Here is a 72,089-nt window from a genome sequence, read left to right on the forward strand (position 1 = left end):
TCAGATCCTCTAAATGATGAAGAGGAGGATGAATACTTAGCTTTGTTAGAAGCTAATCGAAGGGAATTTAATCCGCAATCCCGCTTTGAATCTTTGGAGTTAGAGAAAAGGGATTATGCCCAACCAAAAGCGTCAATCGAGGAGCCACCTAAATTAGAACTGAAGGTACTTCTCTCACATTTGAAATATCTTTATTTAGGTAACTCTTCTACTCTACCTGTGATTGTTTCAGCAGAATTAACTACTGAGCAAGAAGAGAAACTCATCCTGGTGTTGAAACAATTCAAGAAGACTATCGGATGGACCATAGCCGATATTCATGGAATTAGTCCATCATGCATGCACAAGATTATCTTAAAAGATGGCAAAAAAGGGACGATTGATGGACAATGAAGACTGAACCCCATCATGAAAGATGTAGTCAAGAAAGAAATCATCAAGTGGTTAGATGTAGGTATAATTTACCCCATCTCAGATAGTTCATAGGTAAGTCTGGCCAGTGCGTGCCAAAGAAAGAAGGTATCATGGTCATTGAAAATGAGAATAACGAGTTAATACTAGCTGGAATGGTTACGGGATGCAGAATTTGCATCAATTACCGGAAACTATAAAAGGCAACTAGGAAAGATCACTTTTCTTTGCTGTTTTTGGACCAGATGCTGGATAGACTCGCAGGGCGAGACTATTACTATTTTCTCGATGGATACTCGGGGTATAATCAGATTATAGTAACACTGGAAGATCAACACAAGACAACATTCACCTGCCCGTATGGTACATTTGCATTTAGGCGCATGCCATTTGGTTTATGTAATGCACCTGCTACATTTCAAAGATGTATGATGTCTATTTTTACTGACATGGTTGAGAAATATTTTGAAGTTTTTATGGATGATTTTTTAGTATTCGGAGATGCATATGATGATTGCCTAGCCAATCTAGCCAAGGTACTAAGGCGATGCGAAGAAACAAACCTTGTACTTAACTGGGAAAAGTGTCATTTCATGGTGCGAGAAGGTATTGTTCTAGGGCATCGGATGACAAGACATGGAATCAAGGTAGATAAATCAAAGGTAGATGTTATTGAGAAACTCCCACCTCCAATATTTGTAAAGGGTGTTAGGAGGTTTTTGGGTCACGCCGATTTCTATCGAAGATTCATCAATGACTTCTGCAAAGTTGCTAAACCCTTATGCAAATTATTGGAGAAGGACACGGCGTTTAAATTTGATGAGGAGTGCTTAAAAGCTTTCAATGATTTGAAGAGTCGGTTAGTCTTGACACCCATAATAGTCACACCAGACTAAGATTTGCCATTTGAATTGATGTGTGATGCAAGTGACTTCAATCAGAGCTGTCATGGGTCAGCGAAGGAACAAAGTTTTTCATCCCATCTACTATACAAGCCAGACTCTGACAGGTGCTCAACTAAATTACACGGTAACAGAAAAAGAGTTACTTGCTATTGTGTTTGCTTTTGATAAGTTTCGATCTTATCTTGTGGGTAGCAAAGTACTGTTTATACGGACCACTCGGCAATTAAGTATTTACTTGCCAAGAAAGACGCTAATCTGAGACTGATATGATGGGTATTTCTACTTCAAGAGTTCGATCTAGAAATTCAAGATCGAAAGGGAGTGGAAAACCATGTAGCAGACCACTTGTCCAGATTGGAGCCGCAAGAAGGGAACTCTCCTCTTATACCAATTCGACAGACGTTCCCAGATGAACACATACTGAAGATAAATCATGTCCATAATACCCCTTGGTTCGCTAATATTGCTAACTTTTTAGCTTGTGGTTTGATGCCGATTGATAAGGTGTATCATCAAAAGAAAAAGTTTCTTCCCGATATGAAGTACTATTTTTGGGAAGAAACATATTTGTTTAAAAAGTTTGCAGATCAAATGATCAGGAGATACGTGGTAGAAGATGAAGTACATAAGATTTTATACCATTGTCTCTCAGCTCCGAGTGGGGGACCCTTTGGAGGTACACGTACAGCAGCCAAGGTATTGCAAGCCGGATTCTTTTGGCCAACACTATTCAACGATGCATATGCTTACGTACAGAGTTGTGATCAATATCAAAGGGTCAGAAATGTCACCAACAGAAATGAGATGCCTCGAACAAACATCATTGAGGTAGAATTATTCGATGTTTGAGGTATTGACTTTCTCAGTCCTTTCCCTCCGTCTTTTGGTCACAAGTACATATTAGTATTAGTAGACTATGTGTCTAAGTGGGTTGAGGCAGAGGCATGTCTGAAAAATGATGCTAAGTTTGTAATGAAGTTTTTGCAGAAACATGTATTCATAAGGTTAGTCTTTGGGAAAGCCTGCCATCTACCCTTGGAGTTAGAACACAAAGCTTACTAGGCTCTCCAACGACTCAGCTTGGATCTTAAAAGTGCCAAAGAGAAACAGATACTTCAACTTAACGAGTTAGAATAATTCTGAGTGTCTTCATACGAGAATGCCAAATTACTTAAGGAGAGACTCAAGAAATGGCATGACAAGCACATTTGAGATCGAGAATTTGAAGGAGGCCAACAAGTCTTATTATTCAATTCCAGATTAAGGTTCTTTCCAGGTAAGTTAAAATCACGTTGGTCCGGTATATTTATGATTCATCGAGTCTATCCATACGGAGTTGTTGAACTTCAAGGTAAGGGAGGTAATTTTTGAGTTAATGCTCATTCTAGAAACATTACTGGGGAGATAAAATTGAATGAAATCAAATCTCGTTTATTTTATCATATATTTAATTTTTCTTGTTCTTCTGTTTAAATAAATGATTTAGAGTATATTTTCGGGATTAGTATGTTTAAATAAATTCTGTCTAGGAGATTGGAACTTGAGTAAGACCGCTTGTGACATCTCCAACTTTCTTGGGAATTGATTTTAACATAATTTCCCAAGAAATTATTCCCTGAATGACAAAATAAATTTTTAGTTTTTCAAATAAAAGGGTCAATTTTGATCCAAGTTTTATGTTGCAACACAATTTTGAATTTTCATTAAGTCTAGGAACTTAATTGAATTATTTTTAAAAATTTGGTTGCTCTTTTTGTAAATATTAAAAATTAGATGCCTCTTTTTGTAAATATTTTCAAAAAACATCTAGAATAAATGTTTTTAGTTCAATAAAAAAAGGAAAAAAAATAAAAGATGATAATTATTAATATATAATTATATCCATTATAATATATATTAATTATTATCAACTTTATTTAGAGTTAGGATTAGTTTTAATTTAATTATATTTTATTCGATAAGTTTTTATCTTAATAAATTAATAGCAAATAATAATTTAATATGCATTATATTAATTATTAATTGTTATTTACTTTGAGTAGAATTAGAACTTAGAATTTTTAAGAATTCTACTCTAGCCCCTACTCCTTTCACCATAAATTCCACCCATCTATTCTTATTTTTTTTCATTCATACACCATTCCCTCCAAAAACACCAAAACCCTTTGTAATAGGCCAATTTAGCCCGGGCTCATAAAAAAATAATAAACCCAAAATAATAAAATAAAGTCCAAAATTATATCATTTGGCCCGATCGGGATGGCCCATTACTTGAAAAGGTCTATCTACAAGCTTGATGCATATGGAAACATAATCTTCAAGGATATGCAATCTTAGATAAGATATGTAATCTTAGATATGATATGCAATCTTAGATATGATATGCAATCTTAGACATGATATACAATCTTAGATATGATATGTAATCTTAGATATGATATGCAATCTTAGAAGATATGATTTTGTAATCTTAAAGATTTAATTTGTAGGTACCTTTTAATCTTAGCCGTTGGTATAATTAATCTGTACCGTTGGATTTGGGGAGGCTCAACTATAAATAGATGCCTTTCCCTTCATTGTAAGGGACGGAAGTGGGGAGTAATAATAATTCTTAAGAGTATTTACTCAAATTTCTCTCTCTCTCTCTTGCGTTCTTAGTTTGTTGATTTGTGTATAATTTATTTATTGATTTGTATATTCACTACACCAAAATAGGTTTTTAGCGACGCTTTTTTGGGCCTTTAGCGGCACTTTTTTTGGGTCGCTAAAAGTATTTCCGGCGCTTTGGGAAGCGCCGCAAAAAACGCCTCTATTGACCGCATCGCTAACTTTTGAGGCATTTTTTAAAATAAACGCCGCTAAAGGCCATGACCTTTAGCGGCGCTTTCCCCACAAACGCCGCTAAAGGCCATGACCTTTAGCGGCGCTTTTCCCACAAACGCCGCTAAAGGTCATGAGCTTTAGCGGCGCTTCTATTACAATCACCACTATAAAATTGACTTTTAGCGACGCTTTTTCACAAACGCCGCTAAAAACATAAATTTTAAAAAAATTAATTAAATAATATTTATTTCTACAATAAATATTATATTATGTTTTAGTTTTGAAATTTAAACTTTAAACTATATACTTTTAAGGATAAAAAAATTAATTAAATTAAATTTTCTATTAAAATTTTAACTTTAAAGGTAAATATAAAAATTAATGAATTTAAATTTAGAATTAAAATATTATGTCTAAATAAATGAGCAATCTACCTCACAGCTTATCTGATCTATATTAACTCTGTCAAATATAAAAAAAGTTACAAAACACATAATAATTAACAATCATGATTAAAAAAAGCTAGTATACAAGGTAGCTATAAAACCCTGTTTCAATAACACCTAATTCAAGTTCCGACTAAGATAAACGACCATGGAATGCAACATTAAATAACACTCTACTTGAAAAAGTGTTGAGCCTTGGCTTCTCCAGCTTGAAGAGATTGAATCCTCCACTACACCTTCAATATCTAAAGGATGCAAAACCAAATGATCAGATAAACCAACAAACTTGGTAAACAATAGAGATGTTAAAAATAAATAATATATATAGCCATTAAGGCTCAAAAAAAATAACAAACAATTATGTGCAGCTTTAGTTGCAGGTTGAACCATACTAACAAACAATCTCAATCATAGCTCTTCCATGTGTCACAAATAGGCATTCTTTCTAATGATTGTCTAAACTATTTAATTTTTTAACAAGGAACAATAGTATTAATTTGCAAAAATCAGAACAGAAACATGCTGCACTACTATTGTTTAACGTTATATAGAAATGTCTTATATAACATAAAAGAGAACTAAGGCACAGGAAAAAGAAGAACACTATAATAATTAAATTGATCATTGATATATTCAATTTTTCCAATATAGGTATATTCAATTTTTCCAAGTTTTTCCATGAATCTGAAGGGTCATAATTAAAATTTAAGGACCATAGAAAAGAATTCCAGAACCAGTAAAGCATGTGTGTGAGCAGCTCAACTAAAATTTGAAGAGTTATGTTTAAAGTTTCCTAGCATTGCCTCATTTGGATCTCTGTAACAATCACCGATGTCCCCTCACATCATTTATCACCGTCATAAACTCATCTTATCATCCAATGTCTCACAAATATAAAAGAGTTGGAGAGATATTGAAATTATACCAATTGCATATAAGTATAGGAAAATATATGGATATGGAAATGCTTTGTAACTCCAAACCAATTTAAGAAGTCTATTTTGACAACCTAGTTCCAACGACACAACCTCAAGTTTTTAATGAACTACATAGCATTCTATAATTAAGGAACTGCATCATAGACCCATTGAATTTAGAATTTCATTATCAGTTCCTTAATTTTTACACTAATCCATCAGAGTATAGGCTAAAAAACTATCAAATTTCGGCATCAACTGACATTGTCCCAACATCCAAAACAAACTTAAAGAAGTACATAATTATCATGTAAAAGAAAATATTCATCAAAGTATCTACCTCTCTCAACTCCTACACTTAAACAAAATTTCGACGTGGGATGGTGGAGTGATCTGTTTTGATAGTTGGAGAATTTACTAAAATGATTAATTATATAAGGATAATTATTTATAGTAAAATTTAATAATTTTATAATTCTACATTTGATTAAAGAGTGATTCAATAAAAAGTACATAAAAAAGCAGCAGAATCTATCAATAATTAAAACTTTTATTCTCTTTATTTGGCACAATACAATATAAAAAGCATATATAAATATATGAATGTAGAGGCATATATAAAAAGCATATATAAATATATGTATGTCATAGAAACTATATTCATTTATGTAGAGGCAAGTCTTTAATATATAACTATGGAATCATCAAGAAATGCTTCTCTTTTCTTGGAAAAAAAATAAGTATCAAACTTCCAGAAGTTAGATAATTGCTTACTTGGGACCACCGAAACCCATATTCTTTCCCAAAGCTCCATTATACTTCACCACAACAAGCTTATCCAAAAGTTGCTTAGATTTAGCAATATCTGTTTCAAGACAAAAAGAATCCAAACAAATTATACAAGCTGAACTCTAATGTACTGTTATATTTTTCTTGATGCTATATTTGGAATACAATAAATTCACAAGTAGAAGAATAATGAGAAAATATTACCACAAGACATAGGTGCTAAGTTATCATAAGGAACAACAAGCACTTCATCACTTGCACTGCCTTCGCTCTCACTTGGGCTCTCTACTTGGACCAGCAATCTCCGCATCTAGTTGAGTACCATCTGCAGTATTTCCAGCACTGGTATTTCACTTTCCTATTTCCTCCAAAGTTACAGATCCCTTCTTAGGTTTCTTCTGCTTGTCACATTCAGAAACTTACCAAAACAGACCATGCTAAATGTAAAAACAAATAATTTCCTATTCTAGACTAGAAAAGAACATTTGAAAAACTTTGGGCTTGAAGACATAAATAAACTCAACATTCATCTTTTCCCTTGAAAAATAATCTAGAGTTATATGTCATTCCACATTGCAAAACTGGTCTATGAAGAAAAATGAACGAACAATTCATCTTGTTATAAATACAAATACAAATACAAAATGGTCCTAATTCAGGCCTTGCATCCATCCAAGTTGTGAATTTCATCTTAATTGGAGATGTACTGTATAGGTAAGATCGGAACGTGATGAGGAAGAAATAACGCCTGCAAAATAAACAAATATAAAAGTTCAAGGATCATGAAATACAAACCCTGGTATGTTTCGATCTGTTCCTATTCTTTTAACAATGCTAAAAAATCTTCAGCAGATTCATTCAACAAAAACCCAATAAATAACTAAATTTATAAGAACTTACAAAATACAAAAAACTTAAAACGCATAACTATTTAAATATTGTAAACTAACTCACAGTCACTAGCCTTAATTCGGCCATATTTGCCCCAAGGCACAAGCCGATTGACATTGCTCCACAACCAGAATACAGGTCCAATTTAGTGAATCAGAGGAATAACAGCTACCTAGGGGCAAGTTAGTGAAAGACGAATATTCCAATTTGTATAACATGTTACAATAATAATCACAACTTTGAATCTCTTTACTCTTTGCCTCCAAATCAACCTAAAAAACCATAATAATTATACAGCATGGTGAAACAGTGAAAGACAATAAAATAAAGTGCAAGAAATGGAAAACGTACGTTCAAAGATACTTTTGCAATGTTAAGCTTTGCAACAAGACAATCCAAGGGATTGTCGTCTTGAATTTGTGAAAAGAATACACGCTTCTTGTCAATAAGGTGGCCTAACGTTTTAAGTACCTGGAAAAGGAATGATATTTAACGTCAAATTAAAAGGTTTAAAACTAATGGAAATAGTACAAAAGAATCATCTTACTATGTCTTAAGCCCTGTAAAACCATTCAGCTGTAAAGTACAAATCTCCATCAACTGCTTCAAACATCTCAACAATTTTACATATATAGCAATCTTCTCCATCTTCAGCCTATATATACACAAAACAAAAATAATATAATTAGTTACCACTATGACTAAATCCATAGAGCATTTACTCGAAATCCTCTCTGATAATGAGAGGATCCAGAAAAAGAACTGGGAGGAAAAATGACGGAGCAAAAGGGACTGGGAAGAAGGCTACAATCAAGTATGTTTTATTATATTTTTAAAGTCCAGAAAGAAAAGAAAATGAAGAAATAAACTCAGTACAGTAATCCATCATTTTGCTCTCTGGACCACCTGAATCACGAATCTGATTATACATATTGCTGGTATAGTAAAAAAGTGAGAAGATAAACTTCATTTTGATTCTTTAATATCTAAATAAAGGGGGGAAAGAGAAAAAAGGAAATGAGACATACCTTTCAATAATAGTATCAACATTTGCTTTCAAGAATACACCGACCGAATAAACGAGAGAAAAACAAAGACGGTGGTTGAGAAGAAGAGGAGCTTAAAGTAGCAAAAGTAGGGAACGATGATGATGAAGACGTGGTGGCGGAGAGAAACACCTAAAGGGTGTTACGAGGATACCAATTTTAGGGGGGAAAATTAGGGGTTTTAGGGGGAAATTTAGGGAAAAAAAGGTATAATTTTTTTAAAAGTAAAATGATTTTGTGGCGTTTTTATTAAAAACGCCGCTATTGCTCACTTTTTGAATAAAATGATACCCTTTTGCTCTGCTAAAAATTTTTATTATTTTTTATTTATTAATGTTTTTTTAAATCTAATATTTAAATATATCAAATGATTTAGATTAAATATTTTTAAATATAAAAGCATTAATTAATTATATAAAATTTTATCATTTAACAAATCTTAAGTAAACCTTAAATACTGAACCATTTAATATATATAAAGTGTACTTATTATCTCTTAAATAATTTAAACTATAATCATAATTTTAATATATTAAAATTAAAATTATCTCTTTTACAATTATATAAGAAATTATTTAATATATAAATTAAAAACACTAATTAATCTAAACCCTAAACACTTAACATTTATCCCTTAAACCCTAAATCATGAAATATAAACTCTAAACCCCTAATCCCTAAATTTTAATTAAACCCCTAAACCTTAAACCCCAACCATTAAATCGTAAACCATAAACAATAATCCCTAAACCCATAATCCCTAAACTATAATGATAATAAATTCAATACTTTAAAATTAATACTATCTCTTTTACGATTATATAAGAAGTTATTTAATACATAAAGATCAAACACATCATAGACACTTAAAACTTTAACCTTGTGAACTTTTTTATTAATATATTTCTTAAGTGGAATAACTTAAGAAATAATATTTATTTTAGAGATCAGTCTACCTCTTAAGTGGAATAACTTTCTGTAAACTTTAACCTTGTGAACTTTTTTATTAATAAATTTCTTCTAATACTTCTTAGAGATAATCACAGTCAAGAGATTCAACCATTAAGATTCAATGGATGGTTAATATAAGACCAAACAAAGACAATGCATCTAATTTAATAAACTAAGCAGTGCTCATGAACAAAGCAAAGAAGAATTATATTCACCTCAAAAACTTCCATGTGGAAGTATGAATTAATTTCATTTATCTTTGCTTTTGCAAGGGCTGTCAAAGCTCTTTGAACAACCAAAATAGCATTATAAACATAATTATCTGCTTCCATACACTTTGCACAGTTTCTTACCATAAGAACACCAACCTTTACTTTTGCAGGAAAGAAAACATAAATCTAGAGACAGAAATACCATCAGCACATCAACATTGAAGTTATAAAATTATTTGTAACAAAAAAGTAAAGAAAAGGGAGTTGCTCTATATTTCTAATATTAGAGTTAAAAACAATGACCTGTTCTAACTATGCAATCTTTTACAACAAGAAAGTGCAAACTCATGCAGACTGTTTAAAAGAATTCTAAACATTTCAAAAATTTCAAATATGGGCTTCTGATTTATAAACTGATGATTCTAAAATAACTGCACAGCTTGCTAATTTGATATGCTTATTACCTTGTATAAGAAATTATTTAATATGTAATTTAAAAAACACTCAGTAATGTACCCAAAAAACTTAAAAATTATTTTAAATAATAGTATTTTAATTTTTCTATTTTTAACAAATATTTCTCTATGTTTTTTATTTCAAATTATTTCTACATGTCATTAGTTTTTTGTGAAGATTTTGAATATTCAATTAAAAATAATTTGAATTTTAATTAATATAAACAAACCAATTAAATAATAAATAGAGAGATAAAATATTTTTTGCGGTGCTTTTTCAAAAACGGCGCTAAAAATAGAGCATTAGCGGCGCTTTTTCAAAAAGGTCACTAAACACCTGAACATTAGCGACGCTTTTAAAAAACCGCCGCTAAAGCCCAGAGCATTAGCGGTGCTTTCTCAAAAACGTCGCTAAAGCCCCGAGCACTAGCGGCGCTTTCTCAAAAACGCCGCTAAAGCTCGAGCATTAGCGGCACTTTTTCAAAAACGCCGCTAAATCCCCGACCATTAGCGTCACTTTTCTAAAAACGCAGCTAAAGGCCTGAGAATTAGTGGCGCTTTTTAAAAAACGCCGCTAAAGCCCCGAAAACTCAAAAAAACGACATCGTTGTGCATAGGTTTTTTGCGACGCTTTTTGGAAAATGCCGCTAATGCTTGATTTTTAGCGGCGTTTTTTATCCAAACGCCGCTAAAAGCCTGTTTTGGTGTACTGATTGTTGATTTCAAATCTCTTTTTCCCTTATTATTCATTTTCAAATTCATTATTTTCACATTTGTTTACATTTTATTTGGCCTTATATTTTTTTTATTTTATACTCTTTGTTTTAAATTCATTGGTATTTGATTATTGATGCTATTTAATCCTCTATTTGTTATTTTAGTTTTTTATTATTAAATTAATTATTTTAATATTATTAATACTATTATGTGGCATCATTAATCTTGTATCATTATTATTATTATTTTATTATTATTTTTATTTTTATATTCATGCGCATGCATCATTTTTATGTAATATATATATTGTTTTATATACAGTATACGTATGCTTATATATATATTATACATATGTTTTTATTTTTATTTTACTTCCTAACTTTTATATACATATATATACTTTTATATTTAGTTTCAATTTTTTTTTTTACTTTTGTATATATGTACATGTATGTATTTATATATTTTTCTAATGAATATTTATATATATATATACGCACATGTCTATGTTTTTTATTTGCTTAAATACAAATTTATATTTTCAACACATATGTTATAATATATATATGTATACTTATATATTTTTCTTTATTTTCATAAATGCATTATATATTTTTTGTTATAAATTCTATAGTCCAAAATTTTATATGTAAACCCATGTGTATGTCTTTTATTCTTTATAATTTCATGTATATATTTTCTACCTTTTTTTCTCTTTATATTTTTTTGTTTATTTCCTTCATTTACTTATTGATTTATGTTTTCATTTATATTTTGTTCATTTGATACTTTACATGTCGTTGTTTTTTATGTACATTAATTTCGTTTATTTCTATGCAATTGTTTTATTTATTATTGTATTTTACACTTAATGTAGCATTACATCATTTTTTTACTCAATTTTAAAATTTTCTAAATTGAGATAATACTCGTATTTAGGATTTTCAAGGAAATTGAGCCCTAACGTATTGGGTTCCAATTTTCTTTTTTAAATCTAACAATCGAGAATTGCTCATTAATCAAAAATTAAAATTAAAAGCTTGTTGTTGGGAATTTAATATGTTGTATCCTAACGTATTGGATGTGACGTATTGATTTCTCAAGACAAAGATTTTTTTAAAAAAAATTAATAACAAAGGAAATATTCCAAGTTTAGGATTTTGAGAAATTGTGCCCTAACGTATTGGGCCGCAGTTTCTTTATAAATCTTAAACAAATAAATATTCTTTTAAATTTTATTACACGAGTATTTTAGACTAATTCATTAGAATGTCGCGCCCTAACGCATTGGGTGTGACATTTTCTTTCTCCGAAATGATAAGAGTCTTAATAAGTAACGTTTTTTAAGTTTTTATTAAAGATCATATTTTTAAATTTTCGACATTAAGACACTAATTAATTAACTAGGTACCAATTTTGGGCGTTACGAGGGTGCTAATCCTTCCTCGTACATAACCGACTCCCGATCCATTTTTTCTAGAACTCGTACACCAAAGCTATTTTTTAGGTGATCCAATCAGACCTCAATAAAAGATTGGTGGCGACTCCCAATTTTTGTTTTTTTTTAAGTCGACAACTAATTTTTGTCTTTTTTCCAAAATAGAAATGGTTTCGACAACTTAGCGACTCCACTGGGGAATTTTAGAAAAATAAGAGAGTCGAGCCACAAAGTTGATTAATTTTTGTCTTATGGTCGAGAAATATTTTTTTTTTAAAAATTCATGAGATCCTTTTGCATTCATTATTTTCTTGCTTAATTGATCTTTGCATTATACATTACATGAGTTGAATGATTTTACCCTTTTAAGTGGGAGTGAGAAACTATTCCTTCGTGAGGTTTTCACCTCCGTATAGGATAGTGGATCGCTTTCGGAATACATCAGTACCTATGCCTTCGTGAGATTATCATCTCCGTATAGTCATAGGGAAAATGTGTTCCCCTGAGCCGAACTTGATCTATATGAGCCTATAATGGGTGAAGATCGAGGAATCTGTTGGTTCGAGTACCTTTGCCCTAGAAACCGAACCTCATATAATGAACCTTAGGAACTTGCCCTAGGTAGAGCTATGTCAAACCCCTAGTGGTCACCCGAATAGGTTTTCTATTTATTCTTGCTTTAGCTTTTTACTAACCTGTTTTCTTTTTGGTTGCGATTGCATTACATTTTCATCATAAAAAATAGGTGTTGATTCACGTTCAGTTGCTAAATAGAGAGCTTGTCAAAAGAAAATGAGTTTCTTGATAAAGTGGATGATAATATGGTTGTCTGAATATGGTCTAAGAAAATGTGATAAAAGAAGGATGATAGTTTAATGGAGGACTACACGACTATGGCTTCGTTGCCCAAGGATTCAAGATAACAAAGATTATTCGAGAGCCGCTGAACTTTCTTAAAGAGAAGCCAACGAGTATCATGAGGATGAGTGAGCAATGAGTCGCAGCCCGGATCAAGCAAAGATGAGACGAAAGAGACGTCCCTTTTGAAGAGTTCGTGAGATTTATCTTAACGCTCGAATGAAGAAGAGGATCGAATGTCTTCGCCTATGAGGGCAATGCCGTATAAATATTCATTTTATGTAAAGAGATTTGTTTTCTAGAAAAGTTTTCTAAATGTAATTGAATCAGAATCAATGTCTCTTTAGGCATTCATTTCATGCATCTACATTACATGACATCATATGCATTGAAAGAGTCTAATTGAGTAAATTTATTTCAGTTAATCTGGAAACCAACCAACCCACCAAACACCGCTACGGTACTCGATCAAAAACTAAGGACATGGACCAAATGATGGAAATGCTAGAACAGTTCCAAAAGGAGATGCAGGATTAGCTTCAACAACAAATGAATGAACAGCTTGAGAAAATTTAGCAAAAAATGATGGATAAAATGATGGAATCTCAAGGGAGTATGATGGCTCGATTAACTCAGTTGTTGACCGGAGGAACTGATAAAAGAAAGGGCTCTGTGCTCAATGTTGAAGAAGGAGACAGTGAGGGACCTGTTTATCCCCTAGGCTTTACCCCTCAGCATGTTGAGGTATATCCGCGCAAATCTTCTGGCACCATCAAGCCTCAGCAGTTTCAGACCAATGAATTTTCAAGTTGGAGCAGGCTCTAACCCTGGAGACAACCTTGTTAATCCAGTTATCCCTGACTTTGACGAAACAGCTGAAAAAGAGAAAATGGAGGATGAATTGCCAAAAATGCTACAAGAAAAGTATAAATGGCTGGAAGGGAAATTTAGAGCAATGGAAAGTGCTGAGAGCTACTATGGGATTGGTGCTAAAGAATTAAGCTTGGTTCCGGATTTAGTACCCCCTTACAAATTCAAAATGCCCGAGTTTGAGAAGTATAATGGAACTAGTAGTCCTGAAGCCCATATTACTATGTTTTGTAGGCGGATGACTGGGTATGTTAGTAATGACCAGTTGCTGATACATTGTTTCTAGGATAGCCTCACAGGGGCAACGTCCAAGTGGTACAATCAATTGAGTCGTGCCAAGATTAATTCATTGAAAGATTTAGCACAGGCATTCATAAAGCAATACAATCATGTAGCTGACATGGTACCTGATAGAATCACTCTACAAGACATGGAAAAGAAGCCCGGTGAAAGTTTTAGGCAATATGCACAGAGGTGGAGGGAGGTCACCGTCCAAGTTCAGCCACCGCTCCTAGAAAGGGAAATTACAATGCTATTCATAAATACATTGAAAGCTCCTTTCATCACACATATGTTAGGGAGTGACACAAAAAGATTTTCCGACATAATCATGAATGGTGAAATGATTGAAAGCGCCATAAGGAGCGGAAAGATTGATGCTGGAGGAAATAATAGAAGGTAAGCCTCAAAAGAAAAAGAAAATGAGGTGAACAGCGTGAATACGTACAGAAAATCGATTGCTAATCAGCAGGGTTTATCAAGACAAGAATCATGTGTGAAGCACGGTACTGAAAAACTCCAGTTCAGGCCAATTCCAATGTCGTACAAGAAGCTGTATCAAAACTTATTCGACACGCATGTTGTTTCTCCTTTACATGTGAAGCCTCCACAGCCTCCGTATCCCAAATGGTACGACGCAAGTGCACAATGCGATTATCATGCGGGGATTACGGGGCCCTCAATAGAGAATTGCATTACCTTTAAAAAGCTAGTTGAAAAATTCATCAACATAGGTATTGTCAAGTTGGATGGCTCATTTAATGTAGAAAATTCGCTACCCAATCATGATTGACAATGGGGTGAATGTAATATATAAGGAGATGTTGGGAAGTGTTCACATCAATGACATATAGGGAGACACAAATGAAAGGGGGACCTTGTTAGATATCTGCCCTTATAAATTTGGGAGTGTTCTAAGTAATTGAACTGCGAAAGAAATTCCTGTAATTTTTAGAGCTTATTTAGAGTAATGTTCAAAACATTTTTGTTGTTTTTAGCCTAAAAATGATAGAAATTCCTTTGTGAAATAGGCTCATGTCTGAACGTTACTATTCTAATAAAATACATCTTTGCATTCATTTTTGATCCAATATTTTTTCATTCTTTTTGAAATAATTATTCTTTCATTCTTGTGGATTTTCTTCCACATCATTCTTTCATTCATAATTATATTGTACAAATAGTTATTCATAAATACATTCTTTTGTATATTCTTTTATATTGGGTCTCCAGATCTCAATAACATGAGTGACGCTGCTACAGGCTTAGAATTTCCTTTTGAGCGAGGCATGTGTTTAGAGGGATTTCATGACTTTAAAGATGACAGATTGTAGCCTATTTTCGGACTTGTTAAGGATGGTAGAACAAGTCGAGAAACGGATCTTACCCTACAAAGAATCATTGGGATACATGACTTCTCCTTATATGGGGTATGAAGGTCATTTGTGCGATCACGCCAAAAGAGTCTGACGGTCATTGATTCATCTTTGTGATTGTCAGTTACTTTACTAAATGAATGGAAGCTACTTCATATGCCAATGTCACAAAGTCGACAGTTAGCAAATTCGTGAAAAATCATATGTCAATATGAAACGCCAAAAGGATCATATCTGACAATGTACTAAATTTGAACAACAGCATAATATCAAAAGTTTGCAGTCTGTTCACGATAAATGCCATATCGCCCAAAAAAAAGATGGCGCAAAAAAAACTCTGTTGGGGCAATGCCTTTCTCTTGGGCCCATCGCGGTTTTGCCTATTAAAGACAAAATTCTTTCTGAGTTTTTGAATCCAATTTCGATTAAAGAGGAATGTTCAAAGTTGTCCATCATGGTCAAATGCGTCAAAAGCAAATGATGCAAGTTCACAAAAAAGGTCCGTCCTAGAGAATTCCTAAGAGGGACCTGATATTGAAGATGATCCTTCCCATACAAAAAGAACTTCATCCCGAGCTGGGAAGGACCTTATATGGAATGCCTTATTTGGAAAAGAGTCGATTTTGATCAAAAAGGATAACAAAGACATGTCTAATCCTATGAGTTCAGATTCAATCAAAAATATTTCAAAATATAAAAAAAAGCAAAAAAATAGAGAGAGAAAAGAAGAAAGAAAATGGAAAGGCCAAGGTGAAAACCCGCATAGGGCGCCTTGAGACCAAAGGGGATTTGAGTTGAAAACTCGAAAAGGGCGGCTCAAATATTGATCAAAATGGGGCATGAGGTGATCAAAGCAGTTCAAATTTTGATCACATTGGGGCATATGATGATCTTGAATCAACAGGAAAGGGTAGACAACATCTTGGGACATCAACAGAGTACTGTAGATCTCCTAAACACATGTCAAACTCAGAAAGTTTGTATAGAGAAGTTCAAGCTGCGATATCTAGGGCATCCAATTTTTATATTGAATTTGCTATTCTTGGAATACTTCATTCTTTTCCAATATACACATTCCCAATCAATTTCTTTGTTATCCTTATTTACTATTTTTTGATAATATATTCCTTTCGAGCTATGCTTAGAACCAATTGTATTCTCATCCATTGTTATACCCTTTTTGCAAGTATGTTGCATTGGAATAATGATTAATGGACTAATAAAACTTTCACAAGGGAAGTTTGGCATATTACTCTAGAAGTTTCTAAATAATACAGGAACCTGAAACAAGACTATTGTTTAGAATGCACCATGTTTAAAGGTTGGAAATCTGAAAAGGAAGAGTCTAAATTAGGACTTTCTCTTTGGATTTGTTGTTAAAAACATTGATTGAACAAAATGACAAAGCTTAAATAAACAAGTAAGCAATGATCACCAGACAGTAGGAAGAGGTTTCCTCGGAGAAGAAAGCCTTCATTTATACATGAGCGTTTGGTACGATACCCTGGGAATGGTGTAAGGGACCAGAGAGATTTAGATCCTGTATCCTTGAATTGTGATAGGAGAGGATCAAGAAAAAGCCATATATTCCTACCTTTTGGTTATAGTGGGAGAATGATGGTACAAATTTTGCGCCCCAATGGATTGAACTTTGAGATTTATAGTGGGGGCAATCTGACTAAATGTTTCTTCAGAAAAGCTAGCCAAGCAAGAAGGCGGTTTAGCACATCAGTGTTAAAGCCTTAATAAACTTCGAGCAATGACAACCTAAGTGGGATCATTCTCAAAAAAAATTATTAAAAAATTATACATTCGTGAAAACACCATTGACATATGTCTAGTTAGGAGCATTTGATTCATTTTATGTCATCCTAATCATTAGGCATAATTAGGGTCATTATACAGGTCATGTTCCCTAGAGAGCAGATCAGTGAAGATAACAGATCTTGCCTTCCTGCACCGACAGCGAAGCAGATCGAAGACACCAACCTTGCATTCTTGGGTTGTAGCGGAGTAGGTTAAAAATAGCAGATCTTGCCTTCTTGCACCGACAGTGAAGCAGATCGAAGACACCAGCCTTGCCTCCCTGGGTTGCAGCGGAGCAAGTTAAAAATAGCAGATCTTGCCTTCCTGCACCGACAGTGAAGCAGATCGAAGACACTAGTCTTGCCTCCCTGGGTTGTAGCAAAACAAGTTAAAAATATCAGATCTTACCTTCCTGCACCGACAGCGAAGCAGATCGATGACCCCAGCCCTATCTCCCTCGACAACAATGGAATAGGTTGAAGATTGTAAGTCCTATCTCCCTGAGCAATAGTGGAGTAGGTTGAAAATAGCAGATCTTGCCTTCCTGTACTGGCACTGAAGCAGATTGAAGACATCAGTCTTATCGCCTTGACGTTGCAATGGAAAAGATTGAAGCCACAACGACGAATCTTATTTCCCTGGTGTTGTAGCAGAGCAGATTGAAGCCACGACGACGAATCTTATCTCCCTAGCGTTAAGGCTTGGATTAGCTGAAGTGGAGCAGATTGAAGCTGTGGGTAGCGAATCCTATCTCTTTGGCATTACAGTAGAGCAGATTGAAACCACGACGGTGAATCTTACTCCCCTGGTGGTGTAGTGGAACAGATTGAAGCTACAACGGCGAATCTTGTTTCCTCAACATTGCAATTTAAAAGACTGAAAATGGTGAATCTTATCTTCCTGAAGTTGCAGTGGAGCAGATTAAAGCTAATAATCCTATCTCCCTGAAGTCGTAGTGGAGCAGATTAAAATCACAGATCTTATCTCTCTGAAGTTGCAGAGAGTAGATCACATCTCGTCTTATCTCCTTGAAGTTGCAGTGGAGCAGACTAAGTAAGCAAGCCTTATCCTTCTGAAGTTGTAGTGAGGCAGACTGAAGATGGTGAATCTTATCTCCTTGAAGTTGCAGTGGAGCAGATTAAAGCCAATAATCCTATCTCGCTGAAGTTGCAGTGGAGTGGATTAAAATCACAGATCTTATCTCTCTGAAGTTGCAGAGAGCAGATTGCACCGGGTCTTATCTCCCTAAAGTTGCAGTGGAGCAGTCCCAAGAAAGCGAGTCTTACTCCCTGAAGTTGTAGTGGAGTAGACTCAAGAAATCAAGTCTTATCCCCCTGAAATTGCAGTGGGGCAGACTAAATAAACAAATCTCATCTCCCTAAATTTGTAGTGGAGTGGATTAGAATCTCTCTGAAATTACAGTAGAGCAGACCGCATCAAATTCATCTTTAAAGTTGCAGTAGATCAAGTTGAAGCTATAAGTCTTATCTCCCTAGAGTTGCAATGGAGCAGATTAAAGATAGCAAATTTTGAAAAACTACAACATGCAAATCCTATCTCCCTGGCATTGTAGTGGAGTAGGTTGAAGCACCAGTTCCTATACCTCTGAAGATGAGTAGGAAGGAATGAGGCTATTTGAAGAAGAAGAAGAGCGCTAAAGTCTAGCACAGCCAGACAAAATTGGTCATTTCTAAAGTCTTTACTCTGTTCTTGTTACACGATAATGAGCAAAGAGGGGCAGCTGTAATAGGTCAATTTAGCCCAGGCTCATAAAAAATAATAAACCCAAAATAATAAAACAAAGTCCAAAATTATATCATTTGGCCCGATCGGGATGGCCCGATCGGGATGGCCCATTACTTGAAAAGGTTGAAGGTCTATCTACAAGCTTGATGCATATAGAAACATAATCTTCAAGGATATGCAATCTTAGATATGATATGTAATCTTAGATATGATATGCAATCTTATATTTGATATGTAATCTTTGATATGATATGCAATCTTAGAAGATATGATTTTGTAATCTTAGAGATTTAATTTGTAGATACCTTTTAATCTTAACCGTTGGTGTAATTAATCTGTACCGTTGGATTTGGGAGGCTCAACTATAAATAGATGCCTCTCCCTTCATTGTAAGGGACGGAAGTGGGGAGTAATAATAATTCTTAAGAGTATTTACTCAAATTTCTCTCTCTCTCTTGCGTTCTTAGTTTGTTGATTTGTGTATAATTTATTTATTGATTTGTATATTGTTGATTTCAAATCTCTTTTTCCCTTATTATTCATTTTCAAATTCATTATTTTCACATTTGTTTACATTTTATTTGGCCTTATATATTTTTTATTTTATACTCTTTGTTTTAAATTCATTGGTCTTTGATTATTGATGCTATTTAATCCTCTATTTGTTATTTTAGTTTTTTTATTAAATTAATTATTTTAATATTATTAATACTATTATGTGGCATCATTAATCTTGTATCATTATTATTATTTATTATTATTATTTTTATATTCATGCGCATGCATCGTTTTTATGTAATATATATTGTTTTATATATAGTATACGTATGCTTATATATATTTTATACATATGTTTTTGTTTTATTTTACTTCCTAACTTTTATATACATATATATACTTTTATATTTAGTTTCAATTTTTTTTTACTTTTGTATATATGTACATGTATGTATTTATATATTTTTCTAATGAATATTTATATATATATATACGCACATGTCTATGTTTTTTATTTGCTTAAATACAAACTTATATTTTCAACACATATGTTATAATATATATATGTATACTTATATATTTTTCTTTATTTTCATAAATGCATTATATATTTTTTGTTATAAATTCTATAGTCCAAAATTTTATATGTAAACCCATGTGTATGTCTTTTATTCTTTATAATTTCATGTATATATTTTCTACCTTTTTTTCTCTTTATATTTTTTTTGTTTATTTCCTTCATTTGCTTATTGATTTATGTTTTCATTTATATTTTGTTCATTTGATACTTTACATGTCGTTGTTTTTTATGTACATTAATTTTGTTTATTTCTATGCCATTGTTGTATTTATTATTGTATTTTACACTTAATGTAGCATTACATCATTTTTTTACTCAATTTTAAAATTTTCTAAATTGAGATAATACTCGTATTTAGGATTTTCAAGGAAATTGAGTAACGTATTGGGTTCCAATTTTCTTCGTTAAATCTAACAATCGAGAATTGCTCATTAATCAAAAAATAAAATGAAAAGCTTGTTGTCGAGAATTTAATATGTTGTATCCTAAAGTATTGGATGTGACGTATTGATTTCTCGAGACAAAGATTTTTTTAAAAAAATAATAACAAAGGAAATATTCCAAGTTTAGGATTTTGAGAAATTGTGCCCTAACGTATTGGGCCGCGATTTCTTTATAAATCTTAAACAAATGAATATTCTTTTAAATTTTATTATACGAGTATTTTGGACTAATTCATTAGAATGCGGGGCCCTAACGCATTGGGTGTGACATTTTCTTTCTCCGAAATGATAAGAGTCTTAATAAATAACGTTTTTTAAGTTTTTATTAAAGATCATATTTTTAAATTTTCGACATTAAGACACTAATTAATTAACTAGGTACCAATTTTGGGCGTTACGAGGGTGCTAATCCTTCCTCGTACGTAACCGACTCCCGGATCCATTTTTCTAAAACTCGTAGACCAAAGCTATTTTTTAGGTGATCCAATCACACCTCAATAAAAGATTGGTGGCGACTCCCAAATTTTTTTTTTAAAGTCGACAACTAATTTTTTTTTCCAAAATAGAAATGGTTTCGACACCCTTAAGTTTCAAAACCTCCTAACAATTCCCTAGCCAGAACATCGCCGAGCTAATTGGTCAGCAGCACCCCGCGCGCGCCCACACCAGGCCTGCTCAATAATCTGCACGCTGTTCACATCCATCCTCTGCTGCGCACTGCTACCTTGCGTACCCAAGCGGCACACCACCCTTTCACCCATCCTTAGCCAAAAATCCCTCAACCTATTCTAATTTGCCATCTTTTGATTAAAAACTATTTTTCTTAAGAGCTCTTAATTTTTACAAAAAAGGTGGTAAGACCAATTTTCTCCTAAATTTTAATTTTATTATCTAATTTTTCAATTAAGTGTTCATAGCAGCCTTGGTTGACGAGGACAACAGAGAAGGAAGAACGGAGCAACTAATCAAGCTATAGAAAAACACCGGATTTGATTCTTGTTCCCTATCTCTTTAATTTTTGTTGCTGTTATGCTAAACATATCTATGAATATTTATGTTGTTGGAATGGTTAATTTAATCAATTTAGCTTGAATTTAATTCGTGTTAGGTTGATTGCATTTCGTTTGTTAAAATTATTACAATTGTGTTTATGTTGTTATAGGCCTCGGTAAGATGCTTGATTAACTAAATTCATGATTAAGTTATTCTTGCATTACAATTGTTAGGTAACTAATGAATTAATTATTTAAACGGATTGAAATTGTAATTAATGGACACAATACTTAATTAGTGCATGTTTAATCATCTAAGGTAGCTGAGGGTTAGATTAGCAACGGTATCTGATGATACATTTGCCTTGCATAACTTGCAAGATTATTGTGATTAAACTGTTTCAAGGTAAGGATACTTTGTTACCTCACATAGTCTTTTATGTGCTTATTAAATCGAGTTAATTTTCTAAATTGACATAGGGATATGTACAAGAGATTATTTCGATTTAATAAGTATGTATGTGTAATAACATATTTGCCTATTAAGATTTGTTTAATCGGTTGAATTGACATAGGGATATAGTCAAGAGATAAATGGATTTTGGTAGATGAGTATATTCATAAGTTAGCAATTTACCGAGTTGTCGTGAACTTATTTGTAACAATATAAACATCAGTTTAATAATTCTAAGTTAAGAAATGTAATTAATCTAACACAATCATGTCATCTAGATTAAAATCGTATTTTGAAATCGTGCATTTGATATTTATTTATTTAATTTAATTAGTTTAAAATCTTATTTTTTTAATCACCCTCTTAAAACAAAATATTTTTCTTCACCAAAGTGTTTAAAATAGAATTCATAAATAATTCTTTTCATAGTCCATGTGGGTACGATAACTCGACATTTACTTGTCACTTTATTACTTGTTGCGATTGTGTACACTTGCACATTTTCATCGTTCCACATATATAATTAAGGCTCAAATAATTTGTAATTAAGTTTCAGCTTTTAGCCTATTAATTATAAATTTATTTAATCACGAAGTCATTCTACTATATTAATGTGATTAAGCTCTCCCTAATTTCATACCATTACAAAAGCTACTTAAGAAGTGTCAGTCCAATGATCTTGTCATAAATGTGTTACCCTTATAGGATATTCTTGATCTTTTGGGGATAAATTCGTTCTCTCAATATAATCCTATTTTATTTCATGGTAACCATTACATTCTCCTTCATGAAAAGTGAATCACTATTAGATAGTAATCAAGTCATTTATCACAAAGACAAACGACCCATGGCCACATTTAATTTTCATCTATCATGTAATGCCAATGAGATGATATCATTTACCCATTAGTTGGGCTATGAATTCCGCTATGGTAAATGATGCTACATACTGTAGAAGTCGTATAACCAACACGTCAGCTTTCAATTCCTTATCTATTTGAACTCAAGCTTTTACTTACATCAAAGTATACAAGTCAAGCATACATAGTCCATCATCTACTCAGAATTACGGTGTGCTACATTATGAACGTAACAAGTGAATAAATCCATAAATTGGTCTAGGATCTATTATGCTTGGGTCTTGTCTGATGTATTGTCAGTCCAGTCAGTCATATTTGTGTTTCTATCTTCTGGGTGTCAACCACTCTGATACTAAAAATAAAGCATTTCCCCATGTGGACTTGATGTATGTCATATTAGTCTTTTAATCGGTTTGCTCATTTTCGATTAAACTAAAAACATGTTTAGGTTTATCTACTATTACAAGTTATCTTTTTGTATTACAATCTGACTATGTAATACCTCTTAGTATTAGTTAAACGTTAGATAACCAATGACCCAATATTTGCTTCCATTTTGCTGTGCGTGAAAAATCGTTTTGGAAAATATACAAAGACTACTTATGTAATCAATGGATATTTTATCAAATCAATTTGTTCGAAAAAAACACAAGTATACAAAACGAATATACTACACTTAAGGCACTAGATCCAACACCACTTTCATGTCTGAAACCATATTTTTTAAACTTACAAATATAAATTTACAATATTATGCATAACATAATTTCAATAAAGTCAACTAAAAATAAGATAAGTGTATACAAAAAATTCCCCTAAATCTTACAATCGTTTCTGTATTTTAAGTTTGTATTGACACTTTTACGACTTAAAGCAGGACTTTCAATTTGACCTTCTTCTTTTTTGCCATGGTGGCCTTATCTAATATTTCCATAATAGTGACATGGTTCATACATGTCCACCTATACTTCCATGGCACCTCGAAATTCTTATGTGATAATTTTAATTCACAAAGCACTTCATGGCTATATAATTACAACTTCACATTTTAATGTGTTAATTCATATCTTAATGTCATGGAATTTCACACTAATATTAGCACCATTAAACAAATAATTATAACATTAATTACATAAACCCTAAACTTACAAACTTAGGAGAAAGATGAGTATCCATGATACTCACCTCAATGGATGCTCTACAATGCTTAATTAAGCTTCTATGAGATTTATTCCACCATCAATCAAGCTTGAAAATTCACTAATCACCATCTTCTTATTTTTCATAAACTAAATATATATATATTCAAAAATTAATATAAATTCATTCTAAGCTTTCCAAAGCAACCATTTACAAAATTTAACTTAGGAGATGTAAGAAATCATTTCATACCTTATTGAAGCTTTTTCACTCTAACTTCAACTTCTCTCATAAAAACTCCATATACCCTAGGCTTCCATTTGAAGAAATTGATGGAGAAATTGAGCTTAGGAAGTTGTCTCCATAAAGATTTTAACAAAATATTAAGATAGGTAGTGGAAATTTTGAGAGAAATTAAAGAAATAAACAAGAAAATAGAAGAAATGTTTGCTTCTGCTATAGTTGGAAAAGAGGGGGGAAATGTGGCTTATGGGGATTCTCATCCCCCACAGAAATATCAACATGCGGGCCTTGGGCCCATATCCAACAACTTAGTCCAAATTTGTCAATTTGAAGCTCATTTTCTTAATTCAAGGTCCCAACAGTTCAAAATAATTTTGGATTCTGAATATCATATTTAAATATTATTTTCATCATAAAAGTATCGAGAATTGACCAAATTAACATTTTATGTCACCATTACCATTTTACCCTTTTTTGCATTTTCTAGCGATTTCTTCTGTAGATTTGATACTTGGACCGATTCAAGTTCATAAATCATACTAAATCTTTAATAGAATTCCATGAGTGATAAAGTTTGCACTTCTTGCACTTCTTTTTTTTTTTGTAAAAATAGGAAAATTACAATTTAGTCCTTATACTTCTCAAATTTTACAATTTAGTCCCAAAAGTGATCTTCATAAAAAAATCACATTCCAATCCATTTCATGTCAAATAATCTATAATAATTAATATTTTTCATTTTCAGATAATTTTGCATATTAGTCCTCATACTTTTTTAAAATTTACGATTTGGTACTTTTTGTCATATTTTCACCTTTACGACTCATTTCAATAATCCCTTTTCCAATATCAATTTTCTTTCATAAAATTTCTTATCTAAGTCACTCCACAAATTTTCTTATAATTTCCTCAATAATTGAGCTCGAAATTATGTCATGTGTCATATAAAATTTTTTACGGCGTTACATTCTCTAAAACCTGGCATTGATTATGAGAAGATATAATATTTTTTGACTGTGGATGCAATAACCTTTAAGTATCATATTAATCTGACAATTCATAGAAATTTGACATGCATCTAATGATAGTTGTTAACCTTCTATAAATAACACATAACTATACCATATAATAAGATAAGATAAGATAAATACTTAAATAAAATAATGATTATTTAATATTTTTAAAAAATATAATTAGTGCTATTCAATAAACTCAACAATTAAATATTTAAAAAATAAGTGTTAAACATTTAATAATGAATTTAAGTTATAAAATTTATTTGACATATTACTTAAAATTAATTATGAAATATAATTAAATTATTTGATAAATACATATTTTAAATTATAAAAAAAACTTCTATATTTTATCTTTAATATTTAAATATTTCACCTTATTATAAATAAAAAATTAAATCTTAAACATAAATTTTTTATAAAATCATATAATATCAAAATAAATAAAATTAAATAATTAATTAAAAATATCCTACATTAAATGATAAATAATTATTATTAAATCATAAATATTAATTTTCAATACATTTAAAATTTTCAATGAATTGTCATACTAGGCCATACTATATGATTTTCTAATTATTATTTATTAAAAAAAATTACTATTATCCGGAGAGGAGAGTTTTCTTAGTTAATGACTTCCCGTCGTTCTCAGCATATCTGATTCGACTGTGAGTTTCTCTTCTTTCTGTCCCCCCACCCACCCCCCTTTTTTTTTTCTGGTAACTCTCTTTCTCTCTTTATAATTTAACGCTCTGCTTTTTTTTAACATTATTCTTTTTTTTTTAATGTTCATTTCGCAATATTTTATATCTCGGAGTTTTCTTTTATTCTGATTTATGCCATTTCTTTCTTGTTACTTATCTCTCTCAATTTATTAATTCAGTGGTGGAGTTTTTCTAAATAGTTAATTTTTTTTATACTCGGTAGTCGGGACTGATAACTGCAATTGCTGAAGTTTAGTATGGATTCCTCGGCTTCGCTGTTAAACAAGCTCAAGGTGATGGTTCCCACTTTATTATTCATTATTATTTTTTCTTTATAACCCGAGCTAGTAGTTTCTGTTCAATAATTATATGAATAAATGTTGAATCTCAGGGTGCGGATCCATTTTTCTTGTTAGCGGGTCCCAATGTGATTGAATCTGAAGATCACATTCTAAGGATGGCTGGCTACATCAAGACTATCACTACCAAGCATGAATTTCTTTGTTCTTCGCCCCCCCCCCCGCCTTTTTTTTTTGGAATCACTTGTGCAAAACTACTTGAGATTGATCATAGTATCATAGTAGAACATGTACAAAGCTATGTTTTTTTTTTTTTTTGATATCTGAATTATATCTGCGCTTTTTGTATTTTTGTAGACTTGGGTTGCCTTTGGTTTTCAAATCAAGCTTTGATAAAGCTAACCGAACATCATCAAAATCATTTCGGGGTCCTGGAATGGCTGAAGGCTTGAAGGTTCTTTTCTTTAGTTTCTTTACTTTCTTACATATCATGGCTGCTTTCCTTACATTGCATGCTACATGGTTGCTTAACATGGATCTGCAGAGTTTTTTTTTAAAATTTTTTTATTGAGCTTAGGACGTATTTCTACATATGGTAGAGTTTGGCTTTTCCTACTATTCTTTACAATTCTGAAATTGCAAGTACATTGTCTGAGGTCAATTTAAAATTTGTGCAACTTTATCTTGGATATATTTACTTACATTAATATTTCAATTTATTTTTGGGTTGCAGATCCTTGAGAAAGTTAAAGTAGCATATGACATTCCTATTGTAACTGATGTCCATGAAACTATTCAGGTATGAGTAAACCTTCGAGGTCATCTATCTATACACAAACTTTATCATTTATTTTAAGTCTATGTTCATGTATTCATTTTGGAATTTTTGTGAATGTGATTTCTTTGGATTATGTCATTTCAAATGTATTTTGTTTAAAAAATCATCTATGCATCTGCTGATGTACTTTTTATATTACCATGCATTGCTTGTGCCATTGATGAGAAGTAATGTGGCCAGTGCACTATCCTACTCTCTTAATAGGAAACCATAACTTTAGACTTAATGAGCAAGCACAGATATGAATCATACATGCCATAACTTTAGACTTAATGAACAAGCACATATATGAATCATACGTTGTTTAAAGTAGTTGTGTGATGAAATCAAAATTTCCAACCAGATCAGTACTAACAACACCTTTTAATGTTTTTGGTGTATGCTTTTTCATATTGTTAGTCTGGCCATGAACAAAATCTGACATATCAAATGATGTAAGCATAATATGAGCCTGCACACCTTTTTCTGGACAGAAATTATTTCTTATATTCCTTCCATTTAATCTATTGTTTGGATAACTATCAAATACCTGTTTGCTTTCAGTGTGAAGCAGTTGGAAGAGTCGCTGATGTTATTCAGATTCCGGCATTCTTATGTCGTCAGGTTAAACTGATATTTATTATTAACAGCACCATTCCATGTTCATGAAAAAATAAGTTATGATTGACCTTGGTCTATGGTTGACAATATTTTGTCTTTGTTTGTTTGACAGACGGATCTTCTAGTTGAGGCAGCCAAGACTGGAAGAATTATCAATATTAAAAAAGGCCAATTCTGTGCTCCTTCTGTGAGTGTTCTGCTTTTTATACTAAAACTAATTTCAAAACTCGTATTTGGAGTACAAACACTCAAGTTTAAGTTAACTCTACTTTTCTGTTATTATACATGGCTGTTCATTGTAATTATGCATATCTGTAGGTTATGATAAATTCTGCTGAGAAGATTAGATTGGCTGGGAATCCGAATGTGATGGTTTGTGAAAGAGGCACCATGTTTGGCTATAGTAAGTTGTTCTGGACATTTTGACAAAAAAGAAAGAAATTATTTTGGATCTGTATTTAGGCTCTTTAGGAAGGTTTTCTTGGTTCATAACTTAATATATAGATCTATTGAGTACTTCTGTGTTGTTTGTGCACCCTTGAAATAAGTAGTAATATGGTAATAGTATAGAATGTTAATGGATTCTCAAATCTTTCTGTTAATTTTCACTAACATTCTTCAAGAACTTATTTAGGAAACAATATATGATCATTTGATTCATTGAATGATGTTAAACCCTTCAAACTAAAATTAATTGGTCATAGGTGGTGGTGATGTCCAACTTGGATATAGAGCCACAACAAACTCTAGGCTAAATTTGATATAACCTTATGTCTCCCTTCACATGTAGGGCCATAAATTATTCATATAAATGTTCGTATAAACTAGACTTGAAAACAAGGGAACAGATAACATGTGATATTGTGTTAATCTTTTCAAGCAACAACTAGCGAGCAATAGATGGAGGGCCCAATCTCAATATAATACATGTTGTCAAGGGCACAAGCTACAATCTAGGCTTTACAACTCTTATATTGCCTTAGGCGCAACACAAGATAGAAAAAGTCACTCAGTTGAGTGATGTAAGGCACAATAAGCATATTTGTGTATTTTTCAATGTGCTTCTATGTGTCTGTAAGCTTAAGATACATAATTATGACAAACACTAAAACATGCAATTTTTGTTGGCTAATATGCATGATTTCCTTGTGGTGTCACGTCTATTGTTGAATACTCAAATATTGATTTAATACTATCCCTTTGCATACTAATAAAGATCCTATAATGAAAAGAATAAATAAATAATATATAAATAAAAGAGTTAAAAATAAAATAAAATAAAGAAAACTTCATATCAAGCTTTTTTCTTTCTTTTTTAATGCCTATCACATAACAAAAATGCGTGTCTCAATGTCATGGCAAGTGTCTAATCTAATGCGCCTTGCCCAAAAGCATCTTGAGTCACTTTTGTTGTCTAGGCACAAGCTGTAGATGGATGTTTTGAAGGGGCATTAGGTATGACAACTAGAAAGTTAGTATTAGAGATGATATCATAAATGACCTCTAAAGGACTAGTTTGTCAATGCCGTACCTCTACTTCGAAAAAATGACTAGTTTGATACCTATACTATCAAACCGTTGTCATTGTGTACTCAGGATTATATCTGTTAAATGAGTTACGATGTAGCTTTAACCAATTATGGTACATAGCATTAACACGGTTAAAAATGAGTTTTGATGTGGCTTTAACCTATCAAGTCCCGTCATATGGTTGCAGGACCTGATTTATTTTTAAGTTAACATATAGAGTTTCCTTTTAAAAGATAAAAAAGGAATAAAGTTATTTTTAAAATATAAGATATTTAAAAAATATATTATTTTAAAAAATATGACTCTTCAATTATAATATTTTTAAAACATTTCATTTTTACATTAAGAAATTAATTTTAAAAATTAAAAATAGAATCATTTTTAAATATAAAACTTTTAAATTTACTCGTTAGGAATTTATATTGTATTTTTCAAAAATATTTTAAAAATTACAAATTACAAAATATAAAATATGAAATTAAATTACTTTATTACTTTATTTTTTTTTGAATCATTTAAAGAAGGAAATTATTTAAAATTACATGTTTAAAAAATTAATAATTAGTTTTAAAATAACTCTTGTTTAAAATTAATTAATTTAATTAAATTCAGGAATATATTTTTAATTTAAAATTTTTTATTTTTAAAAATAAATTTAGATATTATAAATACATTTGAAAGTTTTTTTCAAAAAGAAAAATTAATGTTGGTTAAATACTACATATCTAAAAAAATTTTAAACGAGTAAATCTAAAAGTTTCATATTTTGGAAATAATATTATTTATCTTTCAATATTATTTTATTTTATTTTTAAAACAATATATTATTTTAATATAATTTTAAATATTTAGTATTTTAAAAATTATTGCATTTTTTTATTTTTTTAAAAAAGTAAACCTTGCGATTAATTTCTAAATAAATCGGAATTTTCCATGTGTCTGGACATGATTGATCATAGGTCACATCATAACTAATATTTAATGGTGTTAATGCTAGGTACCACAATGTTAAACAGTTTCATAGTATAGGTACAATATTGAACATTTTTAAAGCAGAAGTGTTACATTGATTCAAGACATTAACCCTTAATCTTATAAAGCAACATGAATTGAGGAACATTATAGGAAAGGTGCAATCACCTCAGCCTTGCTTCCAGCATGGTAAGTTTTGGAAATTCTAATTTATAGGTTCTCATGGATTTATGTTTCTTGAACAATTGATTGCTCATCCGTTTTCTGTATTATCAATGCATTAATAAAATATTTATTTAGTTTTTATTTCTTGATCCATCTTTTTGTGTTCTAATATCATTAATCAACCTCCTTTTGGTCTATCAGAATTTTATTGTAATTCAAGCCTTAGATCACCTTTACTGAATATTCAAATTCAACTTTTTGATGCATTGTTATTTTTGTTTACCCTTTTTGATTGATCTTATTGCATTTATTTTGATTTACAGATGATCTTATTGTTGATCCACGTAACTTGGAGTGGATGAGGGAAGCGAATTGTCCTGTTGTAAGCAAATGGCTTATGATTGCAATTTCTATACTTTCTAATGTTTCTTTCCTCCCTGAAAATATTTAAATCATGCATTCAGACTCTCAGGGGCAGGCCTGGAGCTAGGTCTGGTTGACTGTAGTCTATAATGCTTGCTTCAGTCATATGCGTTTATTTGCAATATGTCACTTCCTATGTTTATTTTGAAGAGACATTACAAACAAAAAGTAGTTATTTGCAGTATGACTTTTTTTTCATCTGTGTGTAACTTTAACAATTTTTGTTCCATTTTCATGCTGTTAACTGGTGGGCTTCATTATCTGATTTAATAATTTCACTCCAGGTTGCTGATATCACACATTCACTGCAACAGCCAGCTGGAAGAAAGGTTGGGATAACTTTGAATATGACTTTTTGTTTCCGAAACTAGAGTGTGATAGAGTGCTCTCTTGTTATGGCTATGGATGATGTTACTTGTTAGCCGATATTTTGATATTGTATGGTATCTTTCAATCAGTATGTTCAAGAAATTCGGAAGGATTTGTCGCTGATTTTGAAATGGGATAGTTGACTAACATTATATATTTTTCTTGATATTTTTGCTGTAAGGACAATCAATATGGGATAGGCTAAGGGAAATGTAATTTTAACCAAAAATGGTTTTTGACATTGAATCTGCTTGTTTCATATTCATTTCATCTTTGTGTTTTGGTTGGGAGTTGATGGTTATAGTTGGAATTTCTTTCTTTTGAATATTGATACGCCTAGGGCTGTTTCATACCTTCAAGGTCCAGCAATTTCACAGGATTAATTAATTTTACAATGAAAAAGATAATATGGATGATAAGCTTCCTTACCTATCATTTGCTGTATAGTTCTTATTATTTTGCCCTTTTTCTTGACCAAAGGGTTGGTTAGTGCAAACTCAAACTCAAATTTTGTCAGTGTACCTGTCATTTCCTTTATAGTTCTTATTCTTTTTCTTGACCAAAGGGAAGACCAGTGCTAATTCAAACTCACTTAATTGTGCCAGTGGCAAAAGCTCCAAAAATCACATTAAATCTTCCTATGTTGCATTTTGTTATTTGCAATTCTGTCCATTTGATATTGTGTGGCCAAAGCATTGGTCTGAAATATTTGAAACATATTAGGTTGAGGATTAATATTCTATGGTAACTTTTCTTTCTTTCTTGTTTTCTGCTAAATACTTTTGCTATATAGTTGGTGTTCTTTATGATATAGGTTTCCTGATCATCATTGTTTTCCTTTAGTTTATTAGTTTGTATGGCTTCTGAGTTTCACTTTTTATCATGTTAATTCTTTTCTTTCTTATATAGTTGGATGGTGGAGGTGTAGCCAGTGGAGGTTTCCGTGAACTCATACCATGCATTGCAAGAACTGCAGTTGCTGTTGGAGTGGACGGAATTTTCATGGAGGTATGTTTTGCTTGACTGCCTTGTGGAAAGCTGTATTATAAAGTAATTGAGAGACTAAGCTGGAATTTTGGGTTGGCTTTTACTCAACTTACAATTTACAGGCATTGATTTTTACTTTGATTATTGAAATAGCATGTGTGCAAAATACATTCTCATATAGTTTCTATGGAGATTGATTTTGGTTTAGGCGCCTAAAAGTTTCTCTTTGATATCTAGGTGCATGATAATCCTTTAAATGCACCGGTTGATGGTCCGACTCAATGGGTGAGTTAAATTTATAATTTGCGCTTGCTCAAATATTAGAACATTGTGTCTCCAGGTCAATTAATGTAGAGAAGTTATATTATCACACCTTATTATCAAGTCATAAACTTATCAGAACATGTTTTGCTTGTTACTGGAGATAGCCACTGCGCCATTTGGAGGAACTTCTGGAAGAGCTAATTGCAATAGCTGTAAGTTCTTTTTCCATCAGTGATGTGAATGGTTATGTTATACTGTTCCGATATTTGCATGGTAATTTTTTTTCTTGAGCAATTTGAGTTGTTTACAAGAAACTGATATTAAGATAGAACAGCTATGGATAGCTTGAAGCTGTGGTGCGTATGTCCTTCCGAAGCTGGTTAATAGGAACTTTCCCTCCAAATTCAATCCTCTCAATTGTGGGAGGAAAACAGTCATCAACATAATTAACTATTTTATTTACAACTTTACCCATAACCGCTTAATTTCACTCCATTTCTCATCCTTTATACCAAACACAGCGAGGAAAAATGACTTTCCTTCCTCCCTTTCTCTTTCCCCACTTTTTTCTCTTCCCTCTATTTTCTTTTCTACAAAACATAGTGTTAGGCTTTTCTTTTACCTTCTAACCTTTGCAATGAGTTTTGAGTTGAAATAAGGAAAATGAAATAAGAAGTAATTATAATTTTTTTTTTTTAAATCCGTAATAAAAAAAGGAGCAAAACAAAACAAAACAAAAATAGATGCAGGGTAAAGTCACCAGCTTAATTAAAGGAGATGTGATATTATTGGTTTGAACAGAAACATATATATATACGTCAAAAGAGTAAAGTGAATTTGTTGTCAAAGAGACACACAGAGAGGTAAAACCGAGATCTTTGCGTTTAGAACAAAGAGAAGGGAAAAGAATGTTGGAGGGATGAGTTGAAAAGGATATTAGAAAAGACAAACTATCAAACGAGGAATTATGAGCTCTGTTTTATAAATAAGCTTTCTTCTGTAGGCTGATGTTTCTCAAATGGTATTGTTGGAGAAGAAGGTTATATGGTATTAGCATGAGTGACTTGAGGAATGAGAGACAGCACTTAGTTTGTTTACAAAGAATCCCTTTTATGATGTATGTAGGAGCAACCACTCTTCAACCAGAAACAAAGCCCAATTCTGATATTTGGTGAGGAAAATTCTATTGCAACCAGTCACATATTTGGAGAGATCTTAAGTCAAAATCCCACAAACTTCTAGAATTTGTGTCCATAATAATTCATAGCAATATAATTCTGTTTGCACTTTGCACGTTTTACTTGGCTATTTCTATTCTTGGGTGTCCCAAGCTTATCTGTTGATACCTAAATACCTCATCGGGTATTGTAAATGGGAGAGGTATTTTAAGTAAAATAAACTTTGCACTCTCAGCAAGACTGAATTTGAGCTTTGTTAATCAACTTTGTCTTGTTTTCTAAATGGCTTTTCTTAAAATTACTCTGCTAATGATGCCAAAGTGGGAGAATATTAGAATTTCCTCATGGAAGCTTATAATTCAACTTCATCTTGTTTGCACATCTAGCCGCTTAATCCTAATGGAGCACATACAAAGGGCTTATTGAGCTAAGGCCTACACTGTTATATCCCAATACGATGTGCTAAGCCCATAGTTTATCATATTAACTTAATTGCCTCTCATGCATGTTTCATGTAGTGCTAAATTATAAGCTTGTTTTATTAACACATTTTCAAATATTCAAATGGAAGGCAAAAGTTTGTTTGTTAGGTAGAGATTCAGTAGGTTTTGAATTATTATTTTTTCCCCTTAACGGTCTCTAGTTAAATATGAATCCCGGCAAAAAGTAGTTGATTCTGCTTGGAGAAAGAGTTTGTATGGAACTTTTGGTTGCCATTTGGGTGTTTTCTAGGTGCTCTTTCAATCATTTTGACCACTTTTTGGATGATAGATTTTGAAGAACGGTAGGATGTTGTTTGGACTCTTCATTTTTCTTAAAGTTCCCTTGTTTGACACTCGTGCGCTGGATATGGGGATATGACCTCCAAGGATCCTCTGAATACATGGAAAAACCTAGAAAAGAATAATCACATTGGTGTCAAATACATACATGTATCTAACACACCTAAGTCTCAGTAACATAGATCGTAGGAACCAATTTCAGAAATGTTGGAAAATATGGCTGCATGTTAATCATTATTCTTTCAAAAATAATAGACTTTTGCCTATCAAACACGTTCTAAACCTCCCCATTTAATTTATCTCATTTTGTCTCATCTCTTGGGGGGTGACCAAATAACCAATGGAAGTTTCTCGTATCTCTTATGAAAGCTCTTCTTGGCAACTTGTGAAGAATATAATTCTTGGGTAGTTTGTAGGAATTTTCTTTGGCAAGCTATTCAGAAAATAAGGGCCCTAAGGAAGGTTTTTTCTTTTCTTTTTCTTTTTTTGGAAAACATCTAAAGGCATAATTTTAACATTAACAACTTACAAAGAAAAAGTTTGTCATCTTTTATTGAGATATTCGTGGGCAAAACAGTATTACTGTCTTTGACTTATGTGCCAATCTTTTATTAAAAATAGCTGCGATATTCAGGATATCTATGATTTTGGTAATAATAACTGGTCTTGTGCATGGGTTCGTACCACTTTGATGCCTTTCAATGCAGCATTATCTTTATTTATCAAATAAGTAGGAATGCCGGTATTTATCATTTCTTCAATTGATGTTTTCCAGAGAGTAAGCAAAGGAAAGAAACGCTTCAACATTGATCTCACACCCTATTCAGGTTAGGAAGATTCCAAGAGTTGTTCGAGTGGATAAGCAGGTAATTATCATTCCATTCATGGAATTATAAGTGTTGGACTAGCAGTTTATGCCTTTTGGATATAACTCCATATAAATTATGCTGTTCTGTTGTTTGATAATATCATTTTGCTGAACTCAAAGATGAGTACTCAATCTATATTCCACTTTCAGTGTAGAATAAATACTTAAGTGCTTGTCGTCCCATTTTGGCATGATAATAACACGAGCAGTCATGCATTATAATTTTCATTCTAGTGATAATAATCACAATTAAACACAAATGAAGAAGAAACACCGTTCTTTTCGCTCTCTCATTTAGGCATGTAAGGAGCTTCTTAATTTGCAGTTCGCATGAATCCTTGCATTTTTCAACAAAGAGCAGCTAAAAGCAATTGAAACTAGTTATGCTCGGTGTTTATTTATAATTTAAAAGTTCCCTCTGCACACAAAGAGAAGGAAAAAAGGCCTGGAAAGGAATCAGGAATAAATCTCCTTTTCTTAACCAAGATCAGAAGTCTCCTCTCGATTTTCTTTTTCTATTTTGATTTATTCCTTGTTCTTGGATCTTCGTTTTTTCCCTTCTTCACATCACTACTTTGCATGGCCAATCTATGACACACACCAGAGCAGAGCTTTAATCTTTTTTCATTTTTTCTCATCTGTTTAACCTCATAATCATATCATATTTCTCCCACAGGGCAAAACACTCAATTCCGGAAAGTGAATTCATATTCTTCTTTGATTCACTTCATTTTTATGTACATTTCGTATTTTCAATTGACTGTTATTGTCTGCATTAGTCCTGTGTTAAAGTTTGACTAAAATTGGATATATTTTTATGATTTTCCACATAGATGATATTCAGTAATTTAATTGTAGGAAATGAAACCCATTTCCTGCTTCAGTTCCCCCCCACCACCCAAAAAAAGGTGTCAAGGTGTTTGGCAGTTGAAAATAATTGTTTTTTTCCTTTTGAAATTGAACAAAATAGTACTTCAATCCTTTAATTACGTGCTTGCTATATCCAAATCCATAAATGTGAGATTCCTTAGACTGTTTACTGGTATTAGTATTGTTGCTGCTATTTTGTAATTAAGTATTGCTCATGTTTGAAGTTTGGATATCTTGTCTTTTGGATTTTCAGGTGATTGTTTACCGTTAAAGCACGTTTAAGTAGAAATAGCGGTTGATTGTTGAATTTGCCATTGTTAGTAGGCTGTGTATGGTATCTAGGATTTTAGCCCCATTTGTGATGGAAACTTTCCTACTCTATTTATCTATGGAGGAGCAGTCATGTGAGTTGTTACCGCAAGTTTTTTCTTTTCTTTGAATGACTTTTTATTTTTATATTGGGATGGGGAATGACGCTATCTGGGATTGAACACAAGTTCCCATACCTACAACATAATACTTTGTCATTAGGTTTCTTTCTTTGTATGACTTAAATACCGCTGTTGTAATTTATTTTCTAAAAGATTATGATTAGTAATTAAACCCTATTTTGCAATGTTATCTATTTCATAAAGAAAATTAAACAAGAATATATATTTTTTAAAGTTTCACTAGTACAAAGATAGTGCAATTACAAATATAATGTTTGATCAATTATAATGTAGAATTAAACTAATATAATGCACAATGAACAAAGAACTGGATAAAAGAATTGAAACAGGCATGCATGGTTTGTGAGAGAGATTTGCATGTTGTAATTGTAAATGGTGAGATTCGAACTTTTAAAAGGTTGGGGTTTGGGGCCAGTCTTTATTTTTATTAGTAGTGCTAATGCCTTATTGGCAACAATAACATTTTTTTAATAAATTATATTACATAAAAATATAACTTAGTTGTACAAGAATTTACCAAAATACAATTTGTAATAGTTAAAAATTCAATCCAAAATTTAATTTAATAAAAATAAGATATAAACAAATTAAGATATTAAAATTTTAATAATAGTTTGTGTTGCTAGTTGTATATTTTTAATAATATAATAAATTATACGAAACTATTGATACTATAATGTGCATTATTATATTATATTATGTAATACTATATATATTATAATTATTATTCAATTTTTTGTTTAATAAAATCTATATACACTATAACTATGTTATACAATATCAAACATCTCATTATAATACAGTAATCACAAAATTACATTATATAATTGAATTTAACTAAAAATGAATATTATATCATATATGTATTAAAATTTATATTAATAATTCTATAATATATTATTATCTTATGTAAAACAATATCATACACTATTATATATAGTATACTAATACTAATACTAATAGTAATATAATATATTATTTTATTAGGTAATACTATATCTTATATTAAAAATTATAATATATTAATAGTTTTATAACATATTATTATATTATGTAATATTAAATTGTATACTATAGTATATCATCTACTATAATCTATATAATATATTATTATAGCTAACTTGATTAAAATTGATTTAACCGGTCAACTCAAATCATTTTGATCAACTTTATTGGTTAAGTTAATTTTAATTTTAGTAGATTAAAATATTTATACTCAAATCTAAATCCAAATATATTATGTACAAGCCCAAATCCATTTTATAATTTAACATAAGTATTTATTAGTAATTACTTTTGTTGTTAATAAATATATTTTCATAAAATAAAAAAAATGATCATTTATTTATATTTTAAATAGTATCATATAATCATGTTAATTATTAATGCTTGTTATGGTTGTTTAGTTATAAATTTGGACATTTTCAAATTTTGGATCAAATTTATCTCGACCTTGGGCTAGAATGGTTTTGAGCTCTTATTATTATGAACTTGAGCTTTTCGAGCTCAAGTTTTTACGAGCTCAAATTTTCTTGGACTTTGATTTTTAGATTGTTATGTTTGAGATTTGGTATGTTGTGGTATTATGGCTCTTTTGAGCTTATATGATTTGGGAAGGTAGTTTGATGATGTGTAGGGAAATTATGGTAGATTTTAGAATGCTTCTTGCCTAAACATATGTTAGTGTCACAGGGCTAGAACTTTAATCTTGCAATCCATGAGGTCTTAGGTGATTTTTGGGTTCAAATCTGCCTAAGTCAGCCTAACTTTCACAAAGTGAAAATTCTCCATAGAAATTCTCTTAAGACACCGAAAATAAAGCGAAAGTAACTCAAAACGAAAAAGTAACAAAAGAACAGAAAATGCCACAAGAAAGCAAAGCACGGCATGTGTAACATCCCAAACTCGACCGATTTGGTTCGACCCGAAACTGGCGTGTCACATTAGCCACCGGAGTGACTCTTCGTTTAACTCCCAACCGATCCTCTAGCACACCACAATTTATAGCAAAAAGTTTGTGCTAATTTATCACAATGTAGCGGAATTTCATATCATCATGCATGAAACATAAAACATGCGAACGTACAATGTCTTTTGCATAAGGAAATAACATGCTAGAGTTGTCACTTGTGTAGCAAACTCACAAACATACTTGTGTAAAACATGAGACTTAATGACATAATGAACATTAAGACATGCAAACAATAAAGTTTTTAGGGTTCGCATATCAACATACGTTCACATAGCAACATATAAGTGTTCTACTTACAAGGGCTCACATGCCTATCAGGGTCGCATGAATAAGTACCTCGCAACAAATCTGGCTCGCATATAGGGTTAAAGCATATCTCAAATACAATTTTGGGAACATGAACATGGGCACACATATAAGGAAGAATAATATAACTTAGTATTTTATTTATACTGGAAGAAAAAGTAACTTAATCAAACAAACAAGTATTTTACTACATACTTTATTGGTTCACAAAATAATTAAAACAAAAGAAAAATTAAGTCTTATAACAATGGCGAAGTCATTAAGCATGATATTTCTAGACCCAAGTAGATTTCCACATTGCCTTTTGTTCGGAGTTCGCTAGCACCTATCCTGAGTTTAGCCTTGCTTGGATCATTCACTTCACCACTACCTTCCATGCGATCTACTTATCTGTGAAGTAAGAGAGGAGTGAGTGAGTTCTTTGAGAACTTAATGAATATACAAGAAACAACACAACATGCAGAAAACATGAGTTTAGTCAGAAGTAATGTTCTATGAGCTAGGCTTGTCATAAAGATGCGAGACCCAATTTATGGTCATTTGCTTATCAAATAGATAGAGAAGTATAGAAGTTTGTAAAACAAATGCACAGATACTTGTTGGAAAACATATTCATGTTCACATAACATGTACTTGTCTTGTTCTTGTTGTCTTATCTTATCTACTGGATATGTTGATCTCCTTATAACGCCTCACTTGTGACTCAAAGAGTCCTTAACATGTCCCATAAGTGTAGCATAAAGCTACTCCAAACCTACCAACATGTCCCTTTGATTAGAGTATAGCTTGACATTCCTTTATCTCTCCAACATGTCCCAGGGCCTCAACACCCAAATCACAAAACTTAAAGGTGAGTACTCACAATCCTATGACATGCCACTATATCCAACATATAGGATTATCATGTAAAAACATTTAAAACATAGAGCTTGTATAGGAAGCTTGCATAAAAAAAATTGTTCACATAGAGCTCTATTGGGAAATGACCCATATTGTGTAAACATGTAATTGTTTTCTATGTATTTGAACGATGAATAAATAAATTTCACATTTCATTGTTGTCTTTAACATTTCTGTTTTCTTTCATATTTTGCATGCATAACGAAATTGTGACAAGAAAATATTAGCTCATTGATTATCTAAGTTCAAACTGATGATAAGTGGGATTGTAAGAATGTTTACATTGCGAGAAAGATAACCTACTTTAGTAGATAATCTAAACGAGCCTGTAATCCCGTAAAAAAATCAAAGTGAACATTTGATTCAAATACTAAGAAAGATTATTACGCCGTCTACAATTCCAATTGAGGAGATGACTAGTCTTAGCTATCGAAGCAGTTGACTCCACAGGTAGAGACATAGATGTATTCATAGGCAAAATGATACATTGGACTGGATCTAAGATGAATTAATTCTGAATCCGTTTTGTGAATTAATTCACTTGTGACATTTATGGTGTGATTTATCTAAATCTTGAGTTAGTGACTGACCATGCGTATGTAGCTCATGTGCTTTGATATAAGTGGAGGCTTATCTCTAAATATGATCGAGCCGATAACTAGTATGTTGGGTACATGACTTATGTATAGCATGGCTTTACTAGCAACAATGAAATTCATACCTCAATTAAAGAGTTAACGATATTCTCTCATTGGCATTGTGTGGATTGATAAATATGGAACATGGTCAGGGGTTGTTTGTTCTCGAATGAGCAATTTATCACAATCATTTGTTGATAGTGATCATATTAATCATTATGAAGACACAATGGTGACAATGAGATAAAACAAGATTGTATTGTGTGAACGGATTTAACTCAAAGGAATCAAGGATATCATATGAGGGTAACACACACATGACGAGGTCATTGGACAAAATAGTTAGATGAATTGTGAGGTCATTGGACAAAGCAGTTAGATGAATTACTTTCATAAAGAGTATACAATAGGGAGTTTTCAATCAAGATACTTCTTGTGGACCGACTCCATGATTAAGTAATTGCAAATTATCGGAATGGTGCTTTTGGACATAATTGCAATTACTAGAGCCTAATTGTATATGTTTGATTGGTCCTTCCGCTAAGTCAACAAAAGCTCAATCAGATTGCATTTGAATTAGAAGTAAATTGTATTAATTGAGTCAATTTATTTGATGTGGAATTAAATTGGGTGGTCGTAAGAATTGTTCAATTAGAGCATTTGATTAAAATTTTTTCTTAAAATTTTAATTTGGAAAATATAAGTGATTTTTGGGAAAATTAATTTTGATAAAGTAAAATTAAATTAAACAAATTAATATGATATTTTTGGAAATTAATTTTCAAGTCAAACAATTGGCCTAATGGGTAATTGAACTTGAAAATTAGAGCTGATATCGTAAATTGGGCCCGAGAACCCAAATTTGAGACTAAGACCTAAAAACTGGTCGAACTGAGCCTGGTATGTGAAACCGGGTCGACGATCCAACCGGTGACTGGACTAGACCAGTCAAGCCATCAGTGGCTTAGACCAAACTGGAAAAAACCAAATTAGTTGAGGTGCCGACGATAGCGACGACAACATTCTGATGGTCAAAAAATGGTCAATGGCGGTGGGTCTTCAGCGGTTGAGCAACGGAAGAATTACACTCCTACTGGGACTCTACGAGAGAATTTGATTTCAGATTAACTATTCTAAAAATAATAATATTTTAATAGATTTAATTTAACACTTATCTTAATAGTATTTTATTAATTTAATATTAAAATGATTATCTTAATATTAAATTTAATTTAATGTTTATCTTGTAGATAAATATTCTATAAATTTAATAAGATCTAATATTAAATTTAATCTAATATTTATCTTGATAAGTATTATATTAATTTAATATTAAAGTGGTTAAGTTTAATTATAGTTGAACTCTCTAAAATCTCATTAAATAAAGAGAGTCTCGAGTCATTTATTTTCACACACTTGAAGTCGAGAGAAAGTTGTAGAGAGAAAATACTCTGAAGAAATTATTTTAGAAAATTTCTGGAGATACTTTTCTTATTTACAACTTGGCTCAAAAGTTTAGAGAAATTACAAAATTACCCACTGGTAATTTTTATGAAAGATTTTCTAATTGGAAACGAGCCTACACTAGGCAGACGTGAGCTTGAGGATAGTAGAGAAGACTACTTGGTTGAAGTGTTCATCCTAGATGAACCGAAAAGGTACAATTTTGATTAAATGTTTATTACTTTAGATATCACAACCAAGTTCTTGTTTTGGAATTGTTTTTTAAAAATCTAGTTTGTCCCTAATTTTATTTTTCACTACGTTTCCAAACCTGTTTTCCCAATAAGCTCACATAAAACATGTCTTAAAAACATAGAGCTTACATTGGGAGCATGCATAAAACATATCTTAAAAACAAAATCATAAAACAAAATTTATAGAAAATCTTACTCTTAGAACTTAGTTTAAAAAACCTAAACTCTTGAATTACATATTAGTTCGTATATAGAAGTGGCGATCCCTGAATACTCACTGATTTGTTGAGAATTTTAAACAGGTTTTGATTTTCCTTTATCCTCACTGGTAGATGGTCTAGCTAGTTCGTAACATATATAAACATACACATTATTGAACAAACAAAGTACATTGAATTCAAACATACGAGCGAACCTAGTTTCCTAGACAGTTAACCCTAATAGAAAAGAGACTTACATTGGTTTCTAAGAACTCAGTTCTGAATAGAGACTTGACAACAAAATAATCGATGAGATAATTTTTCATGGAAAAGGCTTAATTTATAGGCACTAAATGTTTTGGTACTCATAGGATACCCTACTTGACTTAGGAACATTGTTATGTGCGTGAGTAGTGTCCTAAGTGGAAAACAAATCAACTTCCTAATGCAAGTATAACTCGACTTACACTAGCGAACCCCAATTTTCCAGACCTGTTGGCGAACCTTAACTTGCCAAACTTACTAGCGAACCCCCAGCTCGCCAACCCATTTGGCGTGCTCAGCTCGCTCAAAACTAGCAAACCCTCATTACAACATCTTTTGGCGTACACTGTTCGTCGAATCACTGGCGAACTTTGTTGTAAATCTTCTAGAGGACACTTGTTCGCTAAACCACCAGCGAACTCCTGCCTACTCGGCTTAAAATCCTAGTCCCTATTTTGAGATGTTACAATTCTCCCCCAATTAAGGTATTTCGTCCCCAAAATGATCCCTGTCAAAACAGCTGAAAGTATTGTTACCTCATTGCTTCTTTTGATTTTCAAGTAGTTTCTCTAGTTTTGTGGTTTCGCCACAGTACCTTAACAAAAAGAATCTTCTTGTTTCACAAGACTTTCTCCTCACGAGCCATAATTTTCATTGGTTCTTCATCATATGTTAGATCGAGTCGCACCTCAATATCATCTGCTAGCACAACATGGGATTAGTCTGCGCGATACTTCCTTAGCATGGACACATGAAACACATTATGAATTCGATCAAGTTCGCATGGAAAATTATTTCGATACACCACTGGATCAATCCTTTTAACCACTTTAGAAGGATAGGTGAACCTAGTACTTAGCTTTCCTTTATGCCCAAACCTTAGGACTTTTTTACATGGCAAGACCTTAAGGAACACTTGCTCCCCCACTTGGTATTCAAGATCTTGCCTGTCTAAAGCAACCTTCAACCTCTCACATATCATCTTCACTTTGTCCTCTGTTTCACGAACCAACTTAGGTCCAACAATTCACTTTTCATCGAACTCTATTTAGCACAAACGAGTTCGACACTTCCTTTCATACAAAGTTTTAAGAGGTGCCATTTGAATGCTTCCTTGATAACTTTTGTTATACACGAATTCTGCTAAAGGTAAGTAATGTCTTAGCTTCTTGCGAACTCTAACACACAGCTTCACAACATGTCTTCCAGCACCTATATCACTCTTTCATATTGATCATCTATTTGTGGATGGTACGTAGTATTGAAATTAAGCTTCGGTCCTAGAGCTTCTTGCAAAATCTTTCAAAATCTCGAAGTAAATCGAGAATCTCAATCGAAAGTAATGGAAACTGGTATGCCGTAAAGTCTCACTGTGAGCTTCTACAAAGTGTAGCATATGTGAACTACTAAGAAGTGCGCACTCTTCGTAAGGTGATCCATAATCACCCATATTGCATCGTTCTTTGTCGAAGTCAGTGGCAAGCTGACTGATTGTGGGCGTGTACATTAAAACAACGATTTTATATAACAATTTTAAATGCTTGGTTTTACTGTAAGCTTACAGTGCCAATTGTAATATTTATAGTTCCGATGGAACACAAAGTGTTCCAAGGGGTCGAACCCAAAGGAAGAGGCGATTGAGAAATAACTAGCATACACAATAGATTTTAAGCAGCTACTAATACGATTTTATAGTACGGCAATTCATAACAAGATTAGTTTGCAAAAAATCTAAATATTCTATTCTAGGGACTAAATTGCAAAAAAGTGTAAAATAATAGGACTAACTAGCAAATAACTAATGGGGGTTGGTTGACTTCAATGTGGTTCACCAAATCACGAACAAGGGACATAAATTGTGTAAATTACCAAGTGGCTCTGTTTTATCTTCCAATCTCAATTTCACCGACTTAGATGAACTAGGTTCAATTTATCTTTCGATCTCACTGGTTAATCCGGGACTACTGAATGGGTGTGCGAAAAAATTACCTTTCGGCCTCACTTTATCTCGAATTTCCCTTAGGGACGTCACTACCTAAGTTATTAATTCTATTCAAATTAGTCTAATTTATTATGATTTAGTCCTTTGTCCAAAGATTTTAGTTTACCCACATCTCTATCAACCAACATTTTTTGAGGTTTAGCTATTCATGTTCAAAGTAAAAGAAATAAACATAAAAATGTAAAACAAGGCAGCAATAAAAGTAAAGCTTTAAAAAAATGTAGAAGTTGAGTTTTTTATGCAAGAAAACTTAAATCGCATGAAACCAAACACATTTAACAGAAAAATCTAAAGCAATAAACATAAAAGGAACAAGCTTTAACAGGTTGAAAGTAAAATAAACTGAAATACATTAAACGAAAGCTTAGAATGTCTTAAAAACAAGGTATAGGGACTAGAAATACAGATAAACCTTAGCTACAGTAATAACTAACTTAACTAACACTAGGAGTAACAAGAACAAGAAGTAAATGGAGAAGAATAAACTCTAATCTAAGGTAGAAGAAGAAGAAGAAAATCCTAGAAAACTGTAGAGAAAAACTAAAGAAAACATAGAGAAAACTAAACCTAAAACTAAGCTAATGTGTGTCTCTCTCCTCCTTAGCAATTTTTGGTTGTTTTGAAGTGTATTATGATAACTTTTCATTGTAGAAAATGCCCCTACATGGGCCTTGTGTGAATGGTGGACTGGGTAGGCAAGGACTACCATTTTTTTCCATGTTTGTCCCATTGACGAAGGTGATATCACGATACCCAGAAGACAAATTCAAATTTAAAAGTTAAAAGAGTTGAAAAATTAAATAGATGACTAAAATAAATTTTTTATAAAGTTGGAAGGTAAAAAAATAATAATGATTTAAAAGTTACCTGAGCACTAGCACTGCTTAATTTGAATTGAGCTTTCATAATTTTTTTTTTGTGAAAAATACAAGAAACAAAACCAAAGAGGACTAGATCCTCAAAGGAGGATCTTCAAATAGTCTTAAGCTTAACTTTCTATCATAAATAATTTTGACAAGACTATTAGCCACTATGTTTTCCTCCCAGGGAATATGCTAAATCTTCCATTGTTTAACCTTTGTCAGGATCTAATGGATTCTTTTGAGTAAAGTTCAGCTTGAGATTCTAAAGGCACCTTCCTGAATGGCATTAATGGCCTCGAGACTATCTGTTTGAATTAAGATCCTTTCAAATCTTCTATCTAGGATAAGTTTTAGCCCATCCAAGATGCCCCAAAGTTTAGCTTCTGTCACTATTCAATTCCCCAACTATCTATTAAACCCAATGATCTATCTACTATTTTGATCTCGTACTAAGCCTACTGTTGTAGTAAATCCTTCATCTTGTCTCTCTGAACCATCCGTATTTAAGCACATCCAAGTTTCTTCCATAAGTGAACTATCAAAGGACCTATGAGCTTAAGTGTCGAGGTCATAAAAAAACTTTCATAATTTTAACACAAGTAAGCGTAGGTATAAAATATAAATGGAAAGACAATTAAGGTATTTCCAGCCAATATTTTTGGTGAAAGAAAAAAAAAAGAAAAAGAAAAGGAAAAAATGTGTACTTTTATTTTCGTATTATTCTTATGTAATCATCATATTTTAACATATTATATACTTAAATGAATTTTGATAAGTTACTCCGTCATCATTTGTGATATTTTCATATTTTGTTTGTGGTGATTTAGTTTATAATATTCTTTATCAAAAGTTTCTATAAAAATTTAAAAGTTTATTAGTAAAATAAGTCTTCAAAATTTTTTGAAAAAAAATAATTAAATCATTCTCAACTTTTTGTTCCCAATTAAGTCCTTGAACTAGAAAAATTAACGTAATAAGCTCTTTAACTAATATTGATCTTTACAATACCGAGGGATCTTAACAACGCGACATGATGCTTCATGTGGAAAAATAAAAAAATCTATTTAAAAAAAGAATTATTTTAAATTTTTGCTAAAATGAAATTGTACATAATATTGTCCGGGTTCATTTGCTTGAAAGCTTAATTTTTTAAAAACAAAAAATAGATATATTTTTTAAAACATTAGGATTCATTTAATACAAATTTTATAAATTTGTAAAACATTATTAAAATTTATAAGACTGTTATATAAAATTCAAAAAAAAATTAATAAAAATCATTTAAAAAGTTAACATGGTACTTTTTAGGATGTATAAAAAATATTGTAGAAAATAAATAAATTTTAAATTTTACTCAATGTATGTGTAAAGTTTTTTAATGTATGAATATATTCAATTAAAAAATATGAATAAATTATTTTATTACATGTGTAGTCTAACAGGTATATCAATTATTTTCTTAGATGTGTATCCTACAAGGTTTAAATAATTGGATATATTGATACATTTAAAAAAACACTTTACATGAACGACTAATAAAATTAAAATTTATTTTTATTTATTTATTTTCTAAAATATTTATTTATTTTTATACATCCTCAAAGGCAACAATATAATTAAAACATTGACACACATATCAATTTTTTAAAGAAAATTAATTTTTAATTGTAACAAGCCTCGCCCATCTTTGACGCCGAAATCGGGTTACGGGATGCTACAGTAATTATACAAAATAGGAACACGTGAAATTAAATCAAGATTCCTCAAAACATTCATTAAATCTCAATCATTCAAGCAAAATGTACTTTGCATAAAAGTTCGACTTTAAATCGAGCTAATGAAAACTCTAAAATCAATTAAAAAACAATAGGGGCTAATTTGAAAGTTTGCACAAAAGAGAAATATAAATGTAAAACAATGGTCACATGATTGTGTGGCTAGGTCGTGTGACAAGCTGAAGCTGTGTGACATTGGATAACATGGTTGTGCCTTCAAGCCGTGTCATAGGCTGAAGTCGTGAAAAACAAAGTCACACGGCTGTGTCGCCAGACCGTGTAACAAACTAAGGTCGTGTAGCTAGGCCGTGTGAGAGACTGTGGTTATGTTTAACAAAAACCACCTTGAACATATAGAGCCCATGGCCGTATCACTTGCTCGTGTATGGCATACAGTTGTATGGCCAAACTGTGTGGCACAAATTGTCATTTTAGGAACTATTTCAAGCCTAACTAAATACATGCACAATATAATTTCAATTATACATTAATGTCTACTCAAAACCTACATAATTTTCACTACAAGCATACTAATATGACATTTTCATAACATATTCATTTAAGATACCAATGTATCTCAAGCGACACCCCAAAAATTAATCCTATAAGTTAGGCACTAAGCTTACCAAAACATTCAAGTTTACACAAACATTCCAACCATTACATCACAACTAGTTTATCTACAAATTCATACTTATAACATGTCAATTAACCATCATTTAAGTTATTAACATACATACCTCTTTCACTCATCAAAAACACCTACCAATATACAAATTCAAATCAATCACATATGACCATTTCTTGGTTATTATGAAATCAATATTTCCCTTACCTAATCATGGTAATACTAGCATATATTTTACTTAATGAATTCACTAACAAACATCATTCATTATACTACATTTAACTACTAGGACCTAATTCATTTTTAATACATCCTACACATTTATAATCACCGATAAGCCTCAATAGGCACCAGAACATACCAATATGACTTATTCAAACATAATTTATACTTTCATACTTTCAAACCGTTCCACATCAACATATACCATAACTTAAACATTATCCAATTGTAAACTAAGTTAAACACCTATAATAATACCTATGTATATAAATGTAACCATTCAAAATACAAATCACATTCAAGAACCACAGTATCAACATTCAAGATTTACCAAAAATGAATCACCTACATAAATGCCACAAAAACGAGCTTTAAAAGATTAAAAGACTACCGAAACAATAACATGATAGTGTGAGCTTTTTGACAATTTGTCTGACACATTCCGCAAGTTAACAATCCACAAAGAAAAAGAAACAATGGAGTGTACATTACAAATGCTTAGTAAGTTCATTGGAACTTAAACATCTTACCTCATTTTACGGTAACACACAACAAGTTATTCAATTGGATAATTTTGCCTAAACATGCTAATCATAAATCAACAATGTGAGTTCATTATATAACCAAGTCATATAATAATTCAAGCATATAATATTCTAGTTTACTTATAATCAACATTTCAATGTCATTTGCATAGTCCAATAACATTAAATTCATAGGCCATTTAGTTTATATCAATTATCACCTTTAAGGATGAACATTTACTCAATTATGTATTATATAAATCTATATTACTTCAATCAAACAAGCTAACAAGCATAACATAACATTATATCAAAACTAATGCATTGCATATTTATTCAATGTTCCCACATTTCATTACATTACATTACAAAATCAAGCTCCAAATCAAATAACTTGTTTCATTATAAATCCATAACATCCCTTTGACTCGTAAATCCAATTTTCATGATCTTTTACATATTGATGATATTTATATATCTTAATTCATATTTATATTACCAAATCACATCATAAACTAGTCATATATATATTATTTATTAGATATCATATTTATATCCCTATTAACCTAACTTAGACTCGAACATATACACGGATCCAACCAACAGACCAGTTTAACACCCAATGCTTATCGGACAATGCCGAAGTAAATAGTTTGCGTGTAACACCCCACATCTGGCCTATACATTATGGTCGAATTGTGAAGGTTACAATACTTGTGCAAAAAAGAGACAAATCTTTGACTTGATGGAAACCAACTTTAGTAGAAAGGGAATACACTCGAAGTACTCTTTTTGAGAACATAACGAATCTTCAAAATCTTAGCTTATTCGTGTTTCTAAAATCAAAACTAAATTACTAAAAACATTTGTATACCAAAACATTTTAGAGAACTCTCATTTAAGTTTGCAGCAGAAAACCTTAAAACTTTTAGTTTGCAAAACCGCGATTCCTTTTTAGTTATCTTAATTTAAGCGTCATTAAAAGATTAAGGTTGTTGCAAAATAAATGTTAAAAACAATCCTAACAACCTAATCAATATATAAAATGTTCAAAAATAAACAAACCCAAGGAAAAGTCCAAAATGTCTAAATTAAGAGTCCATGGTATATAAAACAAGCATTTGAAACTTGAGCTCCAGAATTGCCGTCCACTCCTAATTCAGAGGATTACCTAAAACCAAATAACAAAGATGTGAACTTAAAGCCCAGCGTATGTTTTGGCCCATATTTCAAAAGAACATATATATATACAAGTTTATATATCAGAACGTCACATAACATATCATATCCTATTCCCAGCCGCTACACACCATCTCCATCCAACCATTCACACCATATAAGACTACAAGAGTCTATCCATCCAATCACACCAATACGTGGCGGTGTGCCACTCACATATATTTGCAGCTAAGCTACCATACATTTAATTTGCGGTCTAGTCGCCATATTTGCAGTATAAACTGCCATATACACTTCCTCTATCATAACATATCCCACCCCAAACATATGCGTATCATACTCATAAACATAAAGCGTACATACATATTGCATATATCGCATGGCATGCTTACATACATAGTTCATAACATGACATATAATTTAAATATAGCTTGCCTACTTATCCAATCTTTTAAACCTACTCAAACGAACTTATGTACTAAAACTTATAGTATTCCAGCCCTTACGATGTCTTCAGACCCAAATTTTGAGTCCCTCAAACGACCTCAAATCGGGCCCAAAAATTGGCTAAAGGGTCAACCTAAAAACCTATCCTGTGTGGTTTACATGGTTTACAAGGTTTCACATGACTGTGTGCTCCACACGGCTCAGCCACACGGGCTATAAGATTTCACAGGGCTCATCCAAATCAAAGCATTATACCAACATCTTCCCTTTCAATTTTCATAACCACATAACATTTCATATAATTACTCACCCTTTTAAGTCTTTATTACCCGTTGAACTAAATTTAATAACATCGGATACTCAAAAAATAATCATATAACCATTTAATTCCCTAAACACACCACAAACATAACTAGTTCACATATTTATAGATATATGGAACATATAATCATACCAAGGCATTAATATTCATTATTAAACTATTCTAGTCAAAACATTCATCTCATATTCATACTTATGATGCATATCTCTCCTGAAGCATGTTACCTGAATATCAAATGGTTGAAAGATGTCATGGTGTCTTTCAACCATAGCCTTATTCACTTTCCATCGTGTTGCCATAGTGTCTTTCAACTATGGTCTTATTCGTTTGATTCGTGATGCCATAGCATCTTTCAACTATGGTCTTACTCGTTAGAATCATGATGCTATAACGTCTTTTAGCTATGGTCTTACTCAATAGAATCATGATAACGTAACGTCTTTCAACTATGGTCTTACTCGTTTTTGGTATGGTGCCATAGTGTCTTTCAACTATGGTCTTAATCAATTCCTTAAAGTCAACAAACTCAATTCATATATACACAAGTAAATATTAAATAACCAAAATAGCAACTAATTGATTTAACTATGTTACGAAATTACCTCAACTAAAATTGTTACGAAAACAAATTCGATGACTAGTCTGATACTTTAGTTTTTCCATGATTTACATCTGATTAGCTCGTTTCTTGATCTAAATAGTAATTTCATTCATTTAATACAATTCCTGTACTCAAATAAATAGTTTTATACAATTAAGTCCTTCCAACATCTTTTTACAAAATTAACCTAACATTTTACCTTTTATGCAATTTATTCCCCAAACTCGAAACTCACAAATTAGCCGCAATTAATGAAAAACCATGCTAGCCGATTTTCCTAGGGGTCCATTACAACCCATATTTCTCATCATTTCAACCAATTTTCATTGAATTTTACTATTTAAACAATTTAATCCCTAAACATTAAAATTACTAAAAATCACTTAACAAAATACTTATGTTACACCCCAAACCCGACCTAGACGTCATTACCAAATTTGGAGATGTTACGTAAAATTGTTGTAAATCCAGTTTTAGAAAACTTTGGAAAATTTCATAAATTTTATTACTTAAAACCCCAGTTTAATAGAAAACACACGTAACTTAACTTTTTAGTTGAAAATGATGTTTACTTACATATCCTAAAAATAATTACTTTGCAGCGGAAATTCTTAGATCGTTATGTTTTGGAAAAACCAAGTTTAATTTCTCGAAAATAGTTGTTTTGTAGGAAACCATCATTTTTTATAAAGCACTTTTAACATTATCATGCAAAAACAGAAAATAAAATCCCAAAACCAAAACAGTCTCAAAATAGTCCAAATATTACAAAACGCTTAAATCCAAAATTTAAATAAATCAAACGAAACAAATTTATTGTAACCGAGTTCTCTTGGCACCGACCCACCTAAGTCTGAGGATTACATGAAAATATCAGTCAAAGAGAAAATGAGTTTTCTAACCTCAATGTGTAACAATAACCTGAACAGTTAATTTATATCAGACAGATTTAGCAGAAATAGAATCATAACAGAGCAGTACAGATACATACATATTTTCCTACCCCAGTACGCTACACACCATCTCCGACCATCTCGGCACACCATAGGAGATATGAAACACCTTTCAACCTTACACACCAATTAGTGTCGATATGACACTTTCAGAATATTTCCAGCTGAGCTGCAAGTGTAATAGGCGAGTTCTCGCCACTCACAGAAATATTTCCTCCACGAAACATAACCCATCCTAGATGCAAATACTGATCAGAACAGAAGTCAAGCATGCTACAGTTATACATGCATGACATAACATATACAAAGCATATATAACATGTTTCGGGTTACTCATAGCCTATTATAAGGTTTACTTATCATATGGCGTCTCAAATATAAGAACATATATTAGAACTTATACTAGTAGATGACCAGATTTCATATTTTACAGTCTATTTGATCACAAATCGACCCCTTGGAAGGCTTACGATCGATCAGAATGATGTGCATGCGCTTAGGGAAAATTTTCAAATTTTAGGCCCACAAGGCCTGACACAAGGCCTCATACATGCCTATATGGCTCACATGCCCGTGTAGCCTATACGACCCAAATAGGCCCGACCGTGTGTCTCACACAGTCCAGCACATGGCCTGTCATACGGCCATGTGTCACATACGACCTACCACACGGTTGTGTGGTGTCGATTGTGCAGATTTTTAGCTTTTTCTGTTCGCTATTTTTTTCGTGTTTTTTGTTACACACCTAGTTCGATTTTGATATGTAAACACCCACTAGACTTCCATAAACAAAATACGATATTTAATATAGTCAATTCCAAAAATGAGGCACCACATTAATCAAGTTTCGAACATAATAACCTCATATAGCACTACCAAAAACATATTCGGTTGCTTACCATCAAAAGAACAACAACTACACAACATTTAGATCATTGGAGGAACACACAACCGTTCTCGATCCTCCACTAAATGCAACAGATTAATTAGCCACGTATAATACAAATTTAACAATACCACTTCGCAACCCAAAACCCCCAAACCAAACGAATACTTACAACACGTGATTAGAGAACTAACAAGCAAACTTACCTACCAAGAATGAAGCCAACGAAGCCAAACAAAGGAAAAAAATAAACCAAATGAACATCAATCTAAGACTAAAATAGATAAAGAACATAGATTTAAAAAAAGAGAAAAAAAATTAGATATTAAAATTTTCCAATTCCTATACTGGCAGTGGAGTAAATAATGAATGAAAAAGAAAATAAGGAAAAGATGGGAAGCATAAGAGTGATGGGAATTTAGGATAAATAAATAAATAATAATAATAATAAATTTTAAACAAAAACCACTTCCGAACTAACTCAACATTCTAATAACTTATCAGATTTTCCCCAGGCAGAGTTCTATAGACCTCAACCACCCCATAATCGACTCAAACAGAAATAGCAAAAATATTTCCAACATAAAAGCTTATTTTGTCACATATTGATCGAAAATAACATTTAAGCCGAATAAATAGAGATAGGTCTGGGAACAAAAATAATTGAATATTCCTGAAAGAATATGACTAGAACCCGAGACCTCAAACCCACAATTAAGGTACTTAACCACTAAAACAATTGCTAATTTATGACAAGATCTAGCAAATCATGTATGCTAATTTTGGGGGGATACAACTCTTCCCCTTAAAAAAATTTCAGCCTCGAAATTTACCTAACTCAAATAGATGAGGATATTACTGTCGAATCGAGACCTCAGGTTCCCATGTGGCTTCCTCTATGTCATTATTCCACCACAGAACATGAACCAAAGGAATGGATTTCCTCCTCAGGACCTTAACATCTTGATCCAAAATCTAAACTGGCTCCTCCTCGAATGTTAGATCCGGCCTAACCTAAATCTCTTTAACAGAAACAATATGAGATAGGTCAGACCGATACCGTATCAACATAGAGACGTGAAACACATCATGAATACGGTTCAAATTTGGAGGTAGCTCTAACTGATAAGCAACACGTCCCACGAGTTTCAGAATCCGATAAGGTCCTATGAGCCTAGGGTTCAGCTTGCACTTACATCCAAACTGAAGGACCTTCTTCCACAGGGATACTATAAGAAAAACATAATCACCCTCTGAATACTCGATATCTTGCCTCTTCAAGTCTGAATAAGACTTCTATCTATTAAAAGCCACCTTCAGACGATCTTGAATCAGTCTAACTTTATCCTCGATCTTAGAAATCAATTAGGCCCCAAAACCTATCACTGACGACCATACAGAGCCTCATAGGGTGCCATTTGAATACTGGACTGGAAATTGTTATTATATGCAAACTCGGCTAGTGGTAGAAACTCTTCCTAACTACCTCAGAAGTCAATCACACAACTCCACAACATATCCTCCAATATCTGCATTGCTCTCTCAGATTGTTCATCTGTTTGAGGATGGAATGCAGTATTGAAGTCCAATCTAAAACCCAAAGCCTCATATAGGTTCCTCCAAAATCGAGAAGTGAAATGAGGATCCCTATTAGAAATAATTAAGACAGAAACCTGATGAAGTCTCATGATCTCAGAAACATATAGCTTAGCCAGTTTCTGAAGGGAATAGTTTGTCCTGACAGGAATAAAATGGGTAGACTTGGTTAAACTATCCACGATGACCCAAACAAAATCTTTCTTAGTGGGTGTCAAAGGAAACCCACTAACGAAATTTATAGTCACCCGTTCCTATTTCCAAAGGGCAATCTTAAAGAGTTGAAACAAACCTGAAGGCAGTTGGTGCTTAGCCTTAACTTGCTAGCATGTCAAACAACGAGAGATGAAATTTGTTACCCCCGTTTCAAACTAATCCACCAATATAGCTCACGTAAGTCACGATACATCTTATTTCCACTAGGATGCATAGCATAAGGGCTAATATACACTTTCTGTAGAATGGACTACCGAAAATCAAAGTCATTAGGCACACAAACCTGGCCTCGGAAACATAAAACCTCATCATTGTTCAGCCCAAAATTAAAAGTACTACCATCCTCAACCTGATGAAATTGTAGAACCAAAGAGTCATCCCCCAACTATTTAACCCAAATCTGTTCAATCCAATTTGGCTTAACTTGCAATTCAGTTAACAGACTCCCATTATCAAACATAATTAGGTGAGCCAACATCACTCTCAAATCAGACATCGCTCTACTACTCATAGCATCAGCCACAATATTGGTCTTACCGGGATGATACTCAATCATACAGTTATAGTCCTTAAGTAACTCACTACATTTTATTGCCTAAGGTTCAAATCCTTCTAAGTAAGGATATACTTGAGGCTCTTGTGATCGGTGTAAATGGTACACCTCTCACCATATAGATAATGCCTCTAGATTTTTAAGGCAAAAATAACCACAACCAACTCTAAATTGGGTGTAGGATAGTTTCCTTCATGTGACTTAAGCCATCGGAGATGCCTAAGCCACTACCTTACCATCTTGCATTAGAACACAACCCAATTCAACATGTGATGCGTCACTATAAACCTAAATTCCTTACCAGATTCAGGTTGTATCAGAGCAGAAGCCTGAGTCAAAATAGATTTATACTTATCAAAGCTGGATTACTGGTCATCAGTCCAGATTAATGGTGCATTCTTACGTAGTAACTTAGTTAAAGGAGCTGTGATAAGTGAAAACCACTCAACAAACCTCTGATAGTAACCCGCTAACCCAAGGAAGCTACAGATCTCGAAAACATTCCTTGACTGTTTCCACTCAAGAACAACCTCGATTTTCTTAGGATCAACTGAAATCCCTGCAGTAGAAACCACATGACCCAAAAAAGTGACTTCTTTAAGCCAAAACTCACATTTTCTCAACTTAGCATAGAGTTGTTTTTCACGAAGTATTTGAAGAACTACTCTAAGATGCTCATCATGATCATCTTTAGTCTTAGAGTATACCCTAATGTCATCGATGAAAACCATGACGAACTGATCCAAATATAGTTGGAAAACATGGTTCATAGGGTTCATGAATGTAGCCAGAGCATTCGTCAAGTCGAACAACATAACTAAGAACTCGTAGTGCCCATAAAAATTCCTAAAAGTAGTTTTATGAACATCAACCTCCTTAAGCTGATGGTACCTAGAACGGAGATCTATCTTGGAGTACACAGAAGCATTACAAAACTGATCGAATAAGTCGTCGATCCTTGAATGTGGGTATTTATTCTTTACCGTCAATTTATTCAGCTAACGGTAATCTACACACATTCTCATAGTTTCATCTTTTTTTTTTACAAACAAAACTAGTGTCCCCATGGATACACACTAGGACGAATGAACCCTCGATTGAGGAGTTTCTGAAGCTGAGCCTCTAGTTCCATAAGCTCCTTCCATGACATGCGGTAGAGAGCAATGGACACCTGAGTTGTACCCGGTAGAATCTCCATACCGAACTCAACCTCCCAATCCAGGGGTAAACCTGGTAACTCTTCAGGAAAGCCATTCAAAAACTCCTTAAGAGTTTAAATGTCCCCAACAAATAGATTCATAGATGCTGAATCACACATATAGGCCAAAAATGCTTCACATTCTTTACGAACCAACTTTTCGGCTATAAGAGCGAAGATTACATTGGATAAGTAATCCCGGTACTTGCTGATTATAACAACTTCCACACCATCCTCAGATCTTAGAACCACTCTTTTCATAGCACAATTCAAGCTGACTCGATGTTCAATGAGCCAGGGCATTCTCAGAATTAAATCGAATTCTCCAAATCACAGTTCCCTCAAATTAGTCGAAAACAAAACCCCTTGTATGCCTAACAGTACTCTCCCATAGATCTGATTAACCTGAACAGACTGACCGAGTGAACTAATTACAGTAACCTCTCCAGAAGTGCTCTTAACAAACATACCCAAATTCACAAAAGCAGAACTAGCTATATAAGAATGTGATGATCCTATATCTATCAAAATAAAATGCAGAGCAGTATTAATGAAAATTGTACCGGTGATAACATCTGCGATGTCTTTTTCCTCGCGATATCTAGCCGCATAAACCAGTGTAGGCTGCCTAGCCTCAGTCTGATTAGTACTTTTTCCTGGCGTTCTCTAACCTCTACTCATATTGTTACCATCCCTTGTAGGACCATGACCCTTAGGTGACTGTTGTACTGCTCTCCAGGGCTGAACCAATCCCAAAGCTAGAGCTTGCATCTGATCAAAACATTATGAAAAATCACTGATACGGTGTTCTATCGACCTCTATTTCAGACAAGCTCCTAACCTCCTCCAACATTTGCCCAGATGCTGTCTACCACAATCTCTACACGGTTGAAACACAGGAGGACCAACAGAAACCTCAACTCTCGGTGTCCTATCAAACCTGACATGTTTCTTAGGTCTCAAAACAAAACCAGAGGGCTTCGAATCCTTCTTATTATTAGCTTTCTCACGGTCCCCATTTTCGTGCTCAACGCGCTTAACCACCTCAATAATTCTTTTATTATCCACAAAGACGGCAAAAGCCCAATCCCTTTGCGGAGCTATTAGAACCTTGAGATTATCCCTCAACCCTTCCTCGAAGCAAATACACTTATCATAGTCGTTCGATACCATCCCACGAGCTTATCTACTCAGTCTCAAGAATTCGGCCACAGTTGGCCACAGTCCTATCTGCCTTAATACGACTCATAAACTTTGGTCTATGAGCATCCACATAACTTACCCCACATATTTACTCGGGCAAGCACTCATAAAATAATCCCACGTAATCTGATCCAGCTGAGTACCCTCCTTCACCATCAACTACCATTGATACGCCTTATTGCGAGGAAGAGATACTGCACCCTTCAATATATGCTCAGGGGAACAACTGATATCGTTCATAATCCTCTCTATGACCTCCAACCAATATTTAGCCACAATCAAGGCGCCTCTAGTGACACCCCTAAATAATTTAGCACCGTTGGATTGGAGTAATTCAGTTACCGACCCACAGCTCCTAGAACCAAAATAAGGCTTAACGACCCTATCCAAAACCCTCAACATGACTTGGGACAATGCGTCATCCCTAGTCGAGTGACTTTGTGACCCAGTCTCAGTAGTTGGTGTAACTGGTGTCTAACTTGTATCCAAATTGGACATACTGCCCATCAAGGATGACTTGGCTCGAGCCCCTCTTCAGCGTCTGCCACACCCACGGGCATCGCGTCCACATATTCTACGAGTACTCATCATATGTATTATCTACATTACGAATTTTATGTATCATTTCCAGTATTGATTAGCAAATATTGTATACTTAAAAAGTTATGAGAAGAATTTACAGAGATGTTTCAGTCTCTAACTATCGTAGTACAGTTCTAATCATTTCAGAATTTTCTTCTAACTAAAGATTATCTAAGACAGAAGTACTTACATGATTGACGTAAGAGACTCAATATTCCACAAAATTATTTTCAGATTAATGCAAAAGTGAACTTTATTCAAAAAGTGGTTTTCACAAAATTTTGAACCCAAAATTACAAAGCTTGAATTTTACAACCTGGCTCTAATACCATTAAATGTAACACCCGTCATTAAAAAATCTGAAGATGTTACGTAAAATGGTTGTAAATCTAGTTTTCGAAATATTTGGAAAATGTCGTAAATTTTATTACTTAAAACCCCAGTTTAATAGAAAACACACCTAACTTAACTTTTTAGTTAAAAAAGATGTTTACTTAAATTTCCTAAAAACAATCAGTTTGCAGGAGAAATTCTTAGATCGTTATGTTTTGGAAAAACCAAGTTTATTTTCTTGAAAATAGTTGTTTTGTAGGAAACCGCCATTTTCGATAAAGCGTTTTTAACAGTATCATGCAAAAACATAAAATAAAATCTCAAAATGAAAGCAGTTCCAAAATAGTCCAAATATTACAATATGCTTAAATCCCAAATTTAAATGAATCATATGAAAGAAATTTATTGTAACCGAGTTCTCGTGGCACCTACCTGCCTAAGTCTGAGGATTACCTGAAAATATTAATCAAATAGAATATGAGTTTTCGAACCTCAGTATGTAACAATAACCTGAACAATTAATTTATATCAGATAGATTTAGTAGAAACAGGATCATAATAGAGCAGTACAGATACAAACATATTTTTCTACCCTTATTCGCTACACATCATCTCCGACCATCCCAATACACCATATGGGGTATCAAACTCCCTTCCAACCCTACACCCCACTTAGTGTCGATATGACACTTTCGGAATATTTACAGCTCAACTATCAGTGTAATAGGCGAGTTATCGCTACTCATAGAAATACTTCCTCCACATAACATAACCCATCCCAAACACAAATATAGATTAGAATAGAATCAGACATGCTATAGTTATACATGCATGACATAACATATACAAAGCATATATAACAATTTCTGGGTTAGTCATAACCTATTATAAGGTTTACTTATCATTTGACGTCTCAAATATAGGAACAAATATAAGAATTTATACTAAAAGATGACTAGATTTCATATTTTACAGTTTATTGGATCACATACCGACCCCACAGAAGGCTTATGATCGATCAGAATGATGTGTACGACCCTAGGAAAAATTTATAATTTTGGACCCACACGGCCTCACACACGCCTATGTAGTCCACATAGCCCAAATAGCCTAGATCGTGTGTCTCACGTGGTCTAGCACACAGCCTGTTACACGGTCTTGTGTCACACATGGCCTACCACACGGCTGCGTGACATCGACTGTGCTAATTTTTGGCTTTCACCATTTGTTATTTTTTCGTATTTTTTTATTACACACTTGGTTCGACTCTGATACGTAAACAACCACGAGACTTCCAGAACCTAAATGTGATATATAATATAGTTAATTCCAAAAACGAGACATCACATTAATCAAGATTCGAACACAATAACCTCATACAACACTAGCAAAAATCGTATTTAATCACTTACCATGAAAAGAACAACAACTACACAACACTTCGATCGCTAGAGGAACACGCAACCGCTCCCGATCCTCCACTAAATGCAACAGATTAATTAACCAATGTATAATACAAATTTAACAATACCACTTTGCAACCCAAAACCCCCCAAACCAAACAAGCACCAACAACACGTGATTAGAGAACTAACAAGAAGACTTACCTACCAAGAATGAAGTCAACAAAGGCAAACAAAGGAACAAGATAAAACTAAATGAACATCCATCGAAGACCGAAAGAGATAAAGCAAAAAGATCGAAGAAAATAGAAAAAAACTAGAGATTAAAATTTTCCAGTTCCTATACTGGCAGTGGTGTAAATAAAGAACGAAAAAGAAAATATGGAAAATATGGGAAATGTGGGATTAGTGGGAATTTGGGATAAAGAAATAAAAATAAAATAATAATATATTTTAAACAAAAATCACTTCCCAACTAACTCAACATTCTAATAACTTATTAGATTTTCCCCTAAACAGAGTTCGATTAGACCTCAACTAACCCATAATCAACTCAAACAGAAATAGCAAAAATATTACCAACACACTCACGTGGAGATTCAAACACAAGACTTAAAGGTAAGCTAAAACCTTACCACTAAACCAACAGACTCATTATTTCATAAATTGACCGAAAATAACATTTAAGCTAAGATAAATAGAGATAGGTCTAGGAACAAAAATAATTGAATTTTCCCAAAAGAATGTGACTAGAACCCAAGACCTTAAACCCACAATTAAGACATTTAACCATTGAAGCATATATAATTCATGAAAAGATTTAACAAATCATGTATACAAATTTTGGGGCATTACAACTTATATCTAACTATAAGAGTCAAGAATCCATCAATTAAATTCACAAACACACTTAAATCATTCATGGTAAGTCCCTAAACTTTTAACAGTTTCACAAATTAACCCCCGGGTTAGATAGATTAAGTTAATACGATAACAAAAACATAAAAATCATGAAAAATAGACCTAAAAAAAACATGCCTACAAGGAAGAAAGCTTCGTCGAGCTTCAAATACTCTCGAGTGGTGGGCTTCGGCTTGAGTAAGATGAGCATAAGCATAAAAAATAGTGATGTTTTGTTTTGTTTCTTTTATTTTAACTTAACCTTTCTTTTAATTTTTATTAAAATATAACATATAAATTAACAAATTTTAAGCAGAAATCGTGAATATTTTGTCTATGGTATTATTGCCACATAAAACCTTGTGAAATTATCAATTTAACTATTTAACACCTGTAACTAATAGAATTTAACTTTTGTGACTTTTACGATTTAGTCCTTTTCAATTAATTAACTATCTAATATTAAAATTTCTTAAGCAACTTTTGATACACCTATATGATCATTCCATAAATTTTTAATAAAAATATAATATTTAATAAAAATATTTACGGGCTCAGTTTATAGAAATGAGGTACCGATAGCTCATTTTCCAAACCCACTTGACTCAGGGATTAACCACTTGAACTTAACTATACGACCAATTAATAAAATTGATTAAATAAAAATTTCAATAATATTATACTTGAATCATAAATATTAATTAATAATATTTTCAAACCCAATCGTCAGATTTGTGGTCCCAAAACCACTATTTTTGGGACCACTGAAAAATGGGTTGTTACAGGACTGACAGTACATCTGACAGGACCCAAGTAGAGTAGACCTTGAATTTGTTTATGGATTTATTCACGTGTGACATTCATAGTGTGACATGCCTTAATGCTGAGTGGATGATGGACTATGTATGCGTGACTCATATACTTTGATGTAAGTAAAAACTTGAGTTTAAATAGATAAGGAATCGAAAGCTAGTACATTGGGTATACAGCTTCTGCAATATGTAGCATCATTCTTAATAGTGGAATTCAGAGCCCAATAATTGGGTAAATGATAGTCTCTTATTAGCATTACATGATAAATGAAAAGTAAATACAACCATTGATCGATTGTCTTTGTGGTAAATGACTTAATTACTATGATAGTAATTGACTTTTTTTAAGGAATATGTAATGATTACCATGAGATAAAATAAGATCATATTGTGAGAACGAATTTATCCCAAAAAGGTTAAGGATATCCTATGAATGTAGCACACTTATGACAATGTCATTAGACAAGCATTGATCGAGTAACTTTCGTAATGGTATGTAATTAAGGAAAGCTTAGTCACAATACTATAGTGGAATGACCTTATTTTTAAATAAGTTTATAATTAATAGGCGAAAAATTGGAACTTAATTATAAATTATTTAAGCTTTAATTAAATATGTCTAATTGGTCACACTGCTAGCTTGTTGAAACAAAAAATGAATTGCATTTTGAACCAAATGAACATAAATGGATAGAAATGATAAAATTATAGAAATGACTTATATTCATAAATGAATGTGGTTTCTCGCTAAGTATGTAAATGACCTAAGAATTAATTTAAGTTTTTTGAATTATTATTTAATTAAATAATTGAAATTCAAAAATGGAACTAAATTAATTCGTCATTGTGAATCCCTTGAATATGGAAATTTAATATATTTTCTCATAGATTTTTTATGATAAAGTTGATATGACTTTAACGGAATTAGAATTGGGTAAAGAAAATTATTTAAATTAAAAATTAATTAATTAAAATTAATTTAATAAATAATATTTATTTTGGGAAATAGAAAAACATATTTTGGGCTGGAATAAATTACAAAATGATGGGTTAAAAGTTTAGGAAGCACATATAATTGGACTCGATACAAAAGATGCCAAAACACCTCATAATACGTATGAGGGGCGGCAACCCTAGTATATTAGCTAGGGTTGACCGCCCCTTTCTCCTAGTAGAACTAGAGGACGAGTTTTTCTATCAATTAAGTATTATTTGTATTCTACTAATTCAACTAGGATTATTTTATCTCTCCCTATAAATAGATGGCATTGGTAGAACTGAAAAATATAAGTAATATACAACTTTCATATATATATTTTTGCTCGAAAATAGGGTGAATTTGTTTCTAAGTATAAATTATATCTCTGGGAAAAATAATTTTATCGATTTATATTGAGAGAAAGATTTACTTTCCTACTAAAAGTAAGAAAATTGTTTCTAATTTTGTGTTTGATTCATGATCACTTGAGCCCAAAATCGAAGTGATTCATAGTACGAGAACGGTGGATAAGGTTGTTCGGTTGAAGTTCTAGAATGTCTAGATCCGTCTCGTGCAAAGGGCATGTACTTTTCAAGAAAAGTTTATTGCTATAAATATAAAAAACCGACTTAGTTTTCAAAATTTTAATTTTTCACTGCGACAGAAAACCATTTTCAAACCGGATTTTTTTCAACAATTGGAATCAATGCCAAATTGTACTATGTTTATAGCATAATCCAATACCGAAATTTTTCCCTTCTTCATGTTTGGTTAATGTGTCTAAATTATATAGTTTTTATCACCTTTTTAGTTATAATCTATGCAAATTTCGAGTATATTAAAAACTAATTGAGTCATTTTTGTTCATATCAAGACATTGGGCATAATTTTAGTAGTGTGTAATTTTATGAAATTAAGTATTAATTTTACATAATTTTACTATTTTATGCTAATTTGCTGCAATTGGACCATTGAGTTGATAAATGTAAGAGCCAATGATGACACACATGGGCATGAGCTAAAATCCAATTCATATAGACGACAAAGACAACAAATTTGACCCAGAAAAGATTGATGAAACCCAGTTGAAAGTTGGTTGCTGTGAAGGGCTTGGGTTGTAAAAACCGTCCAACAAGGGGGAGAAGAGCCCAATTTGGCTAAGGCATGAAAATCAGCCCAAATTAGCTTTGGAACATTTGAATTGAAGGTCCTCACATGTGAATGAAAAAATAAAAAAATCATCCCCCAACTAAACCTTTGAAAATCATCCAAAAGCATTCCTCTAGTATAAGTCAAGCATGAATCAAGCAACCACTCAACCCTCTCTCTACAGTTTATGGTTTTCCAATCAAGGGAGAAATCTAAGGGATCTCCATATTATTTTTAGCGAACTCCCAAGCCATTTCTCTGGTATAAATACTACCCTTCATCTCCCATTTCAGACATCTTATCCCAAAATCCAATTCATAACACACATCTGTCATTTCTCATCTTTCTCTCTTTCCTTACATGCCAAAAGCATGAATTTCACCCCTTCCCTTTAGCTAGAATTTTCCTTGAGAAAAACTCTCTTGGCCGACCACTTTGAGGAGAAATTTTCGAAGAAGCAATCACGAGAATCGGAGGAAGCCACCATGATCAGTCTTCGGAGAATCGCCGAAATCATTAAGAGTTCCTTATTCCTTTTTCTTTATTTTTGTTCTTAGGTTTTGAAATATGTTTGCAAATTTTTTAACTATTTTTCCATGAACAATAATGAATTAATTTTGTTTTAGCTGGAATGATTGCAATAATTTGATAAAATTCATTTGATTAATGTTTATGATGTTTTGTGTCTCAGTTGATCATGCTTCCAATTAAAATCATTAATGTATGTCATGCATTAAAACATGTTTGAATGCAATAGAATTAGTTGATCAATCCTAATCAGATGACGATTAATGGACTCGATAATTGGAAAGTGCTTTGCTTAATTTAGATCCTGATCAAATTAAATTAAAGGTTTTTAATAACTTTAGAAAGCTTTATTACCTTGCATAACGTTAGGTTTATGTGATTATATTGTTTCAAACCAGATCAGGCCCTGTTACCTCACATAAATTCTAAGGAATCCTTAGTTAAATATGAACATAGAAATATACATATTATTCTAAGTATAAGACTTTGAAAGAACTTATATCAGATTCAAAGTTAATGAATGATCGAGTTGCCATGAAATTTTTTCTAGAACATTGTTAAACATGATAAGAATGAATTGAGTCAAGTGTTGTAATTATTTTAGTTTATTCATGTTATTTTTGTTAACTTGTGAAATTATTGCTAAACCATCACCTTGCATTTTATTTCATCTTATTTGCATTTAGTTAATTAATTTAATTTAACATCTATCACTCCAAATTATTGTGTTTCTTTACCAATTTGTGAATAGTAATTTTACAATTATCAGTTTAAATACAGTCTCTATGGAGACGATAACTTTTTTACTTACTTTTTACTTTATAATGACTGTGTAAACTTGCACATTCCGTCGTGAACGAACTTTTTGGCTATGTTACCAAGGACTATTAATTTAATCATTATTTTTGAAATTATTTCTTGCAATTTGGTTTATATATTTTTAATTTGTATTTACTATTTTTTGTGATTTTTTTCAGGTGTTTATTATCATAGATCGAATCATTGACTTACTCCCTATAGCCCCTGAAATCGAGCAGTCATTTAGACAAAGAAGATAAGAAAGACTAGCCCAGAGACAAGCTGCAGAAATGGACCTTGAAAATCAAAACGATGTTCAAGGGAATGGTGCCATTAATTCTCATAGTCCAATCCTTATTGCTAATGATAGGGATCGAGCTATATGGTAGTATGCTATGCCACTTTTTAATGAACTAAATTTGGGAAATAGGAGACCGAAGATTGATGCACCATAGTTTGAATTGAAGTTTGTGATGTTTTAGATGCTTCCAACAATGGGCCAGTTTTGTGGAATGCCCACAGAAGATCCACATTTTCACCTCTGATTGTTTATAAAGGTGAGAGATTCCTTCAAGATAGCCAGTGTAATTGAAGATGTGTTGAGATTGAAGTTGTTTCCGTACTCATTGCAAGATCAAGCACGAGCATGGCTTAATTCGTTGCCACCCAGCTCAATTTCTACTTGGCAAGAATTAGTTAAACGCTTTTTGGTAAAATATTTCCCTTCTGGAAAAAATGCTAAGTTGTGGAATAAGATCACCACTTTCTAGAAAATTAATGATGAATCCCTATACGAGGCGTGGGAAATATTGAAAGAGTTACTTTGCAAGTGCCCTCACCACGGGATTCCATATTGCATTCAGTTGGAGACATTTTATAACGGTCTCAACGCACACACTAGAATGGTGGTAGATGCTTCTGCAAATGATGCTCTCATTTCAAAGTCTTATAATGAGGCTTATGAAATTATTGAGAGAATAACCAGTAACAACTACCAGTGGCCAGCAAATTGAGCAGCTTCAGGAAGACAAGTAGTAGGAGTGCATGAAGTAGATGCCCTCATTTCACTCTCAGCTCAGGTATCTTATATCTTTTCAATGTTGAAACAATTTACTACTAATGGTTTCAATAATGTTGCAGCTCAGCCACCGAGTCAATTCGACTATATTTCCTATGTTTAGTAGGGATGAGCAGTCGTTTGAGAATTGTCCATCAAATCTCGAGTCTATTTATTATGTAAGGAATCAAAACCATAATAGAAGTGGACAAGGACCACGATCCAACTTTTATAATCCTTCATGCTGAAACCATCCAAACTTTTTTTGGGGTAACCAAGGAGCTGGTTTGAGCAACAACTACATGCAGCATAGATCAAATTAACCTCTTGGTTTCAACCAACAAGTTCAAAAACCACCACAAGCTGAACCGTTTAACAATTTGGATAATTTGTTGAAGGCATCCATGGCTAACAATGACACTTTAATCCAAAGCCAAGCAACAACACTGAAAAATTTGGAAAATCAAATGGGTCAGTTAGCTATGGAGCTTCATAATAGACTGCAAGGAACTTTGCCAATTGACACAAAAAATCAAAGCAATTTGGGTAAAGAACACTACAAAGTATTTACTTTACAAAGTGGAAAGACTCTAGAACCCAAGGTAGTTGAGGCTGAAGATGAACTTGTCAAGGAAATGGAAAATCAACCGACAGTTGAAATTATTGCACCAGAAGAGCCAGATTCTACAAAGTCTGAAGAGATAAAATCTAAACTAGTGAATTCTGATAAGCTAGCACTTTCTTCAGGTACAGATGCAATTCCTCAGAAAAGTTGTCCAATCCAAGCCAAAGTTCCATCACCTCCGTATCCACAAAGACTCAAGTAGCAAAAGCAGGAGGTGCAATTCAAGAAGTTTTTGGATGTTCTAAAGCAGTTTCACATCAATATCTCTTTGGTAGAAGCCTTAGAACAAATGCCCAATTATGTCAAGTTCATTAAGGACATTATGTCTAAGAAGAAGAGGCTTAATGAGTTTGAGACATAGCACTAATGAATGAGTGCAGTGCATTCCTACAGAGCAAACTACCTCTGAAAATGAAGGACCCCTAAAGCTTTACAATACCCTATAATATTGGAGAATCTTACTGTGGTAAAGCTTTATGCAATCTAGGAGCTAGCATCAACTTGATGCCAAAGTCTATTTTCAAGATATTGGGAATAGGTGAAGACCCACGACTGTGGCACTCCAATTAGGGAATTGATCTTTGGCATATCCAAAAGGAAAGATTGAGGATGATTGGGTACATGTAGATAAGTTTATTTTTCCTGCTAATTTTATTGTTTTAGATTTTGAAGTAGATAAAAAAGTATCAATCATCCTGGGAAGACCTTTCTTAGCAATAATAAGAAAATTAATAGACCTGCAAAAAGGAAAACTCACTAAGCGAGTTTAAGATGACAAGGTAACATTTTATGTTCTTAAAGCCATGAAATTCCTTGATCTAACGGAAGAATGTTCAATAATGGAGGAGCTAGAAACCTTAGTTTCTATGGAATGGGCAAGTAATTTTGTAGAAGACCTATTGGAAAACACCTTAGGTTAGGGTCTAAGCCATTGAGAGATGAATAAGGTAAGGAAAATATGGCTTTAATGGAAGCCAATTTGAAGGACTATGTTCAACCAACACAATTTGAACCATTGGAGTTGGAAGCTCAAGAATACACACAACTGAAATTGTCAATCAAGGGGCCACCAAAACTTGAACTAAAGGTACTCTCCTCTCATTTGAAATATGTTTATTTAGGTAATTTTTCTACTTTTCATGTGATTATTTCAGCAGACCTAACATAACACCAAGAGAAGCAACTGATTGAAGTTTTAAAGAAATTTAAAAAGGCGATCAGTTGGACCATAGCTGATATCCGAGGAATAAACCTGTCTTTTTATATGCACAAGATTATCTTAGAGAAAGGTGAGTGAGCTAGAATTGATGGGTAAAGGAGACTTAATCCTATCATGAAAGAGGTAGTTAGAAATGAAGTTATGAAATGATTAGATGTGGGAATTATCTACCCCATTTCAGATAGTTCATGGGTAAGTCTGGTATAGTGTTTGCCAAAAGAAAGGTGGAATCACTATTGTGTAGAATGAACGTAACGAGTTAATCCCAATGAGAACGATCATGGGCTGGAGAATCTGTATGGACCATAGAAAATTGAATAAGGCTACGCAGTAGGATCATTTTCCGCTACCTTTTATGCATCAGATGTTGGACTGACTGGGATGTAACAAATATTATTGTTTCTTAGATGGATATTCAGGATATAACCAAATATTTGTAGCCCCAAAAGATGAACACAAAAAATGGTACGTTTGCTTTTAGGCAAATGCCTTTCAATTTATGTAATGCACTTGCAACATTTCAACGATGCATGATGGCAATATTTACTGATGTGGTTGAAAATTTTATTGAGGTATTCATAGATGATTTTTCTATTTTTGGTAATTCATATGATGTTTGTTTGAGTATTTTGGCTCAGGTATTGAAGATATGTGAAGAGACAAATCCTGTCCTTAACTGGAAGAAATTTCATTTTATTGTTAAGGAAGGGATTGTCTTAGGACACAATTTCTAGAAGAGTGATCGAAGTCGATAAAGCAAATGTAGATGTAATTGAAAAGTTGCCACCTCTAGTCAGAGTGAAATGAGTAAGAAGCTTCTTAGGCCATGTAGGTTTTTAGCAAAGTTTTATTAAAGATTTTTCAAAAATTTCCAAGCCTTTGTGTACTTTATTAGAAAAAGACACCACTTTTGAGTTCAACAAATCATGCTTGAAATCCTTTGAAGAATTGAAAAACCGGCTAATCTCAGCCCCAATAACCGTTACACCAAATTGGAACTCTCCTTTTGAGTTGATGTGTGAGGCAAGCGATTTTGCTGTAGGAGCTATGATAGGGAAAAGAAGAAACAAAGTGTTCTCTCCGATCTACTATGCAAGAAGAACTTTGACAGGAGCCCAACTTAATTACATGGTAAATGAAAAATAACTCTATGCTATAGTTTTTACTTTTGATAAGTCCCATTCATATCTTATAGGTACAAATGTCACAGTCTTTACTGATCATGCAGCTATCAAATACTTACTCGCAAAGAAAAATTCTAAACCGAGGTTGATTACGAGGGTACTTTTACTCTAAAAATTTGACCTTCAGATCTAAGATAGAATGTAACACCCGTTACCCAAGACCGTTTCCGGAGTCGAGCATGAGGCGTTACTTGACTTAACTTAAAAGTTCGGAGCATAAAAATTTACTTTTAAAAGTTATTTCACTATTCATAATAAGGTTGTCCACATGCGCAGCAGTTACTAAATTAATTATAACTCAAGCTACAAAACTCAAAATTTAGATCCGTAAATTTAACCTAAAACTAGACTCATATATATTTTTACCATATATTTTTTAGAATTTTTGGTTTAGCCAATTAGTATAGTTTATTAGTTAAAATCTCCCATTTTTCACTGATCGACTGTCCTGACCTCTCGTCACTAAAATTCAATTATCTCATTGTACAAACTTCGTATAGTGTTCTCACTTGTTTCTATAGAAAATAGACTCAATAAGGATCTAGAAATATAAATTACAACTCATAACTATTTTTTTACAAGTTTTAATGATTTTCCAAAATCAGAACAGGGGATTCCGATAACCACTTTGACCTTGTCTAACTAAAATGCAAATATCTCAGAATACATAATCCTTTGTTACACCGTTATTTTTTCTATGAAAATAGACTCAATAATATTTAATTATATATATCTCATCTACCCTCTAATTCATTTTCTACTATACTTGATGATTTTTCAAAATCACGTCACTACTGCTGTCTCAAAACTGATTTACTACCAATTTTTATTTTTTCATGATTTCTATGCATAATTTAGCACCTAGACATTTATAACAACAAACACCTTCATACTTAGCCATTTTAATAACTATTCATCATCAAATATATACATATTATCTTTTGGTCATATCTTAAGAATATACAATCGAAATGACCAAGTCCCTATACATGCCATAGCTCAAAACATTTATCGTCTTAAAGTACTGAGTTGTGGTGGTTGATAGTGTGAACGCTCTCCGACGTCTTCAAGATCCCGACTATGCTTGATAATACTATATGAAAGAAAAAGAAATAAAAGAATTAAGCATAAAGCTTAGTAAGTTTACAAGTAAATAAATAACAACATTTATGATAAACAATTATATTCATAAATTTTCATTAAGCATTAAGATCTTTACTTTCTTCTTTACTTACTCTCTTACTCGTTTACTTACTTGATTGCTTAACTTACTCATTCGTTGCTGAAATTTCTTTTCTCAACTGATAACTGAGATACTCTTAATCTTATTAACTCACCTGAACTTGTCTATTAGGCTTTTTCCTGAACTTTCATGTAACATCGTCTATTTACTAGCCTATTGAATCACTTGGAACACTAAGGATACTCGAGTCTCCTGTCTGGATATAACATGCAAAAGTTATGTCCAGACATAGTCTTACATGGTATGTTTCTTGTACTGCCAATGCCATATCCCAGATATGGTCTTACATGGGAGTTCTCATATAGGTGCCCATGCCATGTCCCAGACATAGTCTTACGGGGGACCTCTCATCTCGGTGCCAACGCCATGTCCCAGACATGGTCTTACATGAGACCTCTCATATCGGTGCCAACGCCATGTCCCAGACATGGTCTTACGTGGGACCTCTCATAATCTCAATGATGCCAATGCCATGTCCCAAACATGGTCTTACATGGGATCTCATCCTCTTAATGTCATGACATTTGTATCCGATACATTCCTCATGTTTCAACGAGGCCTTTTAACACTGATTCTCTATCATCTCATACTTGAGCTAACATTAGATATTTTCATGAAATAAATACATAATTGCTTAAAAATAATAGCATTAATAATAATTACCAAAATATTGCATTTATTTACCGTAAACTTACCTCAGTACAAAAATCTGATCAAATCTAACACTTTAGTCCTCAATCTTTTTCTTTCCCCAGTCTAGCTCCGGATTTCGTTCTTCGTGATCTGTAATTGCAAATTTAGCTTATTTAATACCCATATTCATCAAAATAGTCCTCGACTCTAACTTTGACAAAATTACGATTTTGCCCCTAAACTTTTACATAATTACACTTTTTCCCTAAAGCTCGGAAATTAAACTTCATCTCTTATTCTTATGTTTTATAACATGATGAACATTTTTCCCTTCTATGACAACATCAAATTCTTACTCTAACACTTACTTATGAACATTAGGTATTTTTGCCGATTATGTCAATATACTCGTTTTCACTTAAAATCGACTAGCAAAAGTTGTTTAACATAATTTATAGCTTCATATTCTACCATAAAACATCAAAATAAAATTATTTCACCTATGGGTATTTTTCCAAATATGAACCCTAGGTTAAATTATTGCTAGAATAAGCTAAATTAAGCTACCGGGATTCTAAAAACGTAAAGAACATTAAAAATGGGGCTAGAACAGACTTACTATCGAGCTTGGAAGCTTGAAAACCCTATCCATGGTTTCTTCTTGTGAAATTTGGCCATGGGGTTGAGGATGGACAAAAATTGGCTTTTAATTTTTTTAAATTCATTTTAATAACTAAATGACCAAAATGCCCTTAATGAAAAACTTTGGAAACATGCCTAACCATGTCCATTTTTGTCTAAAAAATTAACCAATGGTCTAATTACCATATAAGGACCCCAATTTAAAATTTCATAACAATTTCACACCACTAACATGTAGAACTCAACTTTTACACTTTTTACAATTTAGTCCTTTTGACTAAATTGAGTGCCCAAACGTCGAAATTTTCAAACGAAATTTTCACGAAATCATTTTGTGAAATTGTAGACCATAAAAAACATAATAAAATAATTTGTTTCCTCATCGAATTTG

The 72,089-nt window shown here is 32.5% G+C and overlaps 1 protein-coding gene, 1 long non-coding RNA gene and 1 other non-coding gene across 7 annotated transcripts; 1 reads left to right on the plus strand and 2 right to left on the minus strand.

The window, feature by feature from the left end:
- Window positions 1–4,561: 4,561 nt before the first annotated feature.
- On the minus strand, window positions 4,562–8,410 carry LOC107913991 (uncharacterized). Of its 3 annotated transcripts, XR_001688674.2 has the most exons (7): window positions 8,211–8,409; window positions 7,730–7,837; window positions 7,534–7,653; window positions 7,246–7,454; window positions 6,496–7,039; window positions 6,277–6,367; window positions 4,562–4,830 (listed from the first exon to the last, which is right to left on the minus strand). It is a non-coding gene; the product is annotated as an uncharacterized lncRNA (long non-coding RNA). The 3 variants fall into 3 exon arrangements; XR_005917542.1 differs by having other exon boundaries at window positions 7,246–7,653; window positions 8,211–8,410; XR_001688675.2 differs by lacking the exon at window positions 7,246–7,454.
- A 17,321-nt stretch (window positions 8,411–25,731) lies between these two features.
- Window positions 25,732–36,622, plus strand: LOC107913976 (2-dehydro-3-deoxyphosphooctonate aldolase). Of its 3 annotated transcripts, none has more exons than XM_016842682.2 (15): window positions 25,732–25,884; window positions 26,093–26,162; window positions 26,261–26,358; window positions 26,526–26,622; window positions 26,902–26,967; window positions 27,550–27,609; window positions 27,719–27,793; window positions 27,925–28,009; window positions 30,597–30,655; window positions 30,981–31,025; window positions 31,975–32,073; window positions 32,290–32,337; window positions 32,481–32,528; window positions 35,052–35,142; window positions 36,268–36,622. In XM_016842682.2, exons 2-14 carry the CDS (start codon window positions 26,127–26,129, stop codon window positions 35,106–35,108), a joined length of 873 nt encoding a protein of 290 aa, XP_016698171.2. In that variant the 5' UTR covers window positions 25,732–25,884; window positions 26,093–26,126; the 3' UTR covers window positions 35,109–35,142; window positions 36,268–36,622. The 3 variants fall into 3 exon arrangements, with proteins under 3 accessions (XP_016698171.2, XP_040955865.1, XP_016698163.2); XM_041099931.1 differs by having other exon boundaries at window positions 25,784–25,833; XM_016842674.2 differs by having other exon boundaries at window positions 25,882–26,162.
- Window positions 36,623–65,835: 29,213 nt separating this feature from the next.
- Window positions 65,836–65,942, minus strand: LOC121220642 (small nucleolar RNA R71). Its single transcript, XR_005917862.1, has one exon. It is a non-coding gene; the product is annotated as a small nucleolar RNA R71 (small nucleolar RNA).
- Window positions 65,943–72,089: the final 6,147 nt, after the last annotated feature.

Source organism: Gossypium hirsutum, chromosome D08 (assembly GCF_007990345.1).
Source record: "Gossypium hirsutum isolate 1008001.06 chromosome D08, Gossypium_hirsutum_v2.1, whole genome shotgun sequence".
Classification (NCBI taxonomy): Eukaryota; Viridiplantae; Streptophyta; class Magnoliopsida; order Malvales; family Malvaceae; genus Gossypium; species Gossypium hirsutum.

Excerpts from the sequence above, each read along its gene's own strand:
- LOC107913976 (XM_016842682.2), top strand. The coding sequence starts at position 26,127 with ATGGATTCCTCGGCTTCGCTGTTAAACAAGCTCAAG. Across the intron at positions 27,610-27,718 it reads CGGCATTCTTATGTCGTCAG|ACGGATCTTCTAGTTGAGGC; the intron begins GTTAAACTGATA and ends TTTGTTTGACAG. Across the intron at positions 31,026-31,974 it reads AACAGCCAGCTGGAAGAAAG|TTGGATGGTGGAGGTGTAGC; the intron begins GTTGGGATAACT and ends TTTCTTATATAG.